General features: G+C 52.1%; 9 protein-coding genes across 9 annotated transcripts; 5 read left to right on the top strand and 4 right to left on the bottom strand.

The window, feature by feature from the left end:
- The first annotated feature begins 19010 nt into the window (after nucleotides 1-19010).
- LOC136577743 (histone H1B-like) lies at nucleotides 19011-19670 on the top strand. The gene has a single exon (XM_066577665.1). The coding sequence runs from the start codon at nucleotides 19011-19013 to the stop codon at nucleotides 19668-19670; it is 660 nt and encodes a 219-aa protein (XP_066433762.1).
- A 648-nt stretch (nucleotides 19671-20318) lies between these two features.
- Nucleotides 20319-20729, top strand: LOC136577742 (histone H3). Its single transcript, XM_066577664.1, has one exon. The coding sequence runs from the start codon at nucleotides 20319-20321 to the stop codon at nucleotides 20727-20729; it is 411 nt and encodes a 136-aa protein (XP_066433761.1).
- Nucleotides 20730-23799: 3070 nt separating this feature from the next.
- Nucleotides 23800-24185, bottom strand: LOC136577741 (histone H2B 1.1-like). The gene has a single exon (XM_066577663.1). The coding sequence runs from the start codon at nucleotides 24183-24185 to the stop codon at nucleotides 23805-23807; it is 381 nt and encodes a 126-aa protein (XP_066433760.1). The 3' UTR covers nucleotides 23800-23804.
- A 336-nt stretch (nucleotides 24186-24521) lies between these two features.
- On the top strand, nucleotides 24522-24962 carry LOC136577740 (histone H2A type 1). The gene has a single exon (XM_066577662.1). The coding sequence runs from the start codon at nucleotides 24522-24524 to the stop codon at nucleotides 24912-24914; it is 393 nt and encodes a 130-aa protein (XP_066433759.1). The 3' UTR covers nucleotides 24915-24962.
- A 1101-nt stretch (nucleotides 24963-26063) lies between these two features.
- LOC136577739 (histone H4) lies at nucleotides 26064-26375 on the bottom strand. The gene has a single exon (XM_066577659.1). The coding sequence runs from the start codon at nucleotides 26373-26375 to the stop codon at nucleotides 26064-26066; it is 312 nt and encodes a 103-aa protein (XP_066433756.1).
- Nucleotides 26376-64582: 38207 nt separating this feature from the next.
- LOC136577738 (histone H4) lies at nucleotides 64583-64908 on the top strand. Its single transcript, XM_066577658.1, has one exon. It carries the CDS (start codon nucleotides 64583-64585, stop codon nucleotides 64892-64894), a length of 312 nt encoding a protein of 103 aa, XP_066433755.1. The 3' UTR covers nucleotides 64895-64908.
- A 1580-nt stretch (nucleotides 64909-66488) lies between these two features.
- On the bottom strand, nucleotides 66489-66960 carry LOC136577737 (histone H2B 1.1-like). The gene has a single exon (XM_066577657.1). The coding sequence runs from the start codon at nucleotides 66958-66960 to the stop codon at nucleotides 66580-66582; it is 381 nt and encodes a 126-aa protein (XP_066433754.1). The 3' UTR covers nucleotides 66489-66579.
- Nucleotides 66961-67296: 336 nt separating this feature from the next.
- On the top strand, nucleotides 67297-67689 carry LOC136578089 (histone H2A type 1-like). Its single transcript, XM_066577992.1, has one exon. It carries the CDS (start codon nucleotides 67297-67299, stop codon nucleotides 67687-67689), a length of 393 nt encoding a protein of 130 aa, XP_066434089.1.
- A 1074-nt stretch (nucleotides 67690-68763) lies between these two features.
- Nucleotides 68764-69122, bottom strand: LOC136577735 (histone H4). The gene has a single exon (XM_066577656.1). It carries the CDS (start codon nucleotides 69120-69122, stop codon nucleotides 68811-68813), a length of 312 nt encoding a protein of 103 aa, XP_066433753.1. The 3' UTR covers nucleotides 68764-68810.
- Nucleotides 69123-69850: the final 728 nt, after the last annotated feature.

Here is a 69850-nt window from a genome sequence, read left to right as displayed (position 1 = left end):
AATCACTCCATGTTATGTCAAGACACTTCTCCAGTGAGAATCCCAATGAAATTCGACTTTATTATGAACATTGCCAACTCTTATACAGGAAGACGAGGGCGTATCCAAATGTTGCTTGGTATAAAGATTAGTGTTACGTAGCTTACTGTTACAAAGGTGAAAATACTTATTGATCATAAGACTTATTGACATCTACCAAATATTCTCAAAGCTCTTGAGGCCCGTCTCAGACACAGAATTACCTAAGTCAGGATATTGCTGTTGCATTAGAGAACATTTCTGCAATAGTTGTGTGTCTTCTCTGTTAACATAGCTTAGCCTTATTTAATTTGTCTGTTGACTTCTTATCTTAAAGTCCTAGTTCCCGGCACTACAAAGCATAGGTTTCAGTCTTTACACTTTACATTTCAGGACACTATTCATAGATAATTGCTAGCAAATCTTCTCATCACGGGCTTCCATATCTACCAATTTGGCACCTGGCAACGAGGTCATCAGATCGGTACCGGTGTGGTCTGATAACACAGAGGATGGGTGCTGCTCTGGTGAAGTCCTGTAGGCGAGCATGTGAGGTTCGTATTAGAGGGGTGTTTAGTCTGAGTGTGTTAACGGATGGGAGTGAGAGGGCTGTGTGGTGTACGGAAAGGAGGGATGTGATGCATGTTGGTGCGGCACCATGCACAGCTTTGTGGGTGCGGTTGACGAGTTTAAATTTAGTTCTGCAGCGGATGGGCAGCCAATGCAGCGACTGACATAGTGCAGAGGTGCCTGAAAAATGGCTGGATAGAAAAATGAGCCTAGCTGCCATGGTTAGTATGGATTGGAGCGAGTCTGGTGCGGTGGAAGCTGATGAGAAGCAAGTTGCAGCAGTCGAGTCAGGAGTGGTTGAGTGCAACCACCAGTGTTTTTAGGGTGTCCGTGGTGAGGAACGGACATAATTTGGCAATATGTCTGAGGTGTAGGTTGAATATTTGGGTCAAGAGATTGGATGTGCGGGTGTCTATCAGACCAAAACCAAACCACTCAGGGTATTTAAAGCAAACTCGGATGCTAGTACTTCTGTGAAAGTCTCATGAAATCAGTTACAGTTCCTTTCATCGCTCCAAAGACAGCATGAAACATGAAGAAATTTTAATGGGCAAAGCAGGACAATTCATTCTGTGTATGTGTCAGATAGCTGAACACCGCGCTGGGAAACTGTTGTGTACCAAGAGTATAGACAAACCCCTGAAGCATTTCTGTACCAAGAGTACAAGCGAACACCTGAAAAATCGGTGTACCAAGAGTACAGGTGTACCCCTGGAAAAAATTGGTTTACCCAGAGTGCAGGTGAAATCCAGAAACTGTTTTTTTTTTTTTTTTTTTAAAGATAGAGCTCGTAGTTGCTTAATTTGTAACAGAGCCTGGATGCAGCCCTTCACAAAATTTAGTTTTAACAGAGCCTTTTGGCCCTCTGAAAACTTGGCTGTTCAGCGTGATGAGGAGGAAGGAGGAGGGGGAGGAAGATCAGAGAGGCATAGACCAAGCTACTTTTCCCCTTTTTGGGGGTGACAGAGGGTGCATGGTTCTCTAGTTCAGTGCAAGTTTGTGCCACGTGTCCAGCTTTGACACCAAATAGTTGTGTAGAGCTGCTACTTGGCCCACTGAAGTACGTCCTCTACCACTAGCGTTGTCAGATGGGAAGTTTAGCATCAGCTTTTCCACCAGGTCCTTGTGGTATTGCATCACTCTCGTACTCTTTTCCTCCTCGGGAATGAGAGTGGAAAGCTTCTCATTATACCGTGGGTCGAGGAGGGTGAACGGACAGTGATCCTGGTTGGCAATAATGCATCTTATGTGAGGGTCACGGGAAAGGCAGCTTAACATGGTGTCAGCCATGTATGCCAGAGTCCCAGTACGCAACACATCGCTGTCCTCACTAAGAGTATGACTTTCATGATCCTCGTCCTCCTCCTTCGCTTCAGCCCATACACGCTGCTCTGCTGCTTGTTCTTGCCCCCCCCCCCCCCCCCTGAGGCTCTGTGTATGTGTCAGATTGCTGAACACCGTGCTGGGAAACCGTTGTGTAACAAGAGTTTAGACGAACCACTGGAAAATTGGTGGACCAAGAGTACAGGCGAACACCTGGAAACATTTGTTTAGCAAGAGTATAGGTGAAGCCGAAAAAAGAAAATAGTTTGCTAAGAGTAAAGGTGTAGGCCTGAAAACATAGTGTACCAAGAGTACAGGTGTACCCCTGAAAAATGTGTTTAGCCCTCCGAAAAAAAAAAAAAAACAATAGTTTTTACAGAGCCGTTTGGCCTGCAGAAAAATTGGCTGCTCAGTGTGATGTCATGCTGGTTTAGGAAAAGGTGGAAGAGGAGGTAGATCAGAGAAGGAAAGACCAAGCTACTTCCCTCCATTTTTGGGGGTGATATAGGATGCATGGTTCTTTAGTTCCAGCTTAAATAACCTTTATGCTCGGCTGCTCCCCATCGGTGGATAAGAGAAGTCAGGGGAAATCCAGCCTTTGTTCATCTTAATGAGTGTAAGCCTGTTGGTGCTCTCAGTCGACAGGCGGGTACGCTTATCCGTGATAATCCCTCCAACAGCACTAAACACCCTCTCTGATAATATGCTAGCGGCAGGGTAGGCCAGCACCTCCAGGGTGTACAGCACCAGTTTGTGCCACGTGTCTATTGAACCAGTGTAAAGCACTGACATCTAGGCCTAATTCACCGCCCACAGAGACTGGTAGATATGAGAGGCTCAATGCAGTGCTAGAAAAAAATTAAAGCAGTGTAAAGCACTGAAATCTATTCCTAATACACCGCCCACAGAGACTCGTAAATTTAAGAGGTCTTGAGCTGGGCCAGAAAAAAATAACCCACTGTATAGCGCTGAGAACTAGGGCTAATTCAAAGCACGCATAGACTGGTAGATACAGTATGCTCCAATACAGCAACAGCACTTAGAGCCTCCCAAAAACTAAATATAAAACCCTAGTAGTACACAGCATAAAACCTCTAACAGTGGGCAGAATACAGCTGGGATGCTTGGGGGAAAAAATGGTGCACTACTGGTCCCAGCAAGCCAAAATGCTAAAGCACACAATAAGAGTAGTCCTAGAAAGGACTGTTGGGTTCATGTAGTCAGGATCCCTGCTTAATTGCTACCTAATCCCTACAGTAACACTTTCCCTATCTGCTGTAGATGTGCACGGGGTTGGAACGTCTCAGCAGGAAGTGGTAATGCCTCCCCTGCGTGTTTAGTGGCTAAAATAAAAATGGCACTAAACATGTAGGAGGGGACATTAAAGTTTTTCGAGGAAAGGAAGGGAAATCTTTGTGTGGTGGAAAGTGGGCCAGGTCCCACAATTAAGCCACAATGGGGACAAGAGCCTGCCCCCCCCCCCCCCACACACACACACACAGCAATTTTTACTTTGGTCAAACCCTCATTAGCAAGGCACACCTTAGCTAAGCACAACACTACCTGCAACCAAGGACAATCACTGCCTGCAGGTGACACTGCTGCCTCTTCTCCTGGGTTACATGCCCCCCCCCCCCCCCCCGCACGACCCAGTGTCCACAGCGCACACCAAAGTGTCCTTGTGCAGCCTTCAGCTGCCCTCATGCCACACGCTGGCCTCATAGCCACACCACCCTCATGTCTATTTATAAGTGTGTCTGCCATGAGGAGGAACCGCAGGCACACGCTGCAGAGGGTTGGCACGGCCAGGCAACGACCCTCTTTACAAGGGGTGGGGCGATAGCCCACAATGCTGTACAGAAGCAATGAGAAATCCAATCCTGTGCCACCTCCATCAGGAGCTGCACATGTGGGCATAGCAATGGGGAACCCATGTGCCACACACTATTCATTCTGTCAAGGTGTCTGCATGCCCCAGTCAGACCGGGTTTTTTTATAAATAGTCACAGGCAGGTACAACTCCGCAATGGGAATTCCGTGTGCACCCACAGCATGGGTGGCTCCCTGGAACCCACCAGCTGTACATAAATGTATCCCATTGCAGTGCCCTGGACAGCAGAGCTAACGTCAGATTAAATGCAGGTGGGCTTCGGCCCACACTGCATGCCCCAGTCAGACTGGGGTTTTTTATAAGTAGACACAGACAGGTACAACTCCCTATTGTGAAGTCCGTGTGGACCGACAGCATGGGTGGCTCCCTGGAACCCAGCGGCGGTACAGAAATATATCCCATTGCAGTGCCCAGCACAGCTGAGGTAACATCAGGTTTAATGCAGGTGGGCTTCTGACCGGGGTTTTTAATACATAGACACTGGCAGGTACAAATCACTAATGTGAAGTCCCTGTGGACCCACAGCATGGGTGGCTCCCTGGAACCCATCGGCGTTACATAAATGTATCCCATTGCAGTGCCCTGGACAGCTGAGGTAACGTCAGATTAAATGCAGGGAACCCATGCCCCAACCTGACCGGGGTTTTTAATTCATAGACACAGGCAGGTACAAATCCCCAATGTGAAGTCCCTGTGGACCCACATCATGGGTGGCTCCCAGGAACCCACCGGCGGTACATAAATAAATCACATTGCAGTGCCCAGCATAGCTGAGGTAACGTCAGGTTTAATGCAGGTGGGCTTCGGCCCACACTGCATGCCCCAATCAGACTGGGGTTCTTTAGAAGTGGACACATGCAGTTACAACTCTGTGTGTAACCGACAGCATGGGAGGCTCCCTGGAACCCACCGGCGGTACATAAATATATCCCATTGCAGTGCCCAGCACAGCTGAGGTAACGTCAGGTTTAATGCAGGTGGGCTTCGGCCCACACTGCATGCCCCAGTCAGACTGGGGTTCTTTATAAGTAGACACATGCAGTTACAACTCCGTGTGGACCAACAGCATAGGTGGGTCCCAGGAAGCCACCGGCGGTACATAAATATATCCCATTGCATTGCCCAGCACAGCTGAGGTAACGTCCCATTAAATGCAGGTGGTCATCGGCCCACACTGCATGCCCCAGTCTGACCAGGGTTTTTAATACATAGACACTGGCAGGTACAAATTACTAATGTGAAGTCCCTGTGGACCCACAGCATGGGTGGCTCCCTGGAACCCATCGGCGGTACATAAATGTATCCCATTGCAGTGCCCTGCTCAGCAGAGCTAACGTCACATACAATACAGGTGTGCTTCGGCCCACAGTGCATGCTCCAGTCAGAGTGGTAATATGTACCTTAACAGTAACAGCGTTGGTGGGAATGTGGTGGCGACTGCGGACCTAGTAGCGCAGTTTTATTTAGTTGGTTTTTTTTAATGTGGCCAGGATTAAGTGGGCCATGGTGGGGGGAAGCCTCTGTTTCCACACCCCAGTGACATAGCATTTCACTATAAGCACCCCTGTAAAGTAAGTAATACTTATTACTATACAAACCATAATCTCTAACACAAACCTCTGCATCTTCTGATTGTCATCTTCCGATACACCGGAGCGCTGGTTTATTTTTTATCTTCTATTGATTAGCATTAGCAGCGGTATAGGCAGAGCCCAGAATTAGTAACATTTCAGCAGTAGCATTGGGGACAGGCCCCAGTAACATATCACTAGCAGAATTATAGGGGGAGCACAGTATTAGTTCCATTTCAGTAGTAGTAGCAGTCCAGACAGGCCCCAGTAACAATTCCGAAGCAGCAGTATAGGGGGAGCACAGTCTTAGTTCCATTTCAGTAGTAGTAGCAGTCTAGACAGGCCCCAGTAACATATCACTAGCAGCAGTATAGGGGGAGCACAGTCTTAGTTCCATTTCAGTAGTAGTGGCACTCAAGACAGGCCCCAGTAACAATTCCGAAGCAGCAGTATAGGGGGAGCACAGTCTTAGTTCCATTTCAGTGGTAGTAGTAGCAGTCAAGTCAGGCCACAGTAACATTCCCGTTGCAGCTGTTTAGGGAGATAACAGTATCTTTCACATTTCAGTAGTTGCAGTATAGACAAGGCCCCAGTTACATTTATGTAGCAAAAGTATAGGCCAACCCCACACACCTTGCTGTAGCATGAGTGCAGGCGAAGCCCATAAAAATTACTAGGATTACACTGTAGGCGAGGGCCCCAAAAAATTGGTGTACCAACAGTACTAATGTACCTCAGAAAAATTGCCCATGCCCAGCCAAAAGGGCAGGTGAAACCCATTAATCGCCTTGGTTAATGTGGCTTAATTTGTAACTAGGCCTGGAGGCAGCCCAGTTAAAATAAAAATTGGTTCAGGTGCAAGTTTCAACGCTTTAATGATCATTGAAACGTATAAACATTGTTTACAAAAGTTATATGACTGAGCCTTGTGGCCCTAAGAAAAATTGCCCATTCGGCGTGATTATGTGAGGTTTCAGGAGGAGGAGCAGGAGGAGGAGGAGGAATATTATACACAGATTGATGAAGCAAAAAGGTCCCCGTTTTTGATGGTGATAGAGAACGATGCTTCCATCCGCGGGTGCAGCCTACGTATTGTTTATGTATCGCTGCTGTCCGCTGGTGGAGAAGAGAAGTCTGGGGAAATCCAGGCTTTGTTCATCTTTATGAGTGTAAGCCTGCCGGCACTGTCGGTTGACAGGTGGGTACGCTTATCCGTGATGATTCCCCCAGCCTCACTAAACACCCTCTCTGACAAGACGCTAGCCGCAGGACAAGCAAGCACCTCCAGGGCATACAGCGCGAGTTCAGGCCACGTGTCCAGCTTCGACACCCAGTAGTTGTAGGGGGCAGAGGCATCACAGAGGATGGTCGTGCGATCGGCTACGTACTCCCTCACCATCCTTTTACAGTGCTCCCGCCGACTCAGCCGTGACTGGGGAGCGGTGACCCAGTCTTGCTGGGGAGCCATAAAGCTGGCAAAGGCCTTGGAGAGTGTTCCTCTGCCTGCGCTGTACATGCTGCCTGATCTCCGCGCCTCCCCTGCTACCTGGCCCTCGGAACTGCGCCTTCTTCCACTAGCGCTGTCGGATGGGAATTTTACCATCAGTTTGTCCGCCAGGGTCCTGTGGTATAGCATCACTCTCGAACCCCTTTCCTCTTCGGGTATGAGAGTGGAAAGGTTCTCCTTATACTGTGGGTCGAGCAATGTGTACACCCAGTTATCCGTAGTGGCCAGAATGCGTGTAACGCGAGGGTCACGAGAAAGGCATCCTAACATGAAGTCAGCCATGTGTGCCAGGGTACCTGTACGCAACACTCGGCTGTCCTCACTAGGAAGATCACTTTCAGGATCCTCCTCCTCCTCCTACTCAGGCCATACACGCTGAAAGGATTTCAGGCAAACAGCATGGGTACCCTCAGCAGTGGGCCAAGCTGTCTCTTCCCCCTCCTCCTCATGCCCCCCCCCCCCTCCTCCTCCTCCTCCTACTCCTCCTCCTCCTCCTCCTCCTCCTCAACGCGCTGAGATATAGACATGAGGGTGCTCTGACTATCCAGCGACATACTGTCTTCCCCCGGCTCCGTTTTCCGAGCGCAAAGCATCTGCCTTTATGCCTTGCAGGGAACTTCTCAAGAGGCATAGCAGAGGAATGGTGACGCTAATGATTACAGCATCGCTGCTCACCATCTGGGTAGACTCCTCAAAGTTTCCAAGGACCTGGCAGATGTCTGCCAACCAGGCCCACTCTTCTGTAAAGAATTGAGGAGGCTGACTCCCACCATGTTGGAGTTGGTATTCCACTATAGCTCTACGCTGCTCATAGAGCCTGGCCAACATGTGGAGCGTAGAGTTCCACCGTGTGGGCACGTCACACAGCAGTCGGTGCACTGGCAGATTAAACCGATGTTGCAGGGTGCGCAGGGTGGCAGCGTCCGTTTTGGACTTGCAGAAATGTGCGCTGAGCCGGCACACCTTGCCGAGCAGGTCAGGCAAGTGAGGGTAGTTTTTAAGAAACCGCTGAACCACCAGATTGAAGACGTGGGCCAGGCATGGCATGTGTGTGAGGCTGCCAAGCTGCAGAGCCTCCACCAGGTTACGGCCGTTGTCATACACGACCATGCCCGGTTGGAGGCTCAGCGGCAAAAGCCAGAGGTCGGTCTGCTCTGTCAGACCCTGTAACAGTTTGTGGGCCGTGGGCCTCTGGTCACCTAGGCCAGGGGTCCCCAACCACCGGGCCGCGGACCGGTGCCGGGCCGTTGGATGCTTAGCGCCGGTCCGTAGCACTGCCGGGAAATTTTGCTCTAAACACAAGGCCCGCGAGCCGAATGCGGCCCGCAGCCTTGTGTTTTGTGGCCCGCGGCGTGCGGACGCCGCTCACCACTGAAGCGATTACCAGCGGGGGCGCCGCAGCTCCCCGCTGGTAATCGCGCTAATCCCGGCGCACACACTGACGTCTGTGCAGCCAGGATTCTCTTCCCCGAGTCCCCTGCTCATTAGTTCCGCAGGAGAGGACTCGGGGAGGAAGCGTTCCGGGCTGACGTCAGGGCAAGCAGACAGAGAGTGACAGCAGGGGGAGGAGGTAAGTATATGGGTTGGGGGGCTGCTTACTACTAGGGGGGGCTGGTTATTACTAGGGGTGGGGGCTACTTATTACAGGGGGAAGGGGCTGCCTATTACTGGGGGGGGGGGGGGGGGGGCTGCCTATTACTGGGGGGGTTATTACTGGGGGGGGGGGGGGCTACTTATTACAGGGGAAGGGGCTGCCTATTACTGGGGGGGTGGGGGCTACTTACTACTGGGGGGGCTTCCTATTACTGGGGAGGCTGCCTATTACCGGGGGGGGGGGGGGGGCTGCCTATTACTGGGGGAGGACCTGCTTATTACTGGGGGGACCTGCTTATTACTAGGGGTGGGGGCTACTTATTACAGGGGAAGGGGCTGCCTATTACTGGGGGGGGGGGGCCTAATTATTACAGGGGAAGGGGCTGCCTATTACTGGGGGGGTGGGGGCTACTTACTACTGGGGGGGCTGCTTATTACTGGGGAGGCTGCCTATTACTGGGGGGGGGGACGACTTCTTATTACTGGGGGGGTTGCTTACTGTGGGGGCTACTTATTACAGGGGAAGGGGCTGCTTATTACTGGGGGGCTGCCTATTACTGGGGGGACCTGCTTTTTGCTGGGGGGGTTGCTTACTGTGGGGGCTGCTTATTACTGGGGGTGTGTGTGGGCTACTTATTACTGGGGGCGCTGCCTATTACGGGGGGGTGGACCTGCTTATTACCGGGGGGTGGACCTGCTTATTACGGGGGTGGATGGTGATTACTGGGGGGGGGGCTACTTATTACAGGGGGAGGGGCTGCTAATTACTGAGAGGTGGGGGCTGTCTATTACTGAGGGGTGGGGGGGCAGATAAATTATATGCTGCCCTATGTGTGCGCTGGGGGGGGGGGGGGTGGATAGACTATATACTGCCCTATGTGTGTACTGCCAGGACATTCTAAATGTCATAATTAAATAAGAATGCACTACACTCCAACCCCCTTCATAACCCCGCCCCATATAACCAAAGCCCCGCCCATGTCCCGCCCAACCCTGCCGGGCCTTGTAAAAATGGTCTTGCTGGAAGCCGGTCCCCGATGCCAAAAAGGTTGGGGACCACTGACCTAGGCTGAGTAGTTTCAGCACGGCCTGCTGACGCTTGCCCACCACTGTGCTGCCACGCCGCGCGACACCGACTGCTGGTGACGTGCTGCTCACACTTCTTAAATGAGAGGTAGAGGTTGCGTAGGAGGAGGAGGGGGAGGGTTTAGAGTAGGTGGCATAGTGTGATGCAGATACCAGCACCGAGGTAGGACCCGCTATTCTAGGTGTGGGTAGGACGTGAGCGCTCCCAGGCTCTGACTCGGTCCCAGCCTCCACCAAATTCACCCAATGTGCCGTCAGGGAGATATAGTGCCCCTGCCCGTCAGTACTTGTCCACGTGTCCGTGGTTAAGTGGACCTTCCCAGTGGTTACTGGTGAGGGCACAATTTATGTTGCGGGAGACGTGCTGGTGTAGGGCTGGGACGGCACACCGGGAAAAATAGTGGCGACTGGGAACCGAGTAGCGCGGGGCTGCCACCACCATCATGTTTTGAAAGCTTCCCTTTCTTCAAGCCTGTACGGCAGCATCTCTAGGCTGATTAATTTTGCAATGTGCAGATTTACAGCTTGTGCGTACGGGTGCGTGGTAGCGTATTTGCGCTTTTGCTCCAACTCTTCTGCTAGCGACAGCTGGACGCTGTGCTGAGAGACATTGCTGGATGGGGTGGAGGACACTGGAGGTGAGGGTGTGGGTGCAGGCCGGGAGGCGCAGGTTGGGGCACAGGGGACAAGGCAGTGGTGTAACCCGGAGGCGGTGAACGACCTTCGTCCCACCTTGTGGGGTGCTTGGCCCTCATATGCCATAGCCTGGTCGTGGTGGCTCCCCGGCTGATCTTGGCACGACACAGGTTGCACACCACTGTTCACCGGTCGTCCGCGCTCTCACTGAAAAACATCCACACCTTTGAACACCTAGCTCTCTGCACGGAGGCTTAGCGCGAGGGGGTGCTTTGGGAAACAGTTGGAGGATTCTTCGCTCTGGCCCTGCCTCTACCCCTGGCCACTCCACTGCCTCTTCCAACCTGTCCTGCTGCTGCACTTGCCTCCCCCTCTGAAGACCTGTCCTCAGTAGGCTTAGCAAACCAGGTAGTGTCAGTCACCTCATCGTCCAGCTGCTCTTCCTCCAAATCCTCTGTGCGCTCCTCCCTCGGACTTACTGCCGTTACTACTACCTCACTGATAGACAACTGTGTCTCATCATCATCATCCTCCTCACTCACTGAAAACTCTTGAGACAATTGCCGGAAGTCCCCAGCCTCATCATCCAGACCCCGGGGACTTTCCAAAGGTTGGGCATCGGTCACGACAAACTCCTCAGGTGAGAGAGGAACCATTTTTTCCCACTCATGGCAGGGACCCGAGAACAGATCCTGGGAGTCTATCTGCTCAGAATATGTCATTTTCATGGAGTGAGGAGGCTGGGAGGAAGGAGGAGTTGCAGCTAGAGGAATCAGAGTTGCAGTTCCTATCTGGGAGTAGTGGACTGTGTAGAAGACTGGGTGGTCGATACATTGTTGGATGCACTTTCTGCTATTTACGACAGGACCTGCTCACACTGCTCTGTTTGTAATAAAGGTCTACCACGTGGACCCATAAATTGTGATATGAAGCTGGGGACCCCAGAAACTTGCCTCTCTCCTAATCCCGCAGCAGACGGCTGTGATTCACCTGGACCAGGAACTCGGCCTGTGCCCACACCCTCACTTGGACGTCCGCGTCCACTTCCTCGACCCTACTCCTCATCATGGCAGATTACAAATAAAGCAGGCTCTAAATAAATTACCCCACTGCACAGCACTGACGACTTGGCCTTAATTCACCGCACACAGAGACTTGTAGGTAGCGGAGACTCTATGCTGTGGCTTGAAAAAAGTAACCTGCTGTCTTGGCAGAGACTTGTAGATAATAGAGGCTGTGTGGAGTGGGAGAAGACTGTAAAGCCAGTGGAGAGTGCTGGTAACTGCGGCGATCTCAACCCCACCAAGGAAAGGGTATTGTGAGAGGCTCTGCACAGCGGCTGAGCTGAAGTACTTTGCAGTGGCCCCGGTAATATTACAGTACTGTTTATCGTGAGAGTGGTATTTTACTACACACTCCAGCCAGAAAAAAATAACACGGCAGGCTGCAAACAGGCCTAGCTGCGTAATACTAAAATGGAAGCACTACAACTCCCATCAGCCACCCAGTAAAATGCACATGGTCAGATGTAGCCCAACAAGGAGCTTTTGGGGTTTTTTTACACAGAGGATACAGGCCGTATAGTGTATATCACTTTCCCTCTAGAAGTGGCTGTGGCCCTACGCTGTGCGTCTAAATTACTGCAGACACAGACCGCTATAAATAAGCAAGGAATTATTTGCGTACACTTTCACGCTGAGAGCGGTATTTTTGCGCACACTCCAGCCAGAAAAAAAACATTACGGAGGGCTGCAAACAGGCCTAGCTGCATAATACTAAAATGGAAGCACTACAACTCCCAGTAGCCACCCGGTAAAATCCACACGGTCAGATGTAGCCCTAAGAAGGACCGTTGGGGTTCTTGAAGACAGGATCCTACACTAACACTCTCCCTATAGTAGCAGCAGCAGCACTTTCCCTATACACTCCCAGTGTGTGTCTGAGGCGAGCCGCGAGCGGGCCCGCTTTAAATATTCTAACTAATAGAGATGAGCGAGCGTACTCGTCCGAGCTTGATACTCGTTTGAGCATTAGGGCACTCGGGATGCTCGTTACTCGAGACGAGCACCACGCGGTACTCGAGTCAATTCAATTTCCTTCCCTGAAATGTTAGCACAATTTTCTGGCCAATAGACATGCAGGGAAGGCATTACAACTTCCTCCTGTGACGTCCCAGCCCTATCCCACCCCCCTGCAGTGAGTGGCTGGCGAGATCAAGTGACCCCCGAGTATTTAAAGTGGGTCCGCTTGCGGCTTGCCACAGTCACACACTGAGAGAGATCAGGGGCAGTGCTGCTGCTATAGGGAGAGTGTTAGTGTAGGAACCTGTGTACAAGAACCCCAACGGTCCTTCTTAGGGCCACATCTGACCGTCTGCATTACTGTTGTGGCTGCTGGTAGCAGTTTTGCTTTTTTTTTTTTTTTTTGTATATTGGGCGTGCAGCCCCATTACAGCTATAGCGTTCTCAGGCTGCAGTCTGTACTACATACTATAGGGACAGCGTTGCTGAGATATGGAGAGTGGTAGTGTAGGATCCTGTGTACAAGAACCCCAACGGTCCTTCTTAGGGCTACCTGTGACCGTGTGCATTTTACAGGTTGTCGGATGGGAGTTGTAGTCCATCACTATTGCACAGCTAGGCCTGTTTGCAGCCTTCCGTATATATATATATATATATATATATATATATATATATATATATATATATATATATATATATATATATATATATATTTTTTATTTTATTTTTTTTTTTTTCCTGGCTGCAGTTGGCGTTAGAATACCGCTGTCAGCCTCCAACTGTACGCCAATAATTCCAATTTTTTTACACCACTCTGTGTCTGCGGTCAACTTCACGCACGACGTACGGCGACAGCCCCCCCTGATAGAGGGGAAGTCATATACACGCTATATAACTGGTATTCTTTTTTTAAAAAAAATAAATAAATAAAAGCACCTCCTTACGGCTACCTGTGACCGTGTGCATTTTACAGGTTGTCTGATGGGAGTTGTAGTCCCACACTATTGCACTTAGGCCTGTTTGCGGCCTTCCTGACTATTTTTTTCTGCCTGGAGTTTGCCTTACTATACCGCTCTCAGTGACAAAGTCTACGCACATAATCCCAAGATCATTTACACCGGGCTGTGTCTGCAGTGAATTGGAGACGCACAACATACGGCCACAGCGACTGATAGAGGGAAAGTGATATACACACTATATAGCCTGTATTCATTGACCAAAAAAACCCCCCAACAAGCTCCTACTTAGGGCTACCGCTGACCGTCTGCAGTTTACTGGGTGCCTGGTGGGAGTTCTGGTGCATCGCTATTGCATTGCTTCCATTTTTTTCTGCCTGGAGTTAGCGTTACGATTCCGCTCTCTGCGTGAAAGTGTACGCATATGATTCCATAATTATTCACAGCGGTCGGTGTCTGCTCTATTCGTAATCCACCATGCTGAGGGGTAGGGGTCGAGGATGTGGACGTGGGCGAGGATGCGGAGTTCCAAGTGAGGGTGTGGGCACAGGCCAAGTTCCTGGTCCAGGTGTATCCCAGCCGGCTGCTGCAGGATTAGGAGAGAGGCAAGTTTCTGGGGTCCCCAGCTTCATATCCCAATTTGTGGGTCCACGTGGTAGACCTTTATTGCAAACAGAGCAGTGTGAGCAGGTCCTGTCGTGGATGGCAGAATATGCATCCAGCAATGTATCGACCACCCAGTCTTCTACGCCATCCACTGCTGAAACTCTGAATCCTCTGGCTGCTGCTCCTCCTTCCTCACAGCCTATACTTCTGCTACAAAAATGGTACTGGGGTCTGCATATGCTTCTGCTACATAAATGTTACAGGGGTCTGCCTATACTTCCACTACAGAAATGGTACAGGGGTCTGCGTATATTGCTGCTAGAGAAATGTTACTGGGGTGTGTATATACCTTTGCTACATGCATGTTACAGCGGTCTGTCTATACTATGGGTGCACTAAGTCTTCCCATCGCGGTGTTTTACCTGTGTGGCACAAATAGTACAGTGGCTGACTAGGCCTGAATTGCTGTCCGAGGCCAAGTTGCTTGGCGGGGCAAAACTCTCCCATGGTTGGGCACTCCGATTTCTTCCTGTGTAATACCATCTTTGTGCACTTACAGCATAGGCTAGGCCAAGGAACACAAAGACTGCCTCTTCCAGTGTTGAGCTATCTATGTTGCGACACATGGATTTCTTGTTGCTATGTAACTCAGGGCACATTGGGTCACAAAGGTGGAGGCTTGGAACCGAGCCTGACCCTGGCCCCGCTAACGTGCTTCCCACACAGACTATAGCGGGTCCTGGTCATGGTGTCTTGGCCATGTAATGCCACCTCCTCCCGCTTGGGGTCAGGGGATCAGCAATGCGCATCATGTGCTTTCTCTAGTGTTACCACAGTTATCAGAGAAACTTGTTTGGGCCAAAGGAGAGGAGCGTAACTGCATTAACGTTACAGGGGCCTGCCTATACTTCAGCTGCAGAAATGTTACAGGGATCTGCCAATACTGCTGCTACATAAATGTTTCTGGGGTCTGTGTATACTGTTACTACTGAAATGTTACTAATATTAGGCTCTGCCTATGCTGCTGCTACGGAAATGTCACTGGGGTCTGTCTATACTGTTACTACTGAAATGTTACTAATACTGGGCTCTGCCTATACTGCCGCTACGGAAATGTTACTAGGGTCTGTCTATAATGCTGTCTATAATGCTGCTACTGAAATGTTACTAATACTGGGCTCTGCCTATACTGCTGTTACGGAAATGTTACTCGGCTCTACCTATACTGCTGTTACGGAAATGTTACAGGGGTTTGTCGATACTGTTACAACTGAAATGTAACTGATACTGGGCTCTGCCTATACTGCCGCTACGGAAATATTACTAGGGTCTGTCTATAATGCTGCTACTGAAATGTTACTAATACTGGGCTCTGCCTATACTGCTGTTACGGAAATGTTACTGGGCTCTGACTATACTGCAGCTACTGAAATGTTACTGGGATCCGTCTATACTATTACTGCAGAAGTGTTAATAGGGTCTCCCTGGACTTCTGCAGCATAACTGTTAGTGGGGTCAGCCTATACCTTTGCTACAGGAATATTACAGGGCTCAGTGTATAGTATGGGTGCACTAAGTGTTCCCATCGCAGTGTTCTACGTATCTGACCCCCCAAAAAACCCAGACTGACTAGGGCATGCAGTGTGAGCCGAAGCAAACCTGTACTTTATCTCACGTTAGCTCAGCTATCTGGGGCACTGCAATGGGGATTTATTTGTGTACTTCCTGGGACCCACCCATGCTGTGGGTCAACACAGACTTCCCATAGCGGAGTTGTACCTGCCTGTGACTATGAAAAAAGGCCAGACTGACTAGCATGCAGTGTTGGCCGAAGCCAACCTGTATTTTATCTCACGTTACCTCAGCTATCCGGGGCGCTGCATTGGGACAAACAAGAGGAGCGATACAGCGCTAATGAGACGTTCACAGCTACGCTAGCATGGGAGTCCGCTCTAGGCGCACGATTGCTGAGGGTTTGTGCAGAGGCCTATGTCCTGGGTGCAGTGAAAGTCCGCTTCCTGCCTATGATTGCTGAAGCTGTTGGCCGAGGACTATGTCCCGGGGGAACTGCAACTGCGCCAGGTTGGGGCTGTGCAACTTTTCCCTGCTAATCCAGTCATTGGAGCGGTGAAAGGAAAGCTAACTGATTTAATGAGCCCGTCGCAGATGAACTAGCATTGAAGTCTGCTTCATGCCTACGATTGCTGAAGCTGTGGGTTGAGGCCTATGTCGCCGGTGCGGTGCAAGTCTGCCATGTTTGGCTGCTCTGATTTATTTATTGTTCATGTCTTGGGTTGCCTAGGAACCACCCAAGCTGTTGGTGCACACTTAGTTCCCATCGCGGTGTTTGACCTGTCTGGCACAAAGACACTGGCTGACTTGGGTAGAGGGCAGAGTGCAGATGGCTTTTCCCTTGCGGTGTCGATTGAGCTATGCGACACCTAGACAGAATGAATACTGTGTGGGCACATGGATTCCCCATTGCTATGTAACTCATGCCCACGTTTGCAGCTCCTGACGGAGGTGGCACAGGATTGGAATGATCAAACGTCAATGTCTCACTTTTGTGTGCGCTGCGGACGCAGGGTCGTGCGGGGGGTTGGGCAGCATGTGACCCAGGAGAAGAGGCAGCGGTGTGTCCAGCAGGCAGTGCTTGGTTGGAGGTAGTGTGGTGCTTAGCTAAAGTGTGCCTTGCTAATGAGGGTTTGTCCGCAGTTTGTCCGGAGCTACACAATGCTACAACATCAGCACCGAGGGGCATTTTGTGCTCAGTAATCGTGGTAACTTCCCGGAAAACCTTGGTGCCCTCAGCCACGAGCAAGGTGGACGATCCCACCAAGATGTGAAGGTCATGGAGGCAGGGTATCAGGGTAGACAAGGTGCATATATCAGGGCCGACTATTATTGGGGCATCAGAACGGATTGCCAAAGATTGAACAACACTCCGTGACAAGCTATCAGCCTAAAGGTTTCCCTTTGCATCTACTACTTGCTCACAATGTGACACAAGAACACTAGACCCTTTGTACGGACACGGTGACCTTTACATAAACAGTACATTCAGAACTCATTTATTGTATTGTTCTCCATTGTATGTCCATGTTGGTCATTGTGAGCAGATTATTGACCCGCCGGCCGCACCGTGTACTGCGGATACTGCCTTTACATGTATGACTGCAGGTAGATACAGTGACCGGAGACTAGTGGGTTAAGGGTTAAATGTACATAGCTAGGCCGGTGTCCCGTGGGAAGTCACGCATGGGGCAGCCCGGACAGGGAGCTGTCTTCCGTGAAGCTTCTTGATGGCACCCGATGGTATTTATTATCCTCTCCTCCCCACGGAGGCAACACATAGACATAGAACAAGAGCAGCGTCCGAGGCAGCTAGGAGAGCCCGTCCTAGAGAGCGCTGCCCTCTCCCCTCACACCTGTCCGGAGGAGGGTTCATGGGAGGGCATGAGATGCAGCAAAGCCGGAGTGACCCTACTGTACTGAGAAGGAAGCTGGAGGCCGGCCGGGAGACGGAGCTCAGCTACAGTTGTACTGCTGCCGTACCATCTGCGTTGCTCCTATTCACTTACAGCTGAGCGGCCCTGGTGCATTATGTCTCCAGCGGATGTAAGGGTGGAAACATGGGTTGGGAGCCCTGAGTTAGATGGTACGTCTAGGCGAGGGGCACGACGGTGGACCGGCTGCCGCACACACATACCTCCCCACATGTACCGCCCATTCCCCTGGCAAGCTCACATATCTCCGCTCCCGTACACCGATGGCACTAGCGCCGCTGCCACGGCGAACCCCGCTCTCGCTGTCCATGGCGCCGCTGGTGGCCAGCTCTGCCGATGACTGTGCGCTGCTTTTGTTCGGCCGGAGCAGCGGCTTGCCTACAAGAGCTCCACTAGCTGCCCGACACTGCTCTTTTTCTGGGTAGCCTCATTGGGCGCTAAATAGAAGAGCTGATTAGCGATCTGGAGGGGTATATGGGACCGGGTTGTGGGAGAAGCGGGGGGTCTCACAGTACCGGTGGTCCTTCAGGGTCTGTGAAAGCTTTCTGGACCAACACGCTCTGCCATAGGAATCCCAGCGGACACTGTACAACATCTGCTGCCCCGGGGATCTACAGTAGAACCCTCCCTGCGGGTTCTGTACGATGTCACCGACTGTGGCACTGGATCTGGCGCTGAGAGTCCCGCTGTATCACTGCTCCGCTCGGACATCAGTGACTGACAGGCCATCGCCGGCTGCAGGAGAACCGCGGGTAGAAGGCTTTGTTCAGGCGTCATTTCTTGGCGATCTACATCCCGATTAGAGCGTTGTTAGATGCCACCGCTCTTCAGCCAAATCCCAAGTTCCATCTTCACCGTCAACGATTGATGGGAACTACAGAGCCGATGCAATGGCCGTCACGTCCAGCACATGGTATCCCTGGGATGATATAGAACGGGCAGCAGCCCGCGGGAGGACATGCACCTGCAGAGAAGAAGAATCGCTTCTTCTTGTGGACAACCACACCCATCATGTCCGGGGTATTAAAGGGACGATAACGTGTGGCATTCCCGATCGTCTGAGTGTACAGGGGGGTACTGGGTTTCCTCATCTTACATTGCGCCGCAGTATAGAGAAGTCTGCAGTATATACAGTATACATTCAGCACCCGGGAGCTGGCAGTGAGCGGAGGCGCAGCCTGTGCTACACCTCTGGGCTCTCGGCAGCTCCAGGTCGTCCTCGCATTGTGCAATCAGCTTCTGCACGATGGAGATTGTGGAGTAGATCCCGGGGATGGTGACACGTGCCGGGAATAGAGGGAAGGCGCTCCCGCAGCGGTTTTATCTCCGCAGATACGCGGTGATGTGCAGATCGGGAGAACTATGGCGAAGATCTCGTGGCCTCCTCTCCGCTCCTCCCCGGAACCTCCGCCAGCGGCGTCTATAAACGGTTGCATGAGATGTCAGAGAGTGAGGAGTCACGTTGAAAGCGAGCTCTCCTGTCCGGTTCTGACCGGTAACGGACTCTTATCCCGGGCAGGGAAGCACAAGAGGAGAACGGAGCGGAGAGGAGGCCCGGATGGGATAAGGCAGTAGCTGTGCTCAGTGTCAGCCAATAGCAGCTCAGGACGGGCCTGCTCACGAGCCAATCAGAGCGCGGCCGCTGTACATATAAGAGGCGCCACCAGCGCCGCTCTCAGAGTTTCTCTTCCAGGAGAGTTTTAGTATTTGATTACCGCAGCACACAATGGCAGAAACCGCGCCAGCCGCCGCTCCTCCTCCTGCCGCCGAGCCGGCTGCCAAATCCAAGAAGCAGCCGAAGAAATCCGCCGCAGGGGGCGCCAAGAAAAGCAAGAAGTCCTCCGGTCCCGGCGTGTCGGAGCTGATCGTCAGAGCCGTGTCCGCCTCTAAAGAGCGCAGCGGCGTGTCTCTAGCCGCCCTGAAGAAGGCTCTGGCTGCCGGAGGGTACGATGTAGAGAAGAATAACAGCCGCCTGAAGCTGGCCGTCAAGTCTCTGGTCACCAAGGGCAGCCTGCTCCAGGTGAAAGGCAGCGGCGCCTCCGGCTCCTTCAAGCTGAACAAGAAGCAGGAGACTAAGGACAAGCCGGCCAAAAAGAAGCCAGCGTCTGCGGCCAAGCCCAAGAAGCCCGCTGGAGCCAAGAAAGCGGCGAAATCTCCTAAGAAGCCCAAGAAGGCTCCGGCCAAAAGCCCGAAAAAAGCAAAGAAACCTGCAGCGGCCGCCGCCAAGAAAGTGGCCAAGAGCCCGAAGAAAGCCTCAAAGCCGAAGGCCGCCCCAAAGCCCAAGAAGGTGACGAAGAGTCCGGCTAAGAAGGTGGCCAAACCCAAAGCTGCCAAGAGTCCGGCTAAGAAGGCTGTTAAAGCCAAGAGGAGTGCGGCTAAGAAATAAGCTGAAGCCGCCCATGCATTTACCCCACAAAGGCTCTTTTCAGAGCCGCCACCTTCTCACCGCAGAGCTGTATTATCGCTGCCTCGAATGCTGTTCTAGATAGCAGCGCCCCCATAGCGGCTACAGGGGACTTCATATCAGTTGGGAGTCTAGGGAGCGAGGGGGAGGCTGTAGAGGGGGAGTAATACGAGACATTGTCGCCGCATCATCCCCGTTCCTGTTGGGGAGTGTGACCTATACATGTGTATGGATGCCGGGCTGAGTGTGAAGGGGGAGGGGACTCGCCGACCTAATGCATTTCCCATAAAAGCAGCGCAGCTTCTAATGGGGGAGACTGCCGTGCAGCGTGGAGTGTGTGTTTCTGCGGACATATCAATGCAGGGAAGCAGCTGAGAACATGATTTCACAGACACCCGTACGTGTCATGCAGTGGCCTGATAGGGTGAGGTGGGGCTAGCCTCTGCCGAACGCTGATTGGTCGCGGGCATCAAGCGTTTTGGCGGGCTAGTGGTTTGTTCGAAAAAGCCAATGAGATATAGGGGGCGTTGTTTCTAAGAGCCAATAAGGAAGAGCAAGTCGGGTATAAAGGCTCTGCTCTTTCTACGGCTCCCATCATATCACATCTGTGTGCATCTCTACAGCAGCGCTATGGCCAGAACCAAGCAGACCGCTCGTAAATCCACCGGAGGGAAAGCTCCCCGCAAGCAGCTGGCTACGAAGGCCGCCAGGAAGAGCGCTCCTGCCACCGGCGGAGTGAAGAAGCCTCACCGCTACCGTCCAGGTACAGTGGCTCTCCGTGAAATCCGTCGCTACCAGAAGTCCACCGAGCTGCTGATCCGTAAGCTTCCCTTTCAGCGCCTGGTGAGAGAGATCGCCCAGGACTTCAAGACTGACCTGCGCTTCCAGAGCTCAGCGGTCATGGCTCTGCAGGAGGCCAGCGAGGCTTACCTGGTAGGACTGTTCGAGGACACCAATCTGTGCGCCATCCACGCCAAGCGGGTCACCATCATGCCCAAAGACATCCAGCTGGCCCGCAGGATTCGCGGAGAGAGGGCTTAAATCTGCTCTGGGCACCGCATGGAACACAAAGGCTCTTTTCAGAGCCACCAAATCCTCCTCGAACGAGCTGCATCCTGTCCTCCGCTGTCATTCTTCCGATTCCCCACTCGGGTACACAGCCAGCCTTGTGCGCCGCCGTGTACCCTGGTGCCGCCTCTCCCCAATAATGTTCTGTCGTCAGCAGGAGGTGGTCTGTTAACCCCTTCAGTGAACTAGTCAGTTCCTCAATTAATTAATGCCATTCTCCCATCTTTCAAATGTAGTAGAAAGAGATTTGAATCCCCGGCAGACTGTTATGAACGTGGTTGATCAAACGTGTCCGTATGAGGCATCTATCTGTGCCTGTGGGCCGGGAAGGGATTAGTGTTGAGGATCTATTTATGTGGATATTATCTCATTGTACGAAGAAGAAAGACAGCAATACACAAAACTATACTAATTAATACCGCATAATGGGATTGGGAACCGGCCGGGAAACTGTTAAGAATTGTAAGAATACGCGGCAAATTCAAAATTCCAAACGGTTCCGTGTTAAACCAATCAGCAAGGAGAGGGGAGTGGCCAACATGTAATTGCCCCAATAGGAACGCCTAATTTGCGTCATGTGTTACTGTTTTCAATCTGGTCCGCTCGTCGCGTAGATAAGGGAGGACGCTTGAACTGGTTGGCAATTGTTTTCTACTGACAACGTAGAAGATGTCTGGTCGCGGTAAGGGAGGGAAAGGTCTTGGGAAGGGCGGTGCCAAGCGGCATAGGAAGGTGCTCCGTGATAACATCCAGGGCATCACCAAGCCTGCCATCCGCCGTCTAGCTCGCAGGGGAGGCGTCAAGCGTATCTCCGGCCTCATCTATGAAGAGACTCGCGGCGTCCTGAAAGTCTTCCTGGAGAACGTGATCCGCGACGCCGTCACCTACACCGAGCACGCCAAGAGGAAGACCGTCACCGCTATGGACGTGGTGTACGCGCTCAAGCGCCAGGGCCGCACTCTCTACGGCTTCGGAGGTTAATAATTCTGCTCTTTCTCCATACCACAAAGGCTCTTCTCAGAGCCGCCCACCTCTTCCAAGGAAAGGCTGTAATACAACTTTTTGTGGGGGGTCGCCGCTGCTGTCTGATTGCCCATCTGTTCTGATACGTGTAATCCGCCCTATATCTGATGCCTGCCATCACCCCTTATGCGTTGGCATTGTTAGTGGCTCAAACTCATCTAACCCTTTGAATCACACTTTTGGGTGCCCACCTTTATGCCCATTTTTGTTCTTTGCGTATGCTATAGTCAGCCGTGTTCCCCTCATGACGCCTTCCCGCAAGGTCTTTGTATCATTAAAATGAGTTGTCTTTACTAATACTCGAGAGAGGGGGCGGGGACAAAGTGAATAAATGCCTAGATGCGCACATACTTCAGTTATTGCGAATAACAGAGATTTAAGCGTTCTATTAAAGATGACTCCCCTAATGTCAGCGAATCGTCTCTTCTTCTACCAGGAAGCAGGCTGCGGCGCACTGATTGTATGTCCTCCTTGGACTAAAGCATACGGCCTGCCAGCTAATCCGTGTAGTGCTACCATATTGGAGGCGTCCGGCACGGCCGTCCTCTCATATAGGAGTGCTGCAATTGCACCAAGCACTCCTAGGGACCCGGGGAGCCTTTTTTTTTTTTATACATAGAATTGCCGTCATAGCAGCCAGCTCTCCCAGAGTGCTGCACTGACTTCCCATTGCGGGACTCTGGGGGACATGGGTGATATAGCCGGAGCACTAAATTAATCTAGGGAAGAGGGTGGCCCTGCAGATCTCTCAGAGATACAGTCTGCGCCTCTTTGTGAGGGGATGCCCGCTGTTTTCCACGCCAGACTGCCATCTCCGCTCATCTGCGGCCGCTGCCACGATGGTCTCTGCTTCCGTTCGCCCTGCTGCCGCGGCCACTCTGCTCTCCGCTCCCGTTCCCCATGCGGCTGTTGTAGCCGATGCACTGCCCCTCTGGTTCCCGGTACTCTTCTGTTCCACATGCGGCCTCTGTCACTCTGGTCAATGCTCCCAGTCCCCCTGCAGCGGCTTTATCCGGGCACTGCCACTCTGGTTCTCGCTCCCTCCGGCCCCTGCACCCGGGAAGACTGCCACTTTGGTGACTGCCGGACTGCCATCCCCTCTCCGGTTCCGCTGTCACTGTGGTCCCCTCAGGTTTCTACACCGACATAGAAGGGGGTTCTTCATTGTAAGAGCAGTGAGAGTGTGGAACTGTCAGCCCGAGGACGTGGCTGATGGCAACTTCGATAAAAGGGGCATGGGCGTCTCTACATAAGCAGCTGGTGAAGGTGAGGCTATTCTCCTCTTGGTCCCCCTCCCCTTTCCTAGCACCCCCAGTGCTTCAAGCCTCTTATTTTCAGGCATCCCCGATTGCCTCCGCTACCCACTACAATGTACTACAGCCCCCAGCATGTCGTCTGCCTACTACCCCTTTCCCTTTGTGCACCCCACTGCTTTAGGGCGCAGACCCGCATATCCCCTGTAGTCTTCTGCCTTCCGAGCACTCCAGTACAGCTGCTACTTGTGGTCGGCATCCCCCTCCGACGTCGGCCGCCTCGTGTAGCCACCACGCCGACCTCACCCCACAGCATAATCCAGTCATGGGCGCACTGTGCTCCGGGTACCTCGGTGGCAAAAACGCTGCCGCTTCTCTAATGGCTAATTGTCCGCAGCTGCATCGCCGAATCCACGTAGCGCCCACCTCTATGGAGGCGTCCGCATAGCGCGGCTTCGGTCACCGCACGTATCCCTAATCTGCAGCGCAATCAGCATCGCGACCCCCGACAAAGATACAGTTGTGTAGGGCTGCAGGGAAGATCTCCTCAAATCCAGTACATAGACAGAGAACTCCGGTACACAGAGACAAAGACGAGTTGTGCAACGCAGGGGACTAAGTAACCGAGCCGATGTATACATAACCTTTGTTACAGAGGAGCAAACGATGATGCTCCCTACACAACCGGGAGGTGACAGCTCTGCTGTAGACGGGGTGGGTGGCTCTTAGAAGAGCCTTTGGGGTGATCGTGCACGGCGGACCACGGAACAGATTACTTGGCGCTGGTGTACTTGGTGACGGCCTTGGTGCCCTCGGACACGGCGTGCTTGGCCAGCTCTCCGGGCAGAAGCAGGCGAACGGCGGTCTGAATCTCCCGGGAGGTGATGGTGGAGCGCTTGTTGTAGTGAGCCAGGCGGGAGGCTTCCCCTGCGATGCGCTCGAAGATGTCGTTGACGAAGGAGTTCATGATGCCCATGGCCTTGGAGGAAATGCCGGTGTCGGGGTGGACCTGCTTCAGCACCTTGTACACGTAGATGGCATAGCTCTCCTTCCTGGTCTTCTTACGCTTCTTGCCGTCCTTCTTCTGAGTCTTGGTCACGGCTTTCTTGGAGCCCTTCTTGGGCGCTGGAGCAGACTTGGCGGGATCAGGCATGATAACGTAAAGATACTTTCCTCACTAGAGAGAACAGTGTTCCTGCACCTCCCAGCGCTGCGGTATTTATAGCGGGGCCATGCAAATGAGTACCGCCGTCTGCTTGCTGTTCTACTGGAGCAGCAAAACATGCGACCCCTTTGAGCGTCATTAGCCACGCCCAGTGTCGCTCATTGGTTCTTCCTCAAGTCTGGCCTCTATTGGGGGGATTGAAATCTACCCAATTGGAGGAGAGGAGGGCGGAGCAGCAGGTTATAAAAATCAACAGAACTGCGCCTTCTCGTTATCACAACTTTCAAGGTGTTTTCTCCTAATTCTGCTTTCCTGTGCTAGAAGATGTCTGGACGCGGCAAACAAGGAGGCAAAGTCCGTGCTAAGGCCAAGACTCGCTCATCCCGGGCAGGACTGCAGTTCCCTGTCGGCCGTGTACACAGGCTTCTCCGCAAGGGCAACTACGCTGAGAGGGTGGGCGCCGGCGCTCCGGTCTATCTGGCAGCAGTGCTAGAGTATCTGACCGCTGAGATCCTGGAATTGGCTGGCAATGCCGCCCGGGACAACAAGAAGACCCGTATCATCCCCCGTCACCTTCAGCTGGCTGTGCGAAACGACGAGGAGCTGAACAAGCTGCTCGGTGGGGTGACCATCGCCCAGGGAGGCGTCCTGCCCAACATCCAGGCCGTGCTGCTGCCCAAGAAGACCGAGAGCAGCAAGACGAGCAAGAGCAAGTGATCGCGCCGATCCCTCCATAGAACCAAAGGCTCTTCTAAGAGCCACCCACATGCTCCTTACAACAGAGCTGCGCCGCTTCTATGCTGTGATACTCGGTGGCCGGTACGCCGGCTGCACCGGGAGACTATAACTGTACAGGACTTTCCACAAGGAGGCGGAGATTGGGGCGGATGCCAATGTGGCCATCCCTGTCACCGGCAGAAGCGCACAATCGTCCTGCTCTAGGTGACCTCATGTCCAGAGGACGGGCGGCTGTAGGACTCGCTCACCAGTCCTTGCAATAACGGGTTAACTGTTTGCTCACGTATATACAAGAATCGGAACGCTTGTGTTGTGTTTCGGATAGAACACCCAGCTTTCTCAGGGTCCTGCGTGGGCTGTATGCTTACAAAGCGTTGCAGCCGCATCACCCAGCCCTCTCAGAGCTCTACACGGTCGCCCCCTTAGAAGTGCGCTCATCATGTCACTCCACAGCCATGCCCTTTTTATGGAGGTGTAGCTATATCACCCAGCTTTCCCAGAGCCCTGCACGGCACAGGCTGGTTTTGGATTATAGTAAACCTACAGGGATTAGACGTCCTCTTGCGTTACGGGTGGAGCAGGTAGAGGATTCCACCGCCCGTCGTAGGGCTGGGATTAGGGGGTTTATCTGAGGGTTCTTTACCTCCAGCCCCGAGCGCCTCTATATCAGACGGCCTGGTCACTGATTACACGTGTTACATGGATGGGTGAAGGACAGGAAGAGCGGGAGACGCGATCAACTGAGCGGGAAGATCAAAATCTCCGGTGATCAGCCAAGGAGCGGGAAGAATCTGACTATAGCCCCGCCCATAGGCGGCACTAAAACCACCCGACCTCCAACGGCAGGTCTGTTAACCCTTCACCGCACTCATTATTTCAGGCCCAGCTCCTCGCGTATTATAGACATAACCTGCCTGCCCTAAACAGGTTAAGGGGTTTAAAAGCGTGCCGTGACCGCAGCCTGAAGCGCACCCTGACGGGGAGGCTGCTACACCCCGGCTGTATCATGTCAGAGCGCATAGACTATCACCGCTGCTGACGACCCCACAAGGAGTTGTATTACAGCCTTTCCTTGGAAGAGGTGGGCGGCTCTGAGAAGAGCCTTTGTGTTATGGTGAAATAGCAGAATTAACCTCCGAAGCCGTAGAGAGTGCGGCCCTGGCGCTTGAGCGCGTACACCACGTCCATAGCGGTGACGGTCTTGCGCTTGGCGTGCTCGGTGTAGGTGACGGCGTCGCGGATCACATTCTCCAGGAAGACTTTCAGGACGCCGCGAGTCTCTTCGTAGATGAGGCCGGAGATACGCTTGACGCCTCCCCTGCGAGCTAGACGGCGGATGGCAGGCTTGGTGATGCCCTGGATGTTATCACGGAGCACCTTCCTGTGCCGCTTGGCGCCGCCCTTCCCAAGACCTTTCCCTCCTTTACCGCGACCAGACATCTTCTACGTTGCAAGCAGAAAGCGATAGCTGCACAGTGCAGAGCCCTACTCTATATAGACAGGGAGCGGACCAGAGAGGGAACTACTGATCAGGGCCGTCATTGAGGGGCGTTTCTTTTAGTTGTCTAGCGTGAAGGCCCATCCCCTCTCCCTGCTGATTGGCTGAATACAAGAGCCCTTGCCATCTTGTGCAGCCGATTGGCCTGTCAGCTCCTGAAGCAGTGGGAGAGAAGACGGAGGAGGGGTGACGGAGACAAGGGCCATGCAGCAGAGAGCCGCTGGAGCGTGAATCCCTCCTGTAAAGCGAGGAATGCAGCTGCTGCCACAAACACGTGGGGGCGAGGAGAGAGCGCGCAGGGAGGCTTCGGTGAAGGGGAGTACTAGAGCTCTGCTGCATCAGCGCTCCCCTGCCGGAGCAGAGAGACACTCATGAGCCACAACAGACAGCTGTGGGCGGCAGGAACATCAGGGCACCGTGTATAACAAGGAGGCCCCATAACCTGTGACAGTCCCCGGCACAGGGCATACGGTGGCACTTCTACTGCCACCCCAAGAAGCGCCAGGATTACTCCTCCTCTGCTGTGGCCACCAGGCTGTGCAACACTCTGCAGATTCTCAAGACCCGGAATCCCCCTTTACAGTCATCAATGAAGTGCAAAGTGAACGACTTCCCTGTGTGACTGCTGCCAGACACTGCTGTATACTCCTTATGTCTTAGGGGCCTTTACAGGTCTACTTAAGGAGCTTTAAGCAATTTGCACAATCCCCTACAAAGGCAGGAGACGCAGAAGTGGTTCTGCTATGGGACCCCCTAGACAGAACTCTCCCAGTGATACACTAAAGATGTTTGCGAGGGGGGGAACCCCCCGACACGGAGCCTACGACATCATCTGCATCAGGAGACGTGGCCTCTGCACCAACCGCCTGTTAGAGTTCGCTTGCTGGGTTGGTTCAGACTTTGCAATGACTGTCCGATCGGCTCTTATCAGCGATGCAGACAGCTACTGCTGCCCTTACGGGTAAAATCCTCGAGATCCGAATGGATGTGAGCCTGTTGAGACAAGCCACCCAGAATCTAAGAGACCGGGTCACTAGTACAGAGGACAGGATCTCTGTGCTGGATGATACCGTATCCCTGACGGCAGCGACTGTGCAAGAGCTTACGCCAAAAGCAGAAATCTGGAAACAAAAGGCGGGCGGCTTGGGAAATGGCTCGCAGCGGAATAATCTCTGTATTGTGGGCCTGCCAGAACGCACTGAGGGGCAGAGACCGCAGGGGAGCATGGAAGCATTCACGTAGTCACCGTTCCATGATCCCCTGCTGTCTCTGCCCCTCAGTGCGTTCTGGCAGGCCCACAACACAGAGATTATTCCGCCGTGAACCATTCCCCAAGCCGCCCGCCTTTTGTTTCCAGATTTCTGTCACACAGGTCTTTGTGGTGGAGCGCGCACACCGAGTACCCATGAAACCACCTATACCAGGCGGGCACTCCTCCCAGACCCCTGTTGGCAAAGCTGCTCAACTCCTGGGATAGAGAGGTGATCCTACAAGCTGCCAGAACAGGAGGCCCTCTTAGATGCAACAATGCTGCAAAATCCATCTCCCCGGACTTCTCGGCAGATCTACAAAAGCAGAGAGCGCCCTTCTTTGGGATCAAAAGGCAACTCTGAGATCTCCAGCTGCCATACTCCATGGCATATGGATGGTGACCGCACACGTTTCTTCTCCTCTCCGTCTGAGGCTGAGGAATGGCTGTCTAACAGGCATCAACCAGAGTGACTGAAATGTACACTTATCCAAGAAAAAGAATCAGCTATACTAATAGATCATAGACTGAACATGCGTCAACCATGTGATGCAGCAGCCAAAAAGTCAAACACAATTCTAGGATGTATTAAGAGAAGCATAGAGTCTAGATCACGTGAGGTCATTATCCCCTCTACTCTTCCTTAGTCAGACCTCATCTGGAATACTGGGTCCAGTTCTGGGCACCCCACTTTAAAAAAGACATCGACAAACTGGAGCAAGTTCAGAGAAGAGTTACCAAGATGGTGAGCGGTCTGCAAATCATGTCCTATGAGGAACGGTTAAAGAATCTGGGAATGTTTAGCAGAAGAGAAGGCTGAGAGGAGACTTAATAGCTGTCTACAAATATCTGAAGGGCTGTCACAGTGCAGAGGGATCAGCCCTATTCTCATCTGTACAAGGAAAGACAAGAAGCAATGGGATGAAACTGAAAGGGAGGAGACACAGATTAGATATTAGACAGTGAGGGGATCAATGAGTGGAACAGGTTGCCACGGGAGGTGGGCGAGTAATCCTTCAATGGGAGTCTTCAGAGGCCGGACAGACATCTATCTGGGATGTTTTAGTGACCCTGCACTGAGCGGGGGGTTGGACCCGATGACCCTGGGGGTCCTTCTAACTCTACCATTCTATGAATCTTTGACTACCTTCTTCTTTCAGGTAGAGAGCCTATTATCTGCTGAGTGGGCCCACTTCCAAATTACCCTGCTTCGCCTCAGAGGCTCTATGATTAGCACATTTAATGTGCATTCAACTTCAGGTTAGCAGGCCCAGGATATATATGTGCATGTAAATGATAGGAGCCTGGAGGCATAGAGATAAAAGCTTTCCTCTATGTATTCAGTATGTGCCCATTATAACAAGAAAAATACAAACGTCTCAGGACGTACCGCCTAGGATCGAGCGGTATGGATGAGAGACTGCTTTCTTCATGCAGAAAAGAGGACACAGCAAGAAGTATAAGACGGGAGCTAACATAACCTGCTACATAGGTGAGATCATTACCATTGCCAGGATATATATGGTTGTCCATGGATCGCTGTGTTCCTGACTGCTGCGGGTGTGACGCCCCAATGGTTCACAAGCACTACGCTCAGCACCCGCGCAGGGTGATGTTCACAACTACTCTGGTAGATAGATATGCACCGAAGAACAGTGTGCACCACAACTGAAATGCATAACCCTGATGAAAAGCCTGTGCGACACCAGGGTACCACACTCAGCACGGCGACAGGGAACGCATGCGCTGTAGGAACGAGCCGCACACCATGCTATGCTGAATGGTAGCACCGCTCCAGGGAGGATGAAGCCTGGCCCTAACCTAGTAAGGGGGGTGAAGGGGCCCCACCTTAAAGAAGAGCAGTAGCCTCGATAGAGACGGCCCCACGGTCTTCCTCCTGGGCCCTGTCTGTCCCTGAAAGGACCCCTGGAGAGATGAACCGAACAGTAAAGCAACACAGAAATGAAAAACAGAAATGCAACTGAAACGGAACCCACAGCGACTTATCTGCAAGTAGAAAAATACCCAGCACAGAAGAGCTCCAAACTCCAGGGACTCCACTATGGAACAGAATAAGCAGCACTGAGCAAAGGGAGGCCTGAGAATATATAGCCACTATGCACATGGGAACTGGCTGAGTGAATGGGAAACCACACAATATCACCCTACTCCCAGGCATGACTAATCCAGCATGCATCAAAGACAGGCAGCGCCAGCAGTCTCTGCACATGGTGCATTAACCCCTGTCCTCCATAACAAGGCAACAGGTCTTGACCTGCGTCCAGACCACCATGCCCCAACAGCATCAGGGTACAATAGTACCCTTCACTCCTAACCGTTGAAGAGGATGGACTCCTCAAGCACGCCTCAATCACCCGCATTTATAGAAGGCAGACATCTTGTGACGGTGCATGTATTGGTACTTTTGCAGACATATCCCAGCCACTTTCAGACATTAGTCCCTTACATGCTGCAGCTGTGCAATGCATACAACAGAGTACTAGACCCTTACACGGGCACTGCCCCCCCCCCCCCCCCCCCAGCAAGCAGACATGTTTCAATGTTTCAATAAAGGCCCATTTAGCTAGCTGAAAGACAATGATGAGCCTTATCCATGCTGCATGCTGCATTCTTAGCGGGATACCGCTGATACTATTGTTTTAGCTGGTATCCTGCTTGGGGAACACAGCCGGAATATGAAGAAGACAAGCGCTCCAGCTGTGTTCTGCATACCCCGCTAGGAGCGCTTAGCAGGATATCAGCTGAGCGCTCCGAGAAGACAACAGCTGTATGGAGAAGATAGCGGTCCCGCTTGTATTCTGCATACAGCGTGAGTCTTCATTTACACGCTTATGCAAAGCGAACGCTCAAAACTGTCCCATGAACTGCCGTGTGCGTGGATTTTGGGTGATAATCGTTGTGTCTAAATGGGCCTTTAGAATTCTCTTCATTAAACACTGGGAGATACTTAAAAGTGATATTTCCCTAATAGATACCATAACCCCCAGGCCCAATATAGTATTCTGTAGGGACGCATCAAAAACATAGGGGCAATTTATCTACCCTACCGGCAGGATCCTATAAGTGCCAGCATGGAAGATGCACATGCTGCAACAATATAGCACACCGCATGCAGCAAGCGGAGATATGACCGGGCACATTTACGACAATACAATACTGTTTAATCTGTAACCCGTCCGAAGTGGAGACTGACTTCAGATGGTCACCAAGCTCCAGTATTCATCATTCTATACGGCCCGTGTCACACCAGATTGATGACATCACAATGCACAGTCAACTGCCAGACAGGCGGGCTCATTAGCATGCAATGTGTTTGTATGTCTGTCTGTCTATCTTTAGATATACTATGTAATCAATATAAATGATAGAATCCACATTGATATAATTAAGGTAATAACGAGAGATGAGCGAGCATTAGGGGACTCGAGATGCTTGTTACTCGAGACGAACACCACGTGGTACTCCAGTCAATTCCATGTCCTTCCCTGCATGTTTAGCGCCATTTTCTAGCCAATAGACATGCGGGGAAGGCATTACCACTTCCTGCTGTGACACGCCAGCCCTATCCCACCCCCCTGCAGTGAGTGGCTGGCAAGATCAGGTGACCGCCGAGTACCTAAAGCTGTCCCGCCCGTGCCTCGCCTCAGACACACGCTGGGAGAGTATAGGGACAGTGCTGCTGCTGATATAGGGTTAGCGTAGGTTCCTGTCTACAAGAACCCCAACTGTCCTTCTTAGGGCCACATCTGACCGTGTGCATTACTGTTGTGGCTGGCTGGGAGCAGTAGTGCACCCCCCCCCCCCCATCTCGGGCTGTGCAGGCCATTACAGCTATAGTGTTCTAAGTCTGCAGTGTATTATACAGAGTATAGGGAAAGAGCTGCTGATATAGGGAAAGTGTTAGAGTAGGATCCTGTCTACAAAAACCCCAAAGCTCCTCCATTGGGCTACATCTGACTGTGTGCATTACTGTTGTGGCAGGCTGTGAGCAGTAGTGCACCCCCCCCCCCCCCCATCTCGGCCTGTGCACGCCATTACAGCTATAGTGTTCTAAGTCTGCAGTGTATTATACAGAGTATAGGGAAAGAGCTGCTGATATAGGGAAAGTGTTAGAGTAGGATCCTGTCTACAAAAACCCCAAAGCTCCTCCATTGGGCTCTATCTGACCGTGTGCATTATACTTGTGGCCTGCTGGGAGTTGTAGTGCATCCATTTTTGTATTACGCATCTAGGCCTGTTCCCAACCTTTCAGTAATAGGCATTCTCAGCCTGCAGTGCCGTACAACCGGCTCTCACCATGAAACTGCACTCAAATATTTCCTAGCCTACCACAAACGACGTCAGTTATACCGTTCTGTGTCTGCAGTGTATTAGACAGAGGTCTCACCGCTAAACAGTACTGTAATATTACCGGGGCCACTGCATGGTATTTCAGCTCTGCCGCTGTGCAGAGCGTCTCACAATACCCTTCCCTTGGTGGGGTTGAGATCGCCGCAGTTACCAGCACTATCCACTGGCTTTAGAGTCTTCTCCCACTCCACACAGCCTCTATTATCTACAAGTATCTGCGAGCGGTAAATTACCCCTAGGTATCAGCGCAAGACAGCGGGTAAATGTTTTCAAGTCACAGCATAGAGCCTCCGCTATCTACAAGTCTCTGTGTGCGGTGAATTAAGGCCCAGTTGTCAGTGCGGTACAGTGGGGTAATTTATTTGGCCCTGCTCTATTCTTAATCCACCATGATGAGGAGTAGGGGTAAGGGTCGAGGACGCGGAGGTTCAAGTGAGGGTGTGGGCACAGGCCGAGTTCCAGGTGAATTGCAGCTGGCTGCTGCGGGATTAGGGGAGAGGAAAGTTTCTGGGGTCCCCAGCTTCATATCACAATTTTTGGGTCTACTTAATAGACCTTTATTACAAACAGAGCAGTGTGAGCAGGTCCTGTCGTGGATGGCAGAAAATGCATCCAGCAATCTATCGACCACCCAGTCTTCTACGCAGTCCATTACTGCAACTCTGACTCCTCTCGCTGCTGCTCCTCCTTCCTCCCAGCCTCCTCACTCCATGAAAATGACACATTCTGAGGAGCAGGCAGACTCCCAGGAACTGTTCTGGGGCCCCTGCCTTGATTGGGAAATAATAGTTCCTCTCTCACCTTAGGAGTTTGTCGTGACCGATGCCCAATCTTTGAAAAGTTCCCGGGGTCCGGGTGATGAGGCCGGGGACTTCCGGCAACTGTCTCAAGAGCTTTCAGTGGGTGAGGAGGTCGATGATGATGAGACACAGTTGTCTATCAGTGAGGTAGTAGTAAGAGCAGTAAGTCCGAGGGAGGAGCGCACAGAGGATTCGGAGAAAGAACCGCTGGACGATCAGTTGACTGATCCCACCTGGTTCGCTAAGCCAACTGAGAAGAGTTCTTCAGAGGGGGAGGCAAGTGCAGCAGCAGGACAGGTTGGAAGAGGCAGTGGAGTGGCCAGGGGTAGAAGCATGTGCCAGAGCGAAGACCCCCCCCCCACTGTTTCCCAAAGCACCCCCTCACACCAAGCCACCCTGCAGAGGCCTAGGTCTTCAAAGGTGTGGACGTTTTTCAGTGAGAGCACAGACGACCGACGACAGTGGTGTGCAACCTGTGTCGCGCCAAGATCAGCTGGGGAGCCACCACTACCAGCCTCACCACCACCAGCATGCACAGGCATATGATGGCCAAGCACCCCACAAGGTGGGACAAAGGCCGTTCACCACCTCCAGCACACCACCTCCCCCTGTGCCCCAACCTGCCACTCAGATCCACCCCCCCCCCCACACACACACACGCTCACGACACAGGCACGTGCGCCTCCCAGCCTGCAACCACACACTCACCTCCACTGTCCTCCACTCCACCCAGCAATGTCTCCCAGCGCAGCGTTCAGCTGTCGCTAGCACAAGCGTTGGAGCAAAAGCGCAAATATGCCACCACGCACCCGTACGCACAAGCTGTAAATGTGCACATTGCAAAATTAATCAGCCTGGAGATGCTGCCGTACAGGCTTGTGGAAACGGAAGCTTTCAAAAACATGCTGGCAGCAGCGGTCCCGCGCTACTCGGCCCCAGTCGACACTATTTTCCCCGGTGTGCCGTCCCAGCCCTACACCAGCACGTCTCCCGCAACATCAATCGTGCCCTCACCAACGTGGTTACTGGGAACGTACACTTAACCACAGACACGTGGACAAGTACTGGCGGGCAGGGCCACTATATCTCCCTGACGGCCCATTGGGTGAATTTGGTGGAGGCTGGGACCGAGTCAGAGCCTGGGACTGCCCACGTCCTACCCACACCCAGAATAGCGGGTCCTACCTCAGTGCTGGTATCTGCAGCGGTCTATGCCACCCCCTCTACCCCCCCCCCCCTCCTCCTCATACGCAACCTGTACCTCTCAATTAAGAAGTGTGAGCAGCACGTCGCCAGCAGTCGGTGTGGCATGACAGCACAGCGGTGGGCAAGCATCAGCAGGCCGTGCTGAAACTACTAAGCCTAGGTGACCAGAGGCAGACGGCCCCGAGCTGTTGCAGGGTCTGACAGAGCAGACCGACTTCTGGCTTTCGCCGCTGAGCCTCCAAGCGGGCATGGTCATGTATGACAACAGCCGTAACTTGGTGGCGGATCTGCAGCTCAGCAGCCTCACACACGTGCCATGCCTGGCCAACGTCTTCAATCTGGTGGTTCAGCGGTTTCTTAAAAACTACCCTCACTTGCCTGACCTGCTCGGCAAGGTGCGCCGCATTGTTACTAATGCTGGGCTATGCCAATACTGCTGCTACGGAAATGTTACAGTCGTCTGTCTATACTGTTACTAATACTACTCAAATGTTACTGTGGTCTGTCTATACTGCTGCAAATGAAATGTTACTGGGGTCTGTCTATACTGTTACTACCGAAATGTTACTGGGCTCTGCCTACGCTGCTGCTACTAAAATGTTACAGGGGTCTGTCTATACTGTTACTAGTGAAATGTTACTTGGTCTGTCTATACTGCTGCCAATGAAATGTTACTGGGGTCTGTCTATACTGCTGCAAATGAAATGTTACTGGGGTCTGCCTATACTGCTGCAAATGAAATGTTACTGGGGTCTGTCTATACTGCTGCAAATTAAATATTACTGGGCTCTGCCTACGCTGCTGCTACTAAAATGTTACAGGGGTCTGTCTATACTGTTACTAGTGAAATGTTACTTGGTCTGTCTATACTGCTGCTACGGCAATGTTACAGGCTTGTGAAAACTGAGGCTTTCCTAAGACATGATCAGTGGCGAGGCCGAGCTAGTAGGTCCACAGTCACAGCAATTTTTATACCAACACGGTTACTGGGAAGGTGCATATAACCACGGACACGTACTGCCTCAAAAACATTCCCCTCCTCATCCTCCAACAATGAAAACATTCTTGGCAAATGCTTTCACAGTGGTCCATCTGGCAGCAGTCCAAGAATTTCACCTAAAACGACACAATAAGAAAGCCCCCAACACCCCCCCCCCCTCTCACCCCCCACCCCCCGCCACGGCCCACTTCATCCTGGCCACATTTTGAAAACCAACTAAATACAACCGCGCTACTAGGTCAACACTCCACAACTTCATCCTGGCCACATTCCGAAAACCAACTAAACAAAACAGTGGTAGTAGTCCGTTATCCCTAGCTGAAGCTTTCAGCCGACTGGTAGAACAATGGTGGCTTCCAACTTGTTGGCACTGCTAAGTCCAAAGATAAGCGTACAGCTGAGATCGGAATATAGGTGACTATAGAACACAGCATCCCTGCAGGGCAAGGGACAGAGTAGCAGCAGGCACCGATCCTTGGTGGAAGCAGGCCAGCTGAGAACCACATACTCCCTGAATGATTTTGGATTGACCAATGATGAGGCCTTTACTTGTGATCTTCTTTGGTAATTCCTAAGAAAGATCCGTGGTAGTAGCCGTAAACTTGGATTGCTTTTTGCTAACACTTTGAAATAGACAACAGAAAACATATGAATGACGCCTTTCCATATTTCAGCTGGAGATGGGGAGGAGTGCAGACTTTCAGTACCTTGAATATCCTTTTCATTGCAATCAAATGCCCCTCTCTTGTCTCAGAAAATACAAACTTTTCCACATAGGTGTTGTCAACCTGTCTATACTGTTACTACTGAAATGTAACTGATACTGGGCTCTGCCTATACTGCAGCTACTGAAATGTTACTGGGGTGCGGCTATACTATTACTACAGAAGTGTTAATAGGGTCTCCCTGGACTTCTGCAACATAACTGTTAGTGGGGTCAGCTTATACCTTTGCTTCAGGAGTATTACAGGGGTCTGTGCATACTATGAGTGCACTAAGTGTTTCCATCGTGGTGTTCAACGTACATGGCCACCCAAAAAATTACCCAGACTGACTAGGGCATGCAGTGTGGGCCGAAGCCTACCTGCATTTTATCTCACGTTACCTTAGCTATTCGGGGCACTGCAATGTTATGAATAATTCACAGAAAAAGTTGAAAATCCAACACCCCTTAGTCTTCCAAGCAGACACGGTCGCCATAGGCAGTATCGCCACAAGGCAGGCACAATCGCCATCGACAAAATCGCAGTAGGACAGGCGCAACCACCATAAGCACTACAAATATGCCGGCAGCCAGACAATGCTGTGGAGGACAAACTTGACCATGGCAGGCTAATATGCTGTCACTCACTCAACCCACCCCGTCGGTGGGTTCCAGGGAGCCACCAACACTGTGGTTGCACACAGACTTCCCACAGCGGAGTTCTACGTACCAGTGACAATGTAAATTACACATACTGACTGGAGCATGCAGTGTGGACCGAAGCCAACCTGTGTTTTATCTCACGTTACCTCAGCTATCTGGGGCGCTGCATTGGGACAAACTAGAGGAGCGATACAGCGCTAATGAGACGAACACAGCTACGCTAGCATTGGAGTTCGCAGTAGGCCCGTGATTGCTGAGGGTTATTGCAGAGGCCTATGTCCTGGGTGCAGTGAAAGTCCGCTTCCTGCCTACGATGGCTGAGGCTGTGGGCCGAGGCCTATGTTGTTGGTGCGGTCCAAGTCTGCCATGTTTGGCCACTGTGATTTATTTATTGTTTATGTCTTGGGTTGCCTAGGACCCACCTATGCTGTTGGTGCAAACTTAGTTCCCATCACAGTATTTGACCTGTCTGGCACAAAGACACTGACTGACTTGGGTAGGGGGCAGAGTGCAGATGGCTTTCCCCTTGCGGTGTCGATTGAGCTATGCGACACCTAGACAAAATGAATACTGTGTGGGCGCATGGATTCCCCATAGCTATGTAACTCATGCCCACGTTCGAAGCTCCTGACGGAGGTGGCACAGGATTGGAATGAAGATTGAACGTCAATTTCTCATCGATTCTCTACAGCATTGTGGGCTATCGCCCCGCCCCTTTTAAAGAGGGTCGCTGCCTGGCCCCGCCAACCCTCTGCAGTGTGTGCCTCTGGTTCCTCGTCATAGCAGACACACTTATAAATATACATGAGGGTGGTGTGGCTGAGGCCAGCGTGTGGCATGAGGGCAGCTGAAGGCTGCGCAGGGACACTTTTGTGTGCGCTGCGGACGCAGGGTCGTACGGGGGGGGGGGGGGGGGGGGGTTGGGCAGCATGTAACCCAGGAGAAGAGGCAGCGGTGTGTCTCGCAGGCGGTGCTTGTGCTTGATTGGAGGTAGTGTGGTGCTTAGCTAAGGTGTGCCTTGCTGATGAGGGTTTGTCCGAAGTAAAAATTGTAAAGGGGGGGTGGGGTCCACTGTTGCCGCTATTGTGGCTTAATAGTGGGACCTGGGAACCTGAGATACAGCCCTGCATGTTTCCCCTCGCCTGCCCTATCCGTTTCTGTGTCGTTTCTATCACTTTCTTGGGTTTTCTAGATTTTCACATAGAAAACCTTAGCGGAGCATGGGTTATATACAAAAATGCTCAAGTCGCCCATTGACTTCAATGGGGTTGGTTACTTGAAACAAACTCTCGAGCATCGCGGAAAGTTCGACTCGAGCAACGAGCACCCGAGCATGTTGGTGCTCACTCATCTCTAGTCTTGACATAACATGAAGTGATTTCATGCTATTGTTATCGGACCACACCGGTACCGATCTGATGACCTCGTTGCCAGGTGCCAAATTGTAAGATATGGAAGCCCGTGATGAGCAATTATCTATCAATAGCATGAAATCACTCCATGTTATGTCAAGACACTTCTCCAGTGAGAATCCCAATGAAATTTGACTTTATTTTGAACATTGCCAACTCTTATACAGGAAGACGAGGGCGTATCCAAATGTTGCTTGGTACAAAGATTAGTGTTACGTAGCTTACTGTTACAAAGGTGAAAATACTTATTGATCATAAGACTTATTGACATCTACCACATATTCTCAAAGCTCTTAAGGCCCGTCTCAGACACAGAATTACCTAAGTCAGGATATTGCTGTTGCATTAGAGAACATTTCTGCAATAGTTGTGTGTCTTCTCTGTTAACATAGTTCAGCCTTATTTAATTTGTCTGTTGACTTCTTATCTTAAAGTCCTAATTCCTGGCACTACAAAGCATAGGTTTCAGTCTTCTATTTAAGGGTCAATAGTCCAATAGAGGGTAAGAAACATAAATTTATTGCATTCTGAAACTTAACACTTTATATTCCATGACACTATTTATAGATAATTGCTAGCAAATAGAGATGAGCGAACGTACTCGTCCGAGCTTGATACTCGTTCGAGTATTAGCGTGTTCGGGATGCTCGTTACTCGTGATGAGTACCACGCGATGTTCGAGTTACTTTCACTTTCATCTCTGAGACGTCAGCGCGCTTTTCTGGCCAATTGAAAGACAGGGAAGGCATTACAACTTCCCCCTGCGACGTTCAAGCCCTATACCACCCCCCTGCAGTGAGTGGCTGGGGAGATCAGGTGTCACCCGAGTATATAAATCGGCCCCTCCCGCGGCTCGCCACAGATGCGTTCTGACAGAGATCAGGGAAAGTGCTGCTGGTGCCGGAGCTGCTATAGGGAGAGTGTTAGGATAATTTTAGGCTTCAAGAACCCCAACGGTCCTTCTTAGGGCCACATCTGACCGTGTGCAGTACTGTTGGTGCCGGAGCTGCTATAGGGAGAGTGTTTGGAGTTAGTGTAGGCTTCAAGAACCCCAACAGTCCTTCTTAGGGCCACATCTAACAGTGTGCAGTAGTGTGGAGGCTGCTTTTAGCAGTGTTGCACTTTTTTTTTTTTTTTTTTGGTATATCGGCCGTGCAGAGCATTGCGCCCTGCAGTAATAGTCCAGGGACAGAAGTGTGGAGGCAGGGAGAGTGTTAGGAGTTAGTGTAGGCTTCAAGAACCCCAGCGGTCCTTCTTAGGGCCACATCTAACCTTGTGCAGTAGTGTGGAGGCTGCTTTTAGCAGTGTGGCACTTTTTTTTTTTTTTTTTGGTATATCGTCTGTGCAGAGCATTGCGCCCTGCAGTAATACTCCAGGGATAGAATTGTGTAGGCAGGGCCAGAAGACATATATTATAGATTGAATATGCGCAGTGGTCCTTTGGAAAAAAATCTTGAAAAAAAAATCTATTTGGCCTGACTGTCACTGTGCTCAGTGCTCTGGGTCTGTGTCTGCTGGGGGTAGTAGTTCTCCAAATAAATACGCAGCCAGCTAAGTGTTACAGCAGGCTTGCACCAAATTATTTCCTGGGGTTCCGTAAACGAAGTCAGCCTCCAACCACAGTCCAATAAGCGGCACATTTAATTACAGCGTTCTGTTTCTGCACTACTGCTAATACACCATGCAAGGGGTAGGGGTAGGCCTATAGGACGTGGACGCGGGCGAGGACGCGGAGGCCCAAGTCAGGGTGTGGGCACAGGCCGAGCCACTGCGGTGGCCAGGGGTAGAGGCAGGGCCAGACCGAATAATCCACCAACTGGTTCCCAAAGCGCCCCCTCGCGCCATGCCACCCTGCAGAGGTCAAGGTGCTCTACGGTGTGGCAGTTTTTCACAGAGACGCCTGACGACCGACGGACAGTGGTGTGCAACCTTTGTCGCGCCAAGATCAGCTGGGGAGGCACCACCACCAGCATGCGCAGGCATATGATGGCCAAGCACCCCACAAGGTGGGACGATGCCCGTTCACCGCCTCTGGTTTGCACCCCTGCCTCTCCCCCTGTGCCCCAACCTGCCACTGAGATCCAACCCCCCTCTGAGGACACAGGCACTACCGTCTCCTGGCCTGCACCCACACCCTCACCTCCGCTGTCCTCGGCCCCATCCAGCAATGTCTCTCAGCGTAGCGTCCAGACGTCGCTAGCGCCGCAGTTTGAGCGCAAGCGCAAGTACGACACCACGCACCCGCACGCTCAAGCGTTAAACGTGCACATTGCAAAATTGATCAGCCTTGAGATGCTGCCGTATAGGCTTGTGGAAACGGAGGCTTTCAAAAGCATGATGGCGGCGGCGGCCCCGCGCTACTCGGTTCCCAGTCGCCACTACTTTTCCCGATGTGCCGTCCCAGCCCTGCACGGCCACGTCTCCAGCAACATTGTACGCGCCCTCACCAACGCGGTTACTGCCAAGGTCCACTTAACAACGGACACGTGGACAAGCACAGGCGGGCAGGGCCACTATATCTCCCTGACGGCACATTGGGTGAATTTAGTGGAGGCGGGGACAGAGTCAGAGCCTGGGACCGCTCACATCCTACCCACCCCCCGAATTGCGTGCCCCAGCTCGGTGGTGGTATCTGCGGCGGTGTATGCTTCCTCCACTAAACCCTACCCCTCCTCCTCCTACGCAACCTCTGTCTCGCAATCAAGATGTGTCAGCAGCAGCACGTCGCCAGCAGTCGGTGTCGCGCGGCGTGGCAGCACAGTGGTGGGCAAGCGTCAGCAGGCCGTGCTGAAACTACTCAGCTTAGGAGAGAAGAGGCACACGGCCCACGAACTGCTGCAGGGTCTGACAGAGCAGACCGACTGCTGGCTTGCACCGCTGAGCCTCCAACCGGGCATGGTCGTGTGTGACAATGGCCGTAACCTGGTGGCGGCTCTGCAGCTCGGCAGCCTCACGCACGTGCCATGCCTGGCCCATGTCTTTAATTTGGTGGTTCAGCGCTTTCTGAAAAGCTACCCCCACTTGTCATACCTGCTCGGAAAGGTGCGCCAGCTCTGCGCACATGTCCGCAAATCCCACACGGACGCTGCCACCCTGCGGACCCTGCAACATCGGTTTAATCTGCCAGTGCACCGACTGCTGTGCGACGTGCCCACACGGTGGAACTCTACGCTCCACATGTTGGCCAGACTCTATGAGCAGCGTAGAGCTATAGTGGAATACCAACTCCAACATGGGCGGCGCAGTGGGAGTCAGCCTCCTCAATTATTTACAGAAGAGAGGGCCTGGTTGGCAGACATCTGCCAGGTCCTTGGAAACTTTGAGGAGTCTACCCAGATGGTGAGCGGGGATGCTGCAATCATTAGCGTCACCATTCCTCTGCTATGCCTCTTGAGAAGTTCTCTGCAAAGCATAAAGGCAGACGCTTTGGAATCAGAAACGGAGGCGGGGGAAGACAGTATGTCGCTGGATAGTCAGAGCAACCTCATGTCTATATCTCAGCGCGTTGAGGAGGAGGGGGAGGAGCATGAGGAGGAGGGGGAAGAGACAGCTTGCTTGTCATCCTTTCAGCGTGTATGGCCAGAGGAGGAGGAGGAGGAGGAGGAGGAGGAGGAGGAGGAGGAGGAGGATCCTGAAAGTGATCTTCCGAGTGAGGACAGCCATGTGTTGCGTACAGGTACCCTGGCACACATGGCTGACTTCATGTTAGGATGCCTTTCTCGTGACCCTCGCGTTACACGCATTCTGGCCACTACGGATTACTGGGTGTACACACTGCTCGAGCCTTTGCACTCTCATTCCCGAAGAGGAAAGGGGTTCGAGAATGATGCTATACCACAGGGCGCTGGTGGACAAACTGATGGTAAACTTCCCATCCGACAGCGCTAGTGTCCGAAGGCGCATTTCCGCGGCCCAGGTAGCAGGGGAGGCGCAGAGATCAGGCAGCATGTGCAGCGAATGCAGGGGAACACTCTCTAAGGCCTTTGACAGCTTTATGGCTCCCCAGCAAGACTGTGTCACCGCTCCCCAGTCAAGGCTGAGTCGGCGGGAGCACTGTAAAAGGATGGTGAGGGAGTACGTAGCCGATTGCAGCACCGTCCTCGGTGACGCCTCTGCCCCCTACAACTACTGGGTGTCGAAGCTGGACACGTGGCCTGAACTCGCGCTGTATGCCCTGGAGGTGCTTGCTTGTCCTGCGGCTAGCGTCTTGTCAGAGAGGGTGTTTAGTGCGGCTGGGGGAATCATCACAGATAAGCGTACCCGCCTGTCAACCGACAGTGCCGACAGGCTAACACTCATCAAGATGAACAAAGCCTGGATTTCCCCAGACTTCTCTTCTCCACCAGCGGACAGCAGCGATAGATAAACAATACGTAGGCTGCACCCGCGGATGGAAGCATCGTTCTCTCTCACCATCCAAAACGGGGACATTTCTACTTCATCAATCTGTGTATAATATTCATCCTCCTCCTCCTGCTCCTCCTCCTGAAACCTCACGTAATCACGCCAAACGGGCAATTTTTCTTAGGGCCACAAGGCTCAGTCATATAATTTTTGTAAACAATGTTTATACGTTTCAATGCTCATTAAAGCGTTGAAACTTGCACCTGAACCAATTTTTATTTTAACTGGGCTGCCTCCAGGCCTAGTTACAAATTAAGCCACATTAACCAAAGCGATTAATGGGTTTCACCTGCCCTCTTGGTTGGGCATGGCCAATTTTTCTGATGTACATTAGTACTGTTGATACAGCAATTTTTTTGGGCCCTCGCCTACAGTGTAATCAAATTAATTTTTAGCCCACCTGCATTAAAGCTGACATTACCTCAGCTGTGCTGGGCACTGCAATGGGATATATTTATGTACCGCCGGTGGGTTCCAGGGAGCCACCCATGCTGTCGGTCCACACGGAGTTGTAACTGCATGTGTCCACTTCTAAAGAACCCCAGTCTGACTGGGGCATGCAGTGTGGGCCGAAGCCCACCTGCATTAAGCACGACATTAATACCTCAGCTGTGTTGGGCAATGCAATGGGATATTTGTATGTACCGCCGGTGGGTTCCAGGGAGCCACCCATGCTGTTGGGGGCACACAGAATTCCCATTGCGGAGTTGTACCTGCCTGTGACTATATATAAAAAAACACGGTCTGACTGGGGCATGCAGACACCTTGACAGAATGAATAGTGTGTGGCACATAGGTTCCCCATTGCTATGCCCACGTGTGCAGCTCCAGATGGAGGTGGCACAGGATTGGATTTCTCATTGCTTCTGTACAGCATCGTGGGCTATGGCCCTGCCACTTTTAAAGAGGGTCGCTGCCTAGCCGTGCCAACCCTCTGCAGTGTGTGCCTGCTTTTCCTGTGGCAGACACACTTATAAATAGACATGAGGGTGGCGTGGCATGAGGGCAGCTGAAGGCTGGGCAGGAACAGTTTGGTGTGCGCTGTGGACACAGGGTCGTGCGGGGGGGGGGGGGGGGGTGCGGTTGGGCAGCATGTAACCCAGGAGAAGTGGCAGCGGAGTGTCATGCAGGCAGTGATTGTGCTTTGTTGGAGGTAGTGTGGGGCTTAGCTAAGGTACGCATTGCTAATGAGGGCTTTTCAGATGTAAATGTTGTTGGGGGTGGGGGGCACTCTTGCTGCTATTGTGGCTTAATAGTGGGACCTGGGAACTTGAGATGCAGCCCAACATGTAGCCCCTCGCCTGCCCTATCAGTTGGTGTGTCGTTCCCATCACTTTCTTGAATTGCCCCGATTTTCACAAATGAAAACCTTAGCGAGCATCGGCGATATACAAAAATGCTCGGGTCGCCCATAGACTTCAATGGGGTTCGTTACTCGAAACGAACCCTCGAGCATCGCAGAAAATTCGTCTCGAGTAACGAGCACCCGAGCATTTTGGTGCTCGCTCATCTCTACTAGCAAATCTTCTCATCACGGGCTTGCATATCTACCAATTTGGCACCTGGCAACGAGGTCATCAGTTCGATACCGGTGTGGTCTGATAACACAGAGGATGGGTGCTGCTCTGGTGAAGTCCTGAAGGCGAGCATGTGAGGTTCGTATTAGAGGGGTGTTTAGTCTGAGTGTGTTAACGGATGGGAGTGAGAGGGCTGTGTGGTGTACGGAAAGGAGGGAGGTGATGCATGGAGGTGCGGCACCATGCACAGCTTTGTGGGTGCGGTTGACGAGTTTAAATTTAGTTCTGCAGTGGATGGGCAGCCAATGCAGCGAATGACATAGTGCAGAGGTGCCTGAAAAATGGCTGGATAGAAAAATGAGCCTAGCTGCCATGGTTAGTATGGATTGGAGCGAGTCTGGTGCGGGGGAAGCTGATGAGAAGCAAGTTGCAGCAGTCGAGTCAGGAGTGGTTGAGTGCAACCACCAGTGTTTTTAGGGTGTCCGTGGTGAGGAACGGACATAATTTGGCAATATGTATGAGGTGTAGGTTGAATATTTGGGCAAGAGATTGGATGTGCGGGTGTCTATCAGACCAAAACCAAACCACTCAGGGTATTTAAAGCAAACTCGGATGCTAGTACTTCTGTGAAAGTCTCATGAAATCAGTTACAGTTCCTTTCATCGCTCCAAAGACAGCATGAAACATGAAGAAATTTTAATGGGCAAAGCAGGACAATTCATTCTGTGTATGTGTCAGATAGCTGAACACCGCGCTGGGAAACTGTTGTGTACCAAGAGTATAGACAAACCCCTGAAGCATTTCTGTACCAAGAGTACAAGCGAACACCTGAAAAATCGGTGTACCAAGAGTACAGGTGTACCCCTGGAAAAAATTGGTTTACCCAGAGTGCAGGTGAAATCCAGAAACTGTTTTTTTTTTGTTTGTTTTTTTTTTCTTTAAGATAGAGCTCGTAGTTGCTTAATTTGTAACAGAGCCTGGATGCAGCCCTCCACAAAATTTAGTTTTAACAGAGCCTTTTGGCCCTCTGAAAACTTGGCTGTTCAGCGTGATGAGGAGGAAGGAGGAGGGGGAGGAAGATCAGAGAGGCATAGACCAAGCTACTTTTCCCCTTTTTGGGGGTGATAGAGGGTGCATGGTTCTCTAGTTCAGTGCAAGTTTGTGCCATGTGTCCAGCTTTGACACCAAATAGTTGTGTAGAGCTGCTACTTGGCCCGCTGAAGTACGTCCTCTACCACTAGCGTTGTCAGATGGGAAGTTTAGCATCAGCTTTTCCACCAGGTCCTTGTGGTATTGCATCACTCTCGTACTCCTTTCCTCCTCGGGAATGAGAGTGGAAAGCTTCTCATTATACCATGGGTCGAGGAGGGTGAACGGACAGTGATCCTGGTTGGCAATAATGCATCTTATGTGAGGGTCACGGGAAAGGCAGCTTAACATGGAGTCAGCCATGTATGCCAGAGTCCCAGTACGCAACACATCGCTGTCCTCACTAAGAGTATGACTTTCATGATCCTCGTCCTCCTCCTTCACTTCAGCCCATACACGCTGAGCAGATGTGAGGAAAGTAGCATGGGTACCCTATGAAGTGTGGGCGGCAGTGTCATCCCTCCCCTCCTCCTCCAATATGCATTGAGAAACAGGCATGAGGGTGGTCTGGCTATCAAGCAACATACTGCAATCCCCCATCTCCTGTCATAACCGCCAAGCGTCGGCCTTTATGCTTAGCAGCAAACCTCTCAGCAGGCAATGCAGCGGGATGTTTATACTGATAATGGCCACATCACCGTTCACCATTTGTGTAGACTCCTCAAAGTTTTCTAGAACCTGACAGATGTCTGCCATCCAAGCCCACTCCTCTCTGAAGAACTGTGAAGGCTGACTACCACTCCGCCGGCCATGTTGCAGCTGGTATTCTACAATGGTTCTATGCTGCTCGTACAGCCTGGCCAACATGTGCAACATAGAATTCCAGCATGTGGGCACGTCGCACAGCAGTCGGTGCTCTAGCAGCTGGAACTGATGTTGCAGCGTCTTGACGGTGGCGGCATCTGTGGTGGACTTCCTTAAATGGGCGCACACGCGACACACCTTGCTGAACAGGTCAGACAAATGGGGGTAGTTTTTCAGAAAGTGCTGGACCACCAGATTTAGCACGTGGGCCAGGCATGGCTCGTGTGTTAGTCTGCCAAGCTACAGAGCCGCCACCAGGTTACGCCCATTATCACACACGACCATGCCTGGTTGGAGGTTTAGCGCAAAAGCCACAGATCTGTCTGCTCTGTCAAACCCTGCAACATCTCTTGGGCAGTGTGCCTCTTCTATCCCAAGCCAGAGAAACCTTCACGGACGTAGGACCCGGAATTCTCGGTGTGAGTAGCATGTGAGCAGACCCAAGGTCAGACTCGGTCTCTGCCTCCACGAAGTTCACCCAATGTGCAGTGAGGGGGATGTAGTGTCCCTGCCCGCCAGCACTTGTCCGTGTGTCGGTGGTTAAGTTGACCTTTCCAGTAACCACGTTTGTGAGGGCACGGTTTATGTTGAGTGAGACGTGCTGGTGTAGGGCGGGCATGCACACAGGGAAAAATAGTGGCGACTGGGGACCGAGTACCGAGGGACCGCCACCGCCATCATGTTGCGGAAAGCCTCAATTTCTACTAGCCTGCATGGCAGCATCTCCAAGCTAAGTAGCTGTGCGATATGCACATTTAAAGATTGTGCATGTAGGTGGGTGGCCACGTATTTCCGCTTTCATTCCAACGATTGGGTTAGCGACAGCTGAACGCTGCGCTGGTGCGCTGGAACACATTGGTGGAGGACCGTGGAGGTGAGGGTGTGGGTGCAGGCCGGGAAACACTTGTGCCTGCGTCCTGGGAGGGGGGTTGCATCTCAGTGCCAGGATGAAACACTGGGGAAGAGGCAGTGGTGTGACCCGCAGGGGGTGAATGGCTTGCGTTCCACCTTGTGGGGGTGCTTAGCCATCATATGCCTGTGCATGCTGGTGGTGGTCAGGATGGTAGCGGTGGCTCCCCGGCTGATCTTGGTGCAGCACAGGTTCGCACCACTGTTCGTCGGTCGTCTGCGTCTGACCTTTGAACACCTATCCCTCTGCATGGAGGCTTGCCGCGAGGGGGTGCTGTGGGGAACAGTTGGTGGATTATTTGCTATGGAGCTGGTTCTCCCCCTGGCCACCACACTGCCTCTTCCAACCTGCTCTGTTGCTTGTTCTTGCCCCCCCCCCCCCCCCTCCCGCTGAAGCTCTGTGTATGTGTCAGATTGCTGAACACCATGCTGGGAAACCGTTGTGTAACAAGAGTTTAGACAAACCACTGGAAAATTGGTGGGCCAAGAGTACAGGCGACCACCTGGAAACATTTGTTTAGCAAGAATATAGGTGAAGCCGAAAAAAGAAAATAGTTTGCTAAGAGTAAAGGTGTAGGCCTGAAAAAATAGTGTACCAAGAGTACAGGTGTACCCCTGAAAAATGTGTTTAGCCCTCCGAGAAAAAAAAAACAATAGTTTTTACAGAGCCGTTTGGCCTGCAGAAAAATTGGCTGCTCAGTGTGATGTCATGCTGGTTTAGGAGAAGGTGGAAGAGGAGGTAGATCAGAGAAGGAAAGACCAAGCTACTTCCCTCCATTTTTGGCGGTGATATAGGATGCATGGTTCTTTAGTTCCAGCTTAAATAATCTTTATGCTCGTCTGCTCCCCATCGGTGGATAAGAGAAGTCAGGGGAAATCCAGCCTTTGTTCATCTTAATGAGTGTAAGCCTGTTGGCGCTCTCAGTCGACAGGCGGCTACGCTTATCCGTGATAATCCCTCCAACAGCACTAAACACCCTCTCTGATAATATGCTAGCGGCAGGGTAGGCCAGCACCTCCAGGGCGTACGGCGCCAGTTTGTGCCACGTGTCTATTGAACCAGTGTAAAGCACTGACATCTAGGCCTAATTCACCGCCCACAGAGACTGGTAGATATGAGAGGCTCAATGCAGTGCTAGAAAAAAATTAAAGCAGTGTAAAGCACTGAAATCTATTCCTAATACACCGCCCACAGAGACTCGTAAATTTGAGAGGCCTTGAGCTGGGCCAGAAAAAAATAACCCACTGTATAGCGCTGAGAACTAGGGCTAATTCAAAGCACACATAGACTGGTAGATACAGTATGCTCCAATACAGCAACAGCACTTAGAGCCTCCCAAAAACTAAATATAAAACCCTAGTAGTACACAGCATAAAACCTCTAACAGTGGGCAGAATACAGCTGGAATGCTTGGGGGGGAAAATGGTGCACTACTGGTCCCAGCCAGCCAAAATGCTAAAGCACACACTAAGAGTAGTCCAAGAAAGGACTGTTGGGTTCATGTAGTCAGGATCCCTGCTTAATTGCTACCTAATCCCTATAGTAACACTTTCCCTATCTGCTGTAGATGTGCACAGGGTTGGAAAGTCTCAGCAGGAAGTGGTAATGCCGCCCCTGCGTGTTTAGTGGCTAAAATAAAAATGGCACTAAACATGTAGGAGGGGACATTAAAGTTTTTCGAGGAAAGGAAGGGAAGGGAAATCTTTGTGTGGTGGAAAGTGGGCCAGGTCCCACAATTAAGCCACAATGGGGACAACAGCCTGCCCCCCCCCCCCCCCCCAACACACACGCACGCAGCAATTTTTACTTTGGTCAAACCCTCATTAGCAAGGCACACCTTAGCTAAGCACAACACTACCTGCAACCAAGGACAATCACTGCCTGCAGGTGACACTGCTGCCTCTTCTCCTGGGTTACATGCTGCCCAATCCAACGCACACTGCACTCCTGCATCCACAGCACACACAAAAGTTTCCCTGCGCAGCATTTAGCTGCCCTCATGCCACACGCTCGCTGCATAGCTACACCTCCCTCATGCCTATTTATACGTGCGTCTGAGATGATGAGGAACCGGGGGCACACACTGCAGAGGGTTGGCAGGGTCAGGCAGCAACCCTTTTTGAATTCCAATCCTGTGCCACCTCTGTCGCAAAATTGTCAAGAGTCGCAAACGTGGGCATGAAGGGGACTCAGGTGCCAGCCCAGCACTTCTACTCATTTCCACAATGCAGCAATACTCTGCGTGGGAAGTATGTGAGCGGGCCCTGGGTCAGGCTTGGTCCCAGCCTCCATTTTGTGTGACCCAAGGTACCGCCAATGACATAGCAGTGGGGACTCCATGTGTCCACACACTACTCCTTGTGTTTGGGTGTCGGGTACCTCATCGACAACGCAAGGGGAAAGCCATCTGCACTCTGCAGCCTACCCAAGTCAGTCAGTGTCTTTGTGCCAGACAGGTAAATCACCGCTATGGGAAGTCTGTGTGCACCCAAAGCATAGGTGAGTCCAAGGAATCCCAAGACATGAACCATGAAGAAATCAGAGTGCCCAAACATGGCAGACTTTCACTGCACCAAGGACATAGGCCTCTGCACAAACCCTCATCAATCGTAGGCATAGAACAGACTCTGATGCTAGTACAGCAGTGAACGTCTCATTTAATTTGTTGCGGTTGCTTTCACCGTTCCAAAGACTGGAATAACCAGGGCCAAGTTCCACGGGCCCAACCTGGTGCAGTTGCATTTCCATCATGAACTAGGCCTCTGCACAAACCCTCAGCAATGGCGGGCATAGAGCGGACTTCAATGCTAGTGCAGCTGTGAACATCTTATTTGTGCAGTATCGCTCCTCTTGTTTGGCCCAAACCAGTCCCGCTTATAACTGTGGTAACGCGAGAGAAAATACATGTTGGCCTCAGCCCACAATTCATGCCCTAGTCAGTCAGTGTTTTTGGGCCAGATAGGTAAAACACTGTGATGGGAAGACTTTGTGCACCAATAGTATAGACAGACCCCTGTAACATTCCAGTAGCAAAAGTATGGGCAGACCCCTGTAACATTTCTGTAGCAGCAGTATAGGCAGACCCATGTAACATTTCTGTAGCAGCAGTATAGGCAGACCCCAGTAACATTTCCGTAGCAGCAGTATAGGCAGACCCCTGTAACATTTCTGTTGTAAAAGTACAGGCAGACCCCTGTCACATTTCTGTAGCAGCAGTATAGGCAGACCCCTGTAACATTTCTGTAGCAGAAGTATAGGCAGACCCCAGTAACATTTCTGTAGCAGCAGTATAGGCAGACCCCTGTAACATTTCTGTTGTAAAAGTACAGGCAGACCCCTGTCACATTTCTATAGCAGCAGTATAGGCAGACCCCTGTAACGTTTCTGTAGTAGAAATATAGGCAGACCCCAGTACCATTTCTGTAGTAACAGTATAGGCAGATCCCAGTAACATTTCTGTAGCAGAAGTATAGGCGAACCCCTGAAACAATGGTGTACCATTAGTGTAGGCGAAGTCCGGAAAAAAAAGTTAGATAATAGAGATGAGCGAGCACCAAAATGCTCGGGTGCTCGTTACTCGAGTCGAAATTTCCGCGATGTTCGAGGGCTCGTTTCGAGTAATGAACCCCATTGAAGTCAATGGGCGACCCGAGCATTTTTGTATATCGCCGATGCTCGCTAAGGATTTCATTTGTGAAAATCTGGGAAATTCAAGAAAGTGATGGGAACGACACTGAAACGGATAGGGCAGGCGACAGACTACATGTTGGGCTGCATCTCAAGTTCCCAGATCCCACTATTAAGCCACAATAGCGTCAAGAGTGTGCCCCCCCCCCTCCCAACAATTTTTACTTCTGAAACACCCTCATTAGCAAGGCATACCTTAGCTGAGCACCACACTACCTCCAACAAAGCACAATCACTGCCTGCATGACACCCCACTGCCACTTCTCCTGGGTTACATGCTGCCCCCCCCCCCCCCCGCACGACCCAGTGTCCACAGCGCACACCAAAGTGTCCCTGTGCAGCCTTCAGCTGCCCTCATGCCACACACTGGCCTCATAGCCACACCACCCTCATGTCTATTTATAAGTGTGTCTGCCATGAGGAGGAACTGCAGGCACACACTGCAGAGGGTTGGCACGGCCAGGCAGCGACCCTCTTTAAAAGGGGTGGGGTGATAGCCCACAATGCTGTACAGAAGCAATGAGAAATCCAATCCTGTGCCACCTCCATCAGGAGCTACACACACGGGCATAGCAACGGGGAACCCATGTGCCACACACTATTCATTCTGTCAAGGTGTCTGCATGCCCCAGTCAGACCAGGGTTTTTTTATTAATAGTCACAGGCAGGTACAACTCCGCAATGGGAATTCCGTGTGCACCCACAGCATGGGTGGCTCCCTGGAACCCACCGGCTGTACATAAATGTATCCCATTGCAGTGCCCTGGACAGCAGAGCTAATGTCAGATTAAATGCAGGTGGGCTTCAGCCCACACTGCATGCCTCAGTCAGACTGGGGTTCTTTATAAGTAGGCACATGCAGTTACAACTCTGTGTGGACCGACAGCATGGATGGCTTCCTGGAACCCATCGGCGGTACATAAATAGATCCCATTGCAGTGCCCAGCACAGCTGAGGTAACGTCAGGTTTAATGCAGGTGGGCTTCGGCCCACACTGCATGCCCCAACCTGACCGGGGTTTTTAATTCATAGACACAGGCATGTACAAATCCCCAATGTGAAGTCCCTGTGGACCCACATCATGGGTGGCTCCCTGGAACCCACCGGCGGTACATTAATAAATCCCATTGCAGTGCCCAGCACAGCTGAGGTAACGTTAGGTGTAATGCAGGTGGGCTTCGGCCCACACTGCATGCCCCAGTCAGACTAGGGTTCTTTAGAAGTGGACACATGCAGTTACAACTCCGTGTGGAACGACAGCATGGGTGGCTCCCTGGAACCCACCGGCGGTACGAAAATAAATCCCATTGCAGTGCCCAGCACAGCTGAGGTAACATCAGGTTTAATGCAGGTGGTCTTCGGCCCACACTGCATGCCCCAGTCAGACTGGGGTTCTTTATAAGTAGACACATGCAGTTACAACTCCGTGTGGACCGACAGCATAGGTGGGTCCCAGGAAGCCACCGGCGGTACATAAATATATCCTATTGCATTGCCCAGCACAGCTGAGGTAACATCCCATTAAATGCGGGTGGTCTTTGGCCCACACTGCATGCCCCAGTCTGACCGGGGTTTTTAATACATAGACACTGGCAGGTACAAATCCCTAATGTGAAGTCCCTGTGGACCCACAGCATGGGTGGCTCCCTGGAACCCATTGGCGGTACATAAATGTATCCCATTACAGTGCCCTGCTCAGCAGAGCTAACCTCACATACAATACAGGTGTGCTTCGGCCCACACTGCATGCCCCAGTCAGAGTGGTAATATGTACCTTAACAGTAACCGCGTTGGTGGGAATGTGGTGGCGACTGCGGACCTAGTAGCGCAGTTTTATTTAGTTGGTTTTTGAATGTGGCCAGGATTAAGTGGGCCGTGGCGGGGGGAAGCCTCTGATTCCACACCCCAGTGACATAGCATTTCACTATAAGCACCCCTGTAAAGTAAGTAATACTTATTACTATATAAACCATAATCTCTAACACAAACTTCTGCATCTTCTGATTGTCATCTTCCGATACACCGGAGCGCTGGTTTATTTTTTATCTTCTATTGATTAGCATTAGCAGCGGTATAGGCAGAGCCCAGAATTAGTAACATTTCAGCACTAGCATTAGGGACAGGCCCCAGTAACATATCACTAGCAGCATTATAGGGGGAGCACAGTATTAGTTCCATTTCAGTAGTAGTAGCAGTCCAGACAGGCCCCAGTAACAATTCTGAAGCAGCAGTATAGGGGGAGCACAGTCTTAGTTCCATTTCAGTAGTAGTAGCACTCAAGACAGGCCCCATTGACAATTCTGAAGCAGCAGTATAGGGGGAGCACAGTATTAGTTCCATTTCAGTAGTAGCAGTCAAGACAGGCCACAGTAACATTCCCGTTGCAGCTGTTTAGGAAGATAACAGTATCTTTCACATTTCAGTAGTTGCAGTATAGACAAGGCCCCAGTTACATTTATGTAGCAAAAGTGTAGGCCAACCCCACACACCTTGCTGTAGCATGAGTGCAGGCGAAGCCCATAAGAATTACTAGGATTACACTGTAGGCGAGGGTTCAAAAAAATTGGTGTACCAACAGTTCTAATGTACCTCAGAAAAATTGCCCATGCCCAACCAAGAGGGCAGGTGAAACCCATTAATCGCTTTGGTTAATGTGGCATAATTTGTTACTAGGCCTGTAGGCAGCCCAGTTAAAATAAAAATTGGTTGAGGTGAAAGTTTCAACGCTTTAATGAGCATTGAAACGTATAAACATTGTTTACAAAAATTATATGACTGAGCCTTGTGGGCCTAAGAAAAATTGCCCGTTCGGCGTGATTACGTGAGGTTTCAGGAGGAGGAGCAGGAGGAGGAGGAGGAATATTATACACAGATTGATGAAGCTAAAAGGTCCCCGTTTTGGATGGTGATAGAGAACGATGCTTCCATCCGCGGGTGCAGCCTACGTATTGTTTAGGTACCGCTGCTTTCCGCTGGTGGAGAAGAGAAGGTTGGGGAAATCCAGGCTTTGTTCATCTTTATGAGTGTAAGCCTGTCGGCACTGTCGGTTGACAGGCGAGTACGCTTGTCCGTGACGATTCCCCCAGCCTCACTAAACACCTTAGTTCAGGCCACGTGTCCAGCTTCGACACCCAGTAGTTGTAGGGGGCAGAGGCGTCACGGAGGACGGTCGTGCGATCGGCTACGTACTCCATCACCATCCTTTTACAGTGCTCCCGCCGACTCAGCCTTGACTGGGGAGCGGTGACACAGTCTTGCTGGGGAGCCATAAAGCTGGCAAAGGCCTTGGAGAGTGTTCCCCTGCCTGCGCTGTACATGCTGCCTGATCTCCGCGCCTCCCCTGCTATCTGTCCCTCGGAACTGCGCCTTCTTCCACTAGCGCTGTCGGATGGGAATTTTACCATCAGTTTGTCCGCCAGGGTCCTGTGGTATAGCATCACTCTCAAACCCCTTTCCTCTTCGGGTATGAGAGTGGAAAGGTTCTCCTTATACCGTGGGTCGAGCAGTGTGTACACCCAGTAATCCGTAGTGGCCAGAATACGTGTAACGCGAGGGTCACGAGAAAGGCATCCTAACATGAAGTCAGCCATGTGTGCCAGGGTACCTGTACACAACACTCGGCTGTCCTCACTAGGAAGATCACTTTCAGGATCCTCCTCCTCCTCCTCAGGCCATACACGCTGAAAGGATGACAGGCAAGCAGCATGGGTACCCTCAGCAGTGGGCCAAGCTGTCTCTTCCCCCTCCTCCTCATGCCCCCCTCCACCTCCTCCTCCTCAACGCGCTGAGATATAGACAGGAGGGTGCTCTGACTATCCAGTGACATACTGTCTTTCCCCGGCTACGTTTCCGAGCGCAAAACGTCTGCCTTTATGCCTTGCAGGGAACTTCTCAAGAGGCATAGCAGAGGAATGGTGACGCTAATGATTGCAGCATCGCCGCTCACCATCTGGGTAGACTCCTCAAAGTTTCCAAGGACCTGGCAGATGTCTGCCAACCAGGCCCACTCTTCTGTAAAGAATCAAGGAGGTTGACTCCAACCATGTTGGAGTTGGTATTCCACTATAGCTCTACGCTGCTCATAGAGCCTGGCCAACATGTGGAGCGTAGAGTTCCACCGTGTGGGCACGTCACACAGCAGTCGGTGCACTGGCAGATTAAACCGATGTTGCAGGGTGCGCAGGGTGGCAGCGTCCGTCTTGGACTTGCGGAAATGTGCGCTGAGCCGCCACACCTTGCCGAGCAGGTCAGGCAAGTGAGGGTAGTTTTTAAGAAACCGCTGAACCACCAGATTGAAGACGTGGGCTAGGCATGGGACGTGTGTGAGGCTGTCGAGCTGCAGAGCCTCCAACAGGTTACGGCCGTTGTCATACACGACCATGCCCGGTTGGAGGCTCAGCGGCGAAAGCCAGAGGTCGGTCTGCTCTGTCAGACCCTGTAACAGTTCGTGGGCCGTGTGCCGCTTGTCACCAAGGCTGAGTAGTTTTAGCACGGCCTGCTGACGCTTGCCCACCACTGTACTGCCGCGTCGCGCCACACCGACTGCTGGTGATGTGCTGCTCACACTTCTTAAATGAGAGGTAGAGGTTGCGTAGGAGGAGGAGGGGGAGGGTTTAGAGTAGGTGGCATAGTGCAAAGCAGATACCAGCACTGAGGTAGGACCCGCTATTCTGGGTGTGGGTAAGACGTGAGCGGTCCCAGGCTCTGACTCGGTCCCAGCCTCCACCAAATTCACCCAATGTGCCGTCAGGGAGATATAGTGCCCCTGCCCGTCAGTACTTGTCCACGTGTCCGTGGTTAAGTGGACCTTACCAGTAACCGCGTTGGTGAGGGCACAATTTATGTTGCGGGAGACGTGCTGGTGTAGGGCTGGGACGGCACACCGGGAAAAATAGTGGCGACTGGGGACCGAGTAGCGCGGCGCTGCCATCACCATCGTGTTTTGAAAGCCTCCGTTTCCTCAAGCCTGTACGGCAGCATCTCTAGGCTGATTAATTTTGCAATGTGCACATTTACAGCTTGTGCATACGGGTGCGTGGTAGCGTATTTGCGCTTTTGCTCCCACTCTTCTGCTAGCGACAGCTGGACGCTGTGCTGAGAGACATTGCTGGATGGGGTGGAGGACACTGGAGGTGAGGGTGTGGGTGCAGGCCGGGAGGCGCACGTGCCTGTGTCCTGAGCGGGGGGGTGGATCTGAGTGGCAGGTTGGGGCACAGGGGACAAGGCAGTGGTGTAACCCGGAGGCGGTGAACGACCTTTGTCCCACCTTGTGGGGTGCTTGGCCCTCATATGCCATAGCCTGGTCGTGGTGGCTCCCAGGCTGATCTTGGCGCGACACAGGTTGCACACCACTGTTCACCGGTCGTCTGCGCTCTCACTGAAAAACATCCACACCTTTGAACACCTAGCCCTCTGCACGGAGGCTTAGCGCGAGGGGGTGCTTTGGGAAACAGTTGGAGGATTCTTCGCCCTGGCCCTGCCTCTACCCCTGGCCACTCCACTGCCTCTTCCAACCTGTCCTGCTGCTGCACTTGCCTCCCCCTCTGAAGACCTGTCCTCAGTAGGCTTAGCAATCCAGGTAGGGTCAGTCACCTCATCGTCCAGCTGCTCTTCCTCCAAATCCTCTGTGCACTCCTCCCTCGGACTTACTGCCCTTACTACTACCTCACTGATAGACAACTGTGTCTCATCATCATCATCCTCCTCACTCACTGAAAACTCTTGAGACAGTTGCCGGAAGTCCCCAGCCTCATCATCCAGACCCCGGGGACTTTCCAAAGGTTGGGCATCGGTCACGACAAACTCCTCAGGTGAGAGAGGAACCATTTTTTCCCACTCATGGCAGGGGCCCGAGAACAGTTCCTGGGAGTCTGTCTGCTCAGAATATGTCATTTTCATGGAGTGAGGAGGCTGGGAGGAAGGAGGAGTTGCAGCCAGAGGAATCAGAGTTGCAGTCCCTATCTGGGAGTAGTGGACTGTGTAGAAGACTGGGTGGTTGATACATTGCTGGATGCACTTTCTGCCATTTACGACAGGACCTGCTCACACTGCTCTGTTTGTAATAAAGGTCTACCATGTGGACCCATAAATTGTGATATGAAGCTGGGGACCCCAGAAACTTGCCTTTCTCCTAATCCCGCAGCAGCCGGCTGTGATTCACCTGGACCAGGAACTCGGCCTGTGCCCACACCCTCACTTTGACGTCCGTGTCCACCTCCTTGACCCTTACACCTACTACTTATCATGGCGGATTACAAATAAAGCAGGGTCTAAATAAATTACCCCACTGTACAGCACTGATGACTTGGCCTTAATTCACCGCACACAGAGACTTGTAGGTAGCGGAGACTCTATGCTGTGGCTTGAAAAAAGTAACCCGCTGTCTTGCTCTGATACTTAGGGGTAATTTACTGCTCGCAGAGACTTGTAGATAAGAGAGGCTGTGTGGAGTGGGAGAAGACTGTAAAGCCAGTGGATAGGTGCCGGTAACTGCGGCGATCTCAACCCCACCAAGGAAAGGGTATTGTGAGACGCTCTGCACAGCGGCTCAGCTGAAGTACTTCGCAATAGCCCGGTGATATTACAGTACTGTTTATCGTGAGAGTGGTATTTTACTGCACACTCCAGCCAGAAAAAAAATAACACGGCAGGCTGCAAACAGGCCTAGCTGCGCAATACTAAAATGGAAGCACTACAACTCCCATCAGCCACCCAGTAAAATGCACACAGTCAGATGTAGCCCAACAAGGATCTTTTGGGGTTTTTTTGCGCAGAGGATACAGGCCGTATAGTGTATATCACTTTCCCTCTAGAAGTGGCTGTGGCCCTACGCTGTGCGTCTAATTTACTGCAGACACAGACCGCTATAAATAAGCAAGGAATTATTTGCGTACACTTTCACGCTGAGAGCGGTATTTTTACGCACACTCCGGCCAGAAAAAAAAAAAAAAAAAAACATTACGGGGGGCTGCAAACAGGCCTAGCTGCATAATACTAAAATGGAAGCACTACAACTCCCAGTAGCCACACGGTAAAATCCACACGGTCAGATGTAGCCCTAAGAAGGACCGTTGGGGTTATTGAGGACAGGATCCTACACTAACACTCTCCCTATAGTAGCAGCAGCAGCACTTTCCCTATACACTCCCAGTGTGTGTCTGAGGCGAGCCGCGAGCGGGCCCGCTTTAAATATTCTAACTAATAGAGATGAGCGAGCGTACTCGTCTGAGCTTGATACTCGTTCGAGCATTAGGGTACTTGGGATGCTCGTTACTCGAGACGAACACCACGCGGTACTCGAGTCAATTCAATTTCCTTCCCTGAAATGTTAGCACGATTTTCTGGCCAATAGAAATGCAGGGAAGGCATTACAACTTCCTCCTGTGACGTCCCAGCCCTATCCCACCCCCCTGCAGTGAGTGGCTGGCGAGATCAAGTGACCCCCGAGTATTTAAAGTGGGTCCGCTTGCGGCTCGCCACAGTCACACACTGAGAGAGATCAGGGGCAGTGCTGCTGCTGCTATAGGGAAAGTGTTAGTGTAGGAACCTGTGTACAAGAACCCCAACGGTCCTTCTTAGGGCAGCATCTGACCGTCTGCATTACTGTTGTGGCTGCTGGTAGCAGTTTTGCATTTATTTTTTTTTTGTATATCGGGCGTGCAGCCCCATTACAGCTTTAGCGTTCTCAGGCTGCAGTCTGTACTACTTTTCTCCATCTACACAGCCCCTATTGGACAAACCATCAGGAGATTTGGCCTCCAATACCACCTGTATGCTGATGACACCCAACTATACACCTCATCCCGTGACATCTCTGCACCTTTACTCCAAAACATCACCGACTGTCTGTCCGCTGTCTCTAACACTATGTCCTCTCTCTACCTAAAACTAAACCTCTCTAAAACTGACCTGCTGGTATTTCCACCCTCCACTAACCGCCCTCATCCTGACATCTCCATCTCAGTGTGTGGCACCATAACTCCTAGACAACATGCCCGCTTCCTTGGAGTCATATTTGATTCTGATCTCTCTTTTACCCCCTACATCCAATCTCTGGCCCGAACATGTCAGCTGCACCTCAAGAACATCGCAAGAATCTGCTCTTTTCTCACTGTGGACACGCTAAAAATGCTTACTGTTGCCCTCATCCACTCCCGGCTCGATTATTGCAACTCGTTGCTGATCGGCCTCCCCTGCACCAGACTCTACCCTCTCCAATCCATCCTGAATGCGGCAGCCAGGCTCATCTTCCTGTCCAGCCGCTACTCGGACGCCTCTGCCCTGTGCCGGTCACTGCACTGGCTGCCCGTTAAATACAGAATTCAATTTAAACTCGCCACCTTCATCCACAAAGCCCTCCACAGCGCAGCGCCCCCCTATATTGTATCCCTCATCCACAACGCAGCATCCCCCTATATTGCCTCCCTCATCTCAATCCATCAACCAGCCCGGGCTCTCCGCTCTGCTAACGAAACCAGATTGAGCTCGCCTTTAATTGGAACTTCTCATTCCCGCCTCCAAGACTTCTCCAGAGCAGCACCGGTCCTCTGGAACGCACTACCAAAGGCTACCCGAGCAATCCAGGACTCACAGAACTTCAGGCGTGCTCTAAAAACGCACCTCTTCAGGGAGGCATACCGCATTCCCTAAACAAACCCCTCTGCACTCCGCCTGATAACATGCTCCCTGACCTACTGACTGCAATCCCTGCTAGCCATCATAAACCGCTCCTGCAGTCATACCGATTCTGCTGTCACACGGCTAAATGTCTGACCATTGTCTATGTGTATAGCATCCCTCACTCTCCACCTCACCATACCGTACACATCTCCAGCCCCTTTACCCTCTGTATCACCCCATTACTTGTAGTATGTAAGCTCGTTGGAGCAGGACCCTCACCCCTATTGTTTCCATCAATTGATTACTATGTAACCGTGGTTCTGTAATGTTTGTACTTTTGTTTTTCTGTATCCCCTGTCTATGTAAGCACTGCAGAATATGTTGGCGCTATACAAATAAAGTTGTTTTATTATTATTATCATTAGTAGTAGTAGTAGTAGTAGTAGTAGTAGTAGTAGTAGTAGTAGTAGTAGTAGTAGTAGTAGTAGTAGTAGTAGTAGTAGTAGTAGTAGTATAGGGACAGCGTTGCTGAGATATGGAGAGTGGTAGTGTAGCATCCTGTGTACAAGAAACCCAACGGTCCTTCTTACGGCTACCTGTGACCGTGTGCATTTTACAGGTTGTCTGATGGGAGTTGTAGTCCATCACTATTGCACTTAGGCCTGTTTGCGGCCTTCCTGACTATTTTTTTTTCTGCCTGGAGTTTGCCTTACTAGACCGCTCTCAGTGACAAAGTCTAGGCACATAATTCCAAGATCATTTACACCGGGCTGTGTCTGCAGTGAATTAGAGACGCACAACATACGGCCACAGCGACTGCTAGAGGGAAAGTGATATACACACTATATAGCCTGTATTCATTGACCAAAAAAAAAACCCAACAAGCTCCTACTTAGGGCTACCGCTGAGCGTCTGCATTTTACTGACTGCCTGGCGGGAGTTCTGGTGCATCACTATTGCATTGCTTCCATTTTTTTCTGCCTGGAGTTAGCGTTACGATTCCGCTCTCTGCGTGAAAGTGTACGCATATGATTCCATAATTATTTACAGCAGTCGGTGTCTGCTCTATTCGTAATCCACCATGCTGAGGGGTAGGGGTAGGGGTAGAGGATGTGGACGTGAGCGAGGATGCAGAGTTCCAAGTGAGGGTGTGGGCACAGGCCAAGTTCCTGGTCCAGGTGTATCCCAGCCGGCTGCTGCGGTATTAGGAGAGAGGCAAGTTTCTGGGGTCCCCAGCTACATATCATAATTTGTGGGTCCACGTGGTAGACCTTTACTGCAAACAGAGCAGTGTGAGCAGGTCCAGTCGTGGATGGCAGAAAATGCATCCAGCAATGTATCAGGCACCCAGTCTTCTACGCCACCGACTGCTGAAACTCTGAATCATCTGGCTGCTGCTCCTCCTTCCTCACAGCCTATACTTCTGCTACAAAAATGGTACTGGGGTCTGCATACGCTTCTGCTACATAAATGTTACAGGGGTCTGCTGCTACAGAAATGGTACTGGGGTCTGCGTATATTGCTGCTAGAGAAATGTTACTGGGGTCTGCCTATACTTCCACTACATAAATGGTACTGGGGTCTGCCTATACTGCTGCTACAAAAATGGTACTGGGGTCGGTCTATACTTCTGCTACACAAATGTTACAGGGGTTTGCCTATACTGCTGCTACAGAAATGTTCCTAGGGTGTGTATATACCTTTGCTACAGGAATGTTACAGCGGTCTGTCTATACTATGGGTGCACTAAGTCTTCCCATCGCGGTGTTTTACCTGTGTGGCACAAATAGTACAGTGGCTGACTAGGCCTGAATTGCTGTCCGAGGCCAAGTTGCTTGGTGGGGCAAAACTCTCCCATGGTTGGGCACTCCGATTTCTTCCTGTGTAATACCATCTTTGTGCACTTACAGCATAGGCTAGGCCAAGGAACGCAAAGACTGCCTCTTCCAGTGTTGAGCTATCTATGTTGCGACACATGGATTTCTTGTTGCTATGTAACTCAGGGCACCTTGGGTCACAAAGGTGGAGGCTTGGAACCGAGTCTGACCCTGGCCCCGCTAACGTGCTTCCCACACAGACTATAGCGGGTCCTGGTCATGGTGTCTTGGCCTTGTAATGCCACCTCCTCCCGCTTGGGGTCAGGGGATCAGCAATGTGCATCATGTGCTTTCTCTAGTGTTACCACAGTTATCGGAGAAACTTGTTTGGGCCAAAGGAGAGGAGCGTAACTGCATTAACGTTACAGGGGCCTGCCTATACTTCAGCTGCAGAAATGTTACAGGGATCTGCCAATACTGCTGCTACATAAATGTTTCTGGGGTCTGTGTATACTTCTGCAACTAAAATGTTACTAATTTTAGGCTCTGCCTATGCTGCTGCTACGGAAATGTCACTGGGGTCTGTCTATAATGTTACTACTGAAATGTTACTAATACTGGGCTCTGCCTATACTGCCGCTACGGAAATGTTACTAGGGTCTGTCTATAATGCTGCTACTGAAATGTTACTAATACTGGGCTCTGCCTATACTGCTGTTACGGAAATGTTACTGGGCTCTGACTATACTGCTGTTACGGAAATGTTACAGGGGTCTGTCGATACTGTTACTACTGAAATGTAACTGATACTGGGCTCTGCCTATACTGCAGCTACTGAAATGTTACAGCGGTCCGTCTATACTATTACTACAGAAGTGTTAATAGGGTCTCCCTGGACTTCTGCAGCATAACTGTTAGTGGGGTCAGCTTATACCTTTGCTACAGGAATATTACAGGGCTCAGTGTATAGTATGGGTGCACTAAGTGTTCCCATCGCAGTGTTCTACGTATCTGACCCCCCCAAAAACCCAGACTGACTAGGGCATGCAGTGTGGGCCGAAGCAAACCTGTACTTTATCTCACGTTAGCTCAGCTATCTGGGGCACTGCAATGGGATTTATTTGTGTACTTCCTGGGACCCACCCATGCTGTGGGTCAACACAGACTTCCGATAGCGGAGTTGTACCTGCCTGTGACTATGAAAAAAGGCCAGACTGACTAGCATGCAGTGTTGGCCGAAGCCAACCTGTATTTTATCTCACGTTACCTCTGCTATCCGGGGCGCTGCATTGGGACAAACAAGAGGAGTGATACAGCGCTAATGAGACGTTCACAGCTACGCTAGCATGGGAGTCCGCTCTAGGCGCACAATTGCTGAGGGTTTGTGCAGAGGCCTATGTCCTGGGTGCAGTGAAAGTCCGCTTCCTGCCTATGATTGCTGAAGCTGTTGGCCGAGGACTATGTCCCGGGGGAACTGCAACTGCGCCAGGTTGGGGCTGTGCAACTTTCCCCTGCTAATCCAGTCATTGGAGTGGTGAAAGGAAAGCTAACTGATTTAATGAGCCCGTCGCAGATGAACTAGCATTGAAGTCCGCTTCATGCCTACGATTGCTGAAGCTGTGGGCCGATGCCTATGTCGTTGGCGCGGTCCAAGTCTGCCATGTTTGGCCGCTCTGATTTATTTATTGTTCATGTCTTGGGTTGCCTAGGAACCACCCAAGCTGTTGGTGCACACTTAGTTCCCATCGCGGTGTTTGACCTGTCTGGCACAAAGACACTGGCTGACTTGGGTAGAGGGCAGAGTGCAGATGGCTTTCCCCTTGCTGTGTCGATTGAGCTATGCGACACCTAGACAGAATGAATACTGTGTGGGCACATGGATTCCTCATTGCTATGTAACGCATGCCCACGTTTGCAGCTCCTGACGGAGGTGGCACAGGATTGGAATGAAGATCAAACGTCAATGTCTCACTTTTGTGTGCGCTGCAGACGCAGGGTCGTGCGGGGGGGGGGGGGGGGGGTTGGGCAGCATGTGACCCAGGAGAAGAGGCAGCGATGTGTCCCGCAGGCAGTGCTTGTACTTGGTTGGAGGTAGTGTGGTTCTTAGCTAAAGTGTGCCTTGCTAATGAGGGTTTGTCTGCAGTTTGTCCGGATCTACACAATGCTGCAACATCAGCGGCGAGGGGCATTTTCTGCTCAGCCATCGTGGTAACTTCCCGGAAAACCTTGGTGCCCTCAGCCATGAGCAAGGTGGACGATCCCACCAAGATGTTAAGGTCATGGAGGCAGGGTATCAGGGTAGACGGGGTGCATACATCAGGGCCGACTATTATTGGGGCATCAGTCCGGATTGCCAAAGATTGAACAACACTCCGTGACAAGATATCAGCCTGAAGGTTGCCCTTTGCCGCTACTACTTGCACACAATGTGACACAAGAACACTAGACCCTTTGTACGGACACGGTGACCTTTACATAAACAGTACATTCAGAACGTATTTATTGTATTGTTCTCCATTGTATGTCCATGTTGGTCATTGTGAGCAGATTATTGACCCGCCGGCCGCACCGTGTACTGCGGATACTGCCTTTACATGTATGACTGCAGGTAGATACAGTGACCGGAGACTAGTGGGTTAAGGGTTAAATGTACTGATGCCGTACCATCTGCGTTGCTCCTATTCACTTACAGCTGAGCGGCCCTGGTGCATTATGTCTCCAGCGGATGTAAGGGTGGAAACATGGGTTGGGAGCCCTGAGTTAGATGGTACGTCTAGGCGAGGGGCACAACGGTGGACCGGCTGCCGCACACACACCTCCCCACATGTACCGCCCATTCCCCTGGCAAGCTCACATATCTCCCAGGCGGATTCCCATCTCTGGTCCTGTCTCACACATCTCCCCGCCGGATTGACATCTACGCTCGTTTCCCCCCGGGCGCTCGCTGGACAGCTTTGTCTGCTCCCAGCTCCTGTCCCCGTCGGCCGCAGCAGCCGGCGCCGCTGTCACCCTACGCGCTGGCCTCCGCTCCCGTACACCGATGGCATTGGCGCCGCTGCCACGGCGAACCCCGCTCTCGCTGCCCATGGCGCCGATGGTGGCCAGCTCTGCCGATGACTGTGAGCTGCGGTTCGGCCGGAGCAGCGGCTTGCCTACAAGAGCTCCACTAGCTGCCCCTGCACTGCTCTCTTTCTGGGTCGCCTCCTTGGGCGCTAAATAGAAGAGCTGATTAGCGATCTGGAAGGGTATAGAGGACGGGGTTGTGGGGGAAGCGGGGGTCTCACAGTACCGATGGTCCTTCAGCTTTCTGGACCAACACGCTCTCCCGTAGGAATCCCAGCGGACACTGTACAACATCTGCTGCCCCGGGGATCTACAGTAGAACCCTCCCTGCGGGTTCTGTACGATGTCACCGACTGCGGCACTGGATCTGGCGTTGAAGCGATGAAGTTGTCAGTGAGAGGCATCTATCGGTTCCTGTAGTCCGCCGGGAGGGAAGGGATTAGTGTTGAGGATGTATTTTATATGTGGATGTTATCTCATTGTACCAAGGAGAAAGAAAGCCATACAAAAACAACAATAATACTACACAACGAAATGAGGCACCTAGCCAGGAGGCTTTTGAGAGTTGTAGAGGAAGCGGGTAAATTCCAAATTTCAAACGGTTCTGTGCTAAACCAATCAGCAAGGAAGGGGAGTGGCCAACATGTAATTGCCCCATTAGGAAGGCCTTAAACTTGCGTCATGTATTATTGTTTTCAATCTGGTCCGCTCGCTGTGTAGATAAGGGAGGACGCTCGAACTGGTTGGCAATTGTTTTCTGCTTACAACGTAGAAGATGTCTGGTCGCGGTAAAGGAGGGAAAGGTCTTGGGAAGGGCGGTGCTAAGCGGCACAGGAAGGTGCTCCGTGATAACATCCAGGGCATCACCAAGCCTGCCATCCGCCGTCTAGCTCGCAGGGGAGGCGTCAAGCGTATCTCCGGCCTCATCTATGAAGAGACTCGCGGCGTCCTGAAAGTCTTCCTGGAGAACGTGATCCGCGACGCCGTCACCTACACCGAGCACGCCAAGAGGAAGACCGTCACCGCTATGGACGTGGTGTACGCGCTCAAGCGCCAGGGCCGCACTCTCTACGGCTTCGGAGGTTAATAATGCTGCTCTTTCACCATAACACAAAGGCTCTTCTCAGAGCCGCCCACCTCTTCCAAGGAAAGGCTGTAATACAACTCCTTGTGGGGGGTTGCCGCTGATTCAGTCTGATTGCCAGTCTGATAATTGGAATGTCCCAGGTGAAGGAAGCGCTTCCTGGCCCGCGCGTACTTCAGGCTCTAGTCCCTTTTCCCTCCTACCGTTAGAGAGGAGGAAGCAGGCTGCGGCGCACTGATTGTATGTCCTCCTTGCACTAAAGCATACGGCCTGCCCGCTAATCCGTGTAGTGCTACCATATTGGAGGCGTCCTGCACGGCCGTCCTCTCATATAGAAGTGCTGCAATTGCACCAAGATCTCCCAAGGACCCGCGGAGCCATTATTTTATATAGAGTTGCGGTCATAGCACCCAGCTCTCCCAGAGTACTGCACTGACATCGTGTTGCAGGACTCTGGGAGAGCTGAATGATATAGCCGCAGCACTAAATTAACCTAGGCAAGAGGGTGGCCCTGCAGATCTCTGAGAGATACAGTCTGCGCCTCTATGTGAGGGGATGGCCGCTGTCACTCTGGTCCCCGCCAGGCTATCTTTGCTCCCATTCCCACTGCTGCTGCTACTCTGGTCCCTGCACCGCTATCGTTCCCTTTGTGGCCGCTGGAGTAAAAGGAGTCAAGAGGCGCCTGGACACCTCTACATGCGGAGCTGGGGAGTGTGAGGCTCTTCTCGTCATGCTCCTCCTCCCCCTCCCTGGCGCTTCAAGCCTCTCATTGTCAGGCATCCCGGGTTGCCTCCGCTACCCCCTTGTACCCACTACAATGCACTACAGCCCCCAGCATGTCATCCTTGGACAACTTTGTCGTCTGCCTCCGACCCCTTGTGCACCCCACTGCTTCGGTCACACACACTCCATGTAACCCGTGTAATCACTGACGGGGCATCTGATAGAGCGGCGATCAGGGCTGCCGGTATCTGATCAGCAGGGGATACACTGTGCTCAGAGTACCGCGAGCAGCAACAGTCGCCGATTATCTGATGGCTTTATTGTCCGGTGCCACTAAATCTAGGTAGAGCGCCGCACAGTGCCCACCAGTATGGAGGCGTCTGCGGGTCACCCGGATGGTTTAGAGATCTGCCTATTCCCAGGTCCGCTCACTATCAACTCCCCGGCCCGGCTGTCACGTATTAACCATTTCTGAGAGAACAGTTGGGGTTATCAGCGAGCTGCCGGGACGGGTACATATCGGGAGAAGCATGCGACCGGCACTGTACACTCGACCGATCACACTCGGTTAATATCCAGAACTGGGTTTCTAAATATTCCCTAAAGTGTGCTGGAACTGCACCTTGTCAGGGTTTCTCCCCGTCGGTGATCCTCCTAGTTGCTCTTTACCATCCGCAGCTTTCTTCTAATTCATCCCAGCTGCATTACTGCTAATATAAACCACGGGTTCTGAGCAGTCCGTCAGGGCATCGTCCATAACAATGCTGCGATCGTGCCATTTATACTGCACGATGCAGAAGAGACACCAGAGAGAACTAGCACACAATCTGGTTATCATTCACTCTACAGCAACATATTACAATAACCTACACACCGACTAGGAGGTGACAGCTCTGCTGTAGACGGGGTGGGTGGCTCTTAGAAGAGCCTTTGGGGTGATGATGCACGGCGGACCACTAGACAGATTACTTGGCGCTGGTGTACTTGGTGACGGCCTTGGTGCCCTCGGACACGGCGTGCTTGGCCAGCTCTCCGGGCAGCAGCAGGCGCACGGCGGTCTGGATCTCCCGGGAGGTGATGGTGGAGCGCTTGTTGTAGTGAGCCAGGCGGGAGGCTTCCCCTGCGATGCGCTCGAAGATGTCGTTGACGAAGGAGTTCATGATGCCCATGGCCTTGGAGGAAATGCCGGTGTCGGGGTGGACCTGCTTCAGCACCTTGTACACGTAGATGGCATAGCTCTCCTTCCTGGTCTTCTTACGCTTCTTGCCGTCCTTCTTCTGAGTCTTGGTCACGGCTTTCTTGGAGCCCTTCTTGGGTGCTGGAGCAGACTTGGCGGGATCAGGCATGATAACGTAAAATTACTTTCCTCACTAGAGAGAACAGTGTTCCTGCACCTCCCAGCGCTGCGATATTTATAGCGGGGCCATGCAAATGAGTACCGCCGTCTGCTTGCTGTTCTACTGGAGCAGCAAAACATGTGACTCCTGTGAGCGTCATTAGCCACGCCCAGTGCCGCTCATTGGTTCTTCCTCAAGTCTGGCCTCTATTGGGGGGATTGAAATCTACCCAATTGGAGGAGAGGAGAGCGGAGCAGCAGGTTATAAAAATCAACAGAACTGCGCCTCCTCGTTATCACAACTTTCAAGGTGTTTTATTCTAATTCTGCTTTCCTGTGCTAGAAGATGTCTGGACGCGGCAAACAAGGAGGCAAAGTCCGTGCTAAGGCCAAGACTCGCTCATCCCGGGCAGGACTGCAGTTCCCTGTCGGCCGTGTACATAGGCTTCTCCGCAAGGGCAACTACGCTGAGAGGGTGGGCGCCGGCGCTCCGGTCTATCTGGCAGCAGTGCTAGAGTATCTGACCGCTGAGATCCTGGAATTGGCTGGCAATGCCGCCCGGGACAACAAGAAGACGCGCATCATCCCCCGTCACCTCCAGCTGGCTGTGCGAAACGACGAGGAGCTGAACAGGCTGCTCGGTGGGGTGACCATCGCCCAGGGAGGCGTCCTGCCCAACATCCAGGCCGTGCTGCTGCCCAAGAAGACCGAGAGCAGCAAGACGAGCAAGAGCAAGTGATCGCGCCGATCCCTCCATAGAACCAAAGGCTCTTCTAAGAGCCACCCACATGCTCCTTACAACAGAGCTGCGCCGCTTCTATGCTGTGATACTCGGTGGCCGGTACGCCGGCTGCACCGGGAAACTATAACTGTACAGGACTTTCCACAAGGAGGAAGAGATTGGGGCGGATGCCAATGTGGCCATCCCTGTCACCGGCAGAAGCGCACAATCGTCCTGCTCTAGGTGACCTCATGTCCAGAGGACGGGCGGCTGTAGGACTCGCTCACCAGTCCTTGCGATAACGGGTTAACAGAGTCCTCTGTTTGCTCACGTATATACAAGAATCGGAACGCTTCTGTTGTGTTTCGGACAGAACACCCAGCTTTCTCAGGGTCCTGCGTGGGCCGTATGCTTACAAAGCGTTGCAGCCGCATCACCCAGCCCTCTCAGAGCTCTGCACGGTCGCCCCCTTAGAAGTGCGCTCATCATGTCACTCCACAGCCATGCCCTTTTTATGGAGGTGGAGCTATATCACCCAGCTTTCCCAGAGCCCTGCACGGCACAGGCTGGTTTTGGATTATAGTAAACCTACAGGGATTAGACGTCCTCTTGCGTTACGGGTGGAGCAGGTAGAGGATTCCACCGCCGGTCGTAGGGCTGGGATTAGGGGGTGCATCTGAGGGTTCTTTACCTCCAGCCCCGAGCGCCTCTCTATCAGACGGCCTGGTCACTGATTACACGTGTTACATGGATGGAGGACAGGAAGAGCGGGAGACGCGATCAACTGAGCGGGAAGAATCTGACTATAGCCCCGTCCATAGGCGGCACTAAAACCACCCGACCTCCAACGGCAGGTCTGTTAACCCTTCACCGCACTCATTAATTCAGGCCCAGCTCCTCGCGTATTATAGACATAACCTGCCTGCCCTAAATAGGTTAAGGGGTTTAAAAGCGTGCCGTGACCGCAGCCTGAAGCGCACCCTGACGGGGAGGCTGCTACACCCCCGCTGTATCATGTCAGAGCGCATAGACTATCACCGCTGCTGACGAGCCCACAAGGAGTTGTATTACAGCCTTTCCTTGGAAGAGGTGGGCGGCTCTGAGAAGAGCCTTTGTGTTATGGAGAAAGAGCAGAATTATTAACCTCCGAAGCCGTAGAGAGTGCGGCCCTGGCGCTTGAGCGCGTACACCACGTCCATAGCGGTGACGGTCTTCCTCTTGGCGTGCTCGGTGTAGGTGACGGCGTCGCGGATCACATTCTCCAGGAAGACTTTCAGGACGCCGCGAGTCTCTTCATAGATGAGGCCGGAGATACGCTTGACGCCTCCCCTGCGAGCTAGGCGGCGGATGGCAGGCTTAGTGATGCCCTGGATGTTATCACGGAGCACCTTCCTGTGCCGCTTGGCGCCGCCCTTCCCAAGGCCTTTCCCTCCCTTACCGCGACCAGACATCTTCTTCGTTACAAGCAGAAAGCGATAGCTGCTCAGCGCAGAGCCCTACTCTATATAGACAGTGAGCGGACCAGAGAGGGAACTACTGATCAGGGCCGTCATTGCGGGGCGTTTCTTTTCGTTGTCTAGAGTAAAGGCCCATCCCCTCTCCCTGCTGATTGGCTGAATACAAGAGCCCTTGCCATCTTGTGCAGCCGACTGGCCTGTCAGCTCCTGAAGCAGTGGGAGAGAAGACGGAGGAGGGGTGAAGGAGACAAGGGCCATGCAGCAGAGAGCCGCTGGAGCGTGAATCCCTCCTGTAAAGCGAGGAGTGCAGCTGCTGCCACAAACACGTGGGGGCGAGGAGAGAGCGCGCAGGGAGGCTTCGGTGAAGGGGAGTACTAGAGCTCTGCTGCATCAGCGCTCCCCTGCCGGAGCAGAGAGACACTCAGGAGCCACAACAGACAGCTGTGGGCGGCAGGAACATCAGGGCACCGTGTATAACAAGGAGGCCCCATAACCTTTGACAGTCCCCGGCACAGGGCATACAGTGGCACTTCTACTGCTACCCCAAGAAGCACCAGGATTACTCCTCCTCTGCTGTGGCCACCATGCTGTGCAACACTCTGCAGATTCTCAAGACCCGGAGTCCCTCATTACAGTCATCAATGAAGTGCAAAGTGAACGACTTCCCTGTGTGACTGCTGCCAGACACTGCTGTATACTCCTTATGTCTTAGGCGCCTTTAC

This window comes from Eleutherodactylus coqui, chromosome 8 (genome assembly GCF_035609145.1).
Source record: "Eleutherodactylus coqui strain aEleCoq1 chromosome 8, aEleCoq1.hap1, whole genome shotgun sequence".
In the NCBI taxonomy this organism is placed as follows: domain Eukaryota; kingdom Metazoa; phylum Chordata; class Amphibia; order Anura; family Eleutherodactylidae; genus Eleutherodactylus; species Eleutherodactylus coqui.
This window is presented reverse-complemented; position numbering and strand designations above follow the sequence as displayed.

Excerpts from the sequence above, each read along its gene's own strand:
- LOC136577743 (XM_066577665.1), top strand. The coding sequence starts at position 19,011 with ATGGCAGAAACCGCGCCAGCCGCCGCTCCTCCTCCTGCCGCCGAGCCG.
- LOC136577742 (XM_066577664.1), top strand. The coding sequence starts at position 20,319 with ATGGCCAGAACCAAGCAGACCGCTCGTAAATCCACCGGAGGGAAAGCT.
- LOC136577741 (XM_066577663.1), bottom strand. The coding sequence starts at position 24,185 with ATGCCTGATCCCGCCAAGTCTGCTCCAGCGCCCAAGAAGGGCTCCAAG.
- LOC136577740 (XM_066577662.1), top strand. The coding sequence starts at position 24,522 with ATGTCTGGACGCGGCAAACAAGGAGGCAAAGTCCGTGCTAAGGCCAAG.
- LOC136577739 (XM_066577659.1), bottom strand. The coding sequence starts at position 26,375 with ATGTCTGGTCGCGGTAAAGGAGGGAAAGGTCTTGGGAAGGGCGGCGCC.
- LOC136577738 (XM_066577658.1), top strand. The coding sequence starts at position 64,583 with ATGTCTGGTCGCGGTAAAGGAGGGAAAGGTCTTGGGAAGGGCGGTGCT.
- LOC136577737 (XM_066577657.1), bottom strand. The coding sequence starts at position 66,960 with ATGCCTGATCCCGCCAAGTCTGCTCCAGCACCCAAGAAGGGCTCCAAG.
- LOC136578089 (XM_066577992.1), top strand. The coding sequence starts at position 67,297 with ATGTCTGGACGCGGCAAACAAGGAGGCAAAGTCCGTGCTAAGGCCAAG.
- LOC136577735 (XM_066577656.1), bottom strand. The coding sequence starts at position 69,122 with ATGTCTGGTCGCGGTAAGGGAGGGAAAGGCCTTGGGAAGGGCGGCGCC.